The sequence below is a fragment of the Cryptomeria japonica genome, chromosome 1 (genome assembly GCF_030272615.1).
Source record: "Cryptomeria japonica chromosome 1, Sugi_1.0, whole genome shotgun sequence".
NCBI lineage: Eukaryota > Viridiplantae > Streptophyta > Pinopsida > Cupressales > Cupressaceae > Cryptomeria > Cryptomeria japonica.
The window spans coordinates 106,503,891-106,575,979 of NC_081405.1; the positions used below are offsets into that span (position 1 = coordinate 106,503,891).

General features: G+C 35.9%; 1 protein-coding gene across 1 annotated transcript; it reads left to right on the top strand.

The window, feature by feature from the left end:
- Positions 1–25,106: 25,106 nt before the first annotated feature.
- LOC131040644 (thioredoxin-like 2, chloroplastic) lies at positions 25,107–44,182 on the top strand. Its single transcript, XM_057973598.2, has 4 exons — positions 25,107–25,496; positions 28,417–28,599; positions 29,727–29,891; positions 43,530–44,182. The coding sequence occupies exons 1-4, from the start codon at positions 25,296–25,298 to the stop codon at positions 43,668–43,670; spliced, it is 690 nt and encodes a 229-aa protein (XP_057829581.1). The 5' UTR covers positions 25,107–25,295; the 3' UTR covers positions 43,671–44,182.
- The last annotated feature ends 27,907 nt before the right edge of the window (positions 44,183–72,089 follow it).

The window sequence follows — 72,089 nt, forward strand, 5'->3', positions numbered from 1 at the left end:
GTTGTGAGGTGTCCCACCATGGTTTGGAATTGATCTATATCAAGATCTTTGGACATTGTGGTATCTACTAATGCTCGTTCAAGAATCTCTTTGTGTGCAGGTGACAGTTTTAAAAGTTCTAAGATGGATATTTGTGCGGGTGTTTTCTGTAATTGATCCACTAGATTGTATTGTTTGGTAGTGGAAGACGTGTTTGTTGTAGGACCCGGCAAAACCACTTTGGCTTTGCTTCGTGTGATAACATGAGCAGGTTCGTGATGTTGTTGCTCTTTAACCATGATTACATTTACCACATTGTCATATGCATGAGCATAGTTTACCTTTGCTTTACCTTTACCATTCTGCCCTATTGATGATTCACCCTTCTCATAATTAGGAAGTGGAGTTTTGAAAGTTGTGTGAGATTCATTTGTTGTATGTCCATCCATAGTTATTATTCCATTATCAATCAAATCTTGGATGACATGTTTTAATCGTTGACAAGCATCTGTTTGGTGTCCTTTGTTTTGATGGAAATCACAGTAATGGTTGTCATTCCACCAAGCAGGTTTTACCTTGGGTTCAAAGTTTCTTTCTTCTGGTAAAATAATCAATTTGTTTGCAATAAGTGTTTTTAATGCAGACCCGAGGGGTTCACCAATGTTTGTAAATTGTCTTCGAAGGAAATTTTTGATAGTTTCTTTTTGGTGATTGTTGTTTTGTTGAGCTGCTGCTGAGTGATTGGATAAGTTGAAAACCGGTTGCTTTGGTTTTACATTGTTGTTATCCACTATCCCGTCATTGATGACATTACGATTTCTATTCCAGAATTTTGGTTTATCATTGTGATTATTGTTGTTAGTGTTGTTGGGAGGGTGAACTCCTTCTTTGAATATTTTCAACTCACCTTTCTTTATCATGGCTTCCTACATTCTGATTCCATTGTCAATCATTTTTGCAAAACTTTGATTTCCTTGCTTTTTTAAGTAATAACTCATTTGATCATTTAATTTGTCGATAAATATGTCCATTTTTTCATACTCTGACACTGTACGAGGATATCTCGAAGCTAACCGCCTCCATCGTTGTAAGAATGTCATGAAGGGTTCTCCGCTTTTTTGTTTTGTGTTACACAGGTCTAGCATGGTGACTTCGTGTTGTATGTTGTATGAATATTGGGATACAAAATTATCCACCAACTCTGAAAATGATTTGATTCCTGGTGGAAGTTTGGAGAACCATTCCATAGCTAATCTAGTTAAGCTTTTTGGAAATAGTCTCATTAAGTATGTATCTTCATGTGCAAACTCCATGCTCATTGTGCAAAATTCTCTTATATGATCTTGAGGGTCAGTGCTTCCATCATATTTTTCATACCTCAGAGTCTTGAAACCTATAGGAAAAGGTATCATGTTGAGGTTTCTGTCGAACGGATAAGGACATATTTCTTGAAGCGAGTATCGTCTAACATTTCCTCTTTGCATATCTTGAATTTGTGTTTGCAATGTTTGTAGTTGTTATGTGAGAGTCATGATAGGATTATCAACATGATTTGTTCTAGCATAACCCTGATTTTGCATTCTAGGAGGATCTCGATCTCTTCTTGGTTCATCCCTGGTCCTTCTTGTATCCTCATTGGATTGAGCGTTATTTAGAATTTCTACTTCATCTCTGTTGGGGATGTAAGTCTCTTCATTGGTTTTGGTGTTATTAGGAATTGACGTGTTATTCATTTTGAGACCAAAGATGCCCTCATATTGTTCGTTATTAGGAGGAGGATCACTTTTCTTTTGTGTCAATTTGTTTACATCAAAATCTTGGGGGAGTGTAGCACCAGATTTTGCCAACATTAGGAAATATTTTTCTTTTTCTCCCTCCAATATTTTCTGCATAAATTTTTCGAATTGAGGATCTTTTTTGATGTCTCTGACATGTTGTTCTGTTATTTCCTCTTCAACTTGTATTTCATCTTCGTGTTCCATGTTTCTATAGTCTTTAGTTATTTCAAACGTTTCTATTTCCATTTCTGCAATCTTTCGTCTCTGAGCCTTGGTTAGAATGGGCATACACGTGTTTTGAATGTTTTTCGAGGTTTAAATCTTGAGTAATGTGTCGTTATAAGTGATCAATTGTTGAGGTGAAAGTTGTAAGTGGATAGACACGAAATGATCTTTTCAAGTATTTTCTTGTTTACAAGTTTTTCGATCTTAGTTTTGGAGTGCAAATTTTGTGATTTTTGATATGACCAAGTTCAAATAGGAACGATATATCCTATGATAAAGAACGAGGTTATTTTGATCAAGCGTTGTAGTTTCGTGATTAAAGGATGATAGATCCTGATGAGAAACTATGTTTGAACGATCAAAGACAATGTGGTGTTGCACTTTAAGGTGTTTGATCTTTAACTTGTTTGAGGTGAATACTTGAGACCTTTGTGTGTCTTGCTCTTGAATCTGTTTTTGACAGAAGATAACCTGATTGAATGACCCAACAAGATGAACTACTCTCTATGTTTGATTGTTTGAGAAATGGATTGTTCTGGTTTTCTGATTTTGATGTAGTTTACCAGAAACGCTGACAAAATGACCAGGAACGCTGCTATACTGACAAAAAACGTTGCTGTTTGGACCAGAAACGCTATTGTTTGGACTAGAAACTCTGACAGACTTACCAAAAACGCTACTATACTAGCTAGAAACGCTGACATACAAACCAGAAACGCTGACTGACAAACCAGGAACTTTGTTATGCAATATAGTGACTGTAAAGTTCAAATAATGATATTTAGGTTTAGCAAATTGAGTGTTTGAACTTAGGAGATTACAATTTTGACCCAACTCTGTGAATTTTATACTCAAAGAAACTCTAACAGACAAACCAAAAACTCTAATATGCTCAACCTTTGAGAGTTAATGTTGAAATATGAGAAATTTGACATTAACACCAAGAGAACTGACATTTGGATTGAAAATGTGATTGTTTGGACCGAAGGTGCGACCGTTTGGACTGAAAGAGCTAATGTTTGAACTGTAAAAGCTAATGTTTGGACTGAAAGAGAAACTATTTGGACTGAAAAAGCTAATGTTTGGACTGTAAATGTGACTGTTTGGACCGTAGATGCGACTGTTTGGGCTGAAAGAGAAAATCTGCTGCAAAACTTATGAATTTGACAGTTCGAAGTTTGAGTTTTCAATGTTTGTTGTATTTCAATGGATGATATCTTGACTTGACTTACAAACACAGAATTCAGATTATATTTTTGTCCCAAAGGTTTTGAACAATTAAAAACACATCAATCAGTCTATCCTAAGGAGATTGGCTGAGAATGAAAACCTTTGCTTGCTGACTTAGGTACACACCCAATAGCTAATCAAAATACGGCCATTGAGCATCACGCAATGGACTCTCAATGTCGTATTATCCGACTCCAAATGCTAATGGGGGCACGATATGGCAAGTGTCTTGGGAGAGTTACTATCTCTCTTGCACAAAGATTATCACCCTTTCGGAGGTGAATCAGGTAGCTTCTATTTTTATAGTTCTTAGTCAGGAATTCCATTTGAAATTACCCCTTGAAGTCACGCAAGCATGATTAAGGCCTATAGCCCGACAAGGTACCGGAACAAGTTGTAGTCACGTAAACGTGATTGAGACCGCGAGGCCCTACAAAATGCCTGATATGAGAGATCTCAAAGAGAAAACTCAAATAATCCCATCCTCTGAGACTTTAATCATCAGAGACCTATTTATTATAGTGAGTTGGAATGCTTAGGTCTAGCTGTACTCACTTGGGTCATTCTCACAGGGTGATTACTTTTTCCCACTGTGATAGGCCCGCTAAAGATATGCACTATTGAAAGAAAAGGGTGAGTCTAGCTTTCTAATCACCTAAGAAAGGTGAGAGCATACTCGCCTATCATCAAGACACGTAAGAAATGTTTGTTCATTTCCATTGTAATTAGTCTATGTGCCTAATTTAACAAATATAAGTGCAAAATCCTGCGGCTGCAAACAAAGTTAGTAGTTTATATTGCATTCTTTGGCAGCGAAATAGTTTATGACTCCGATCTTTCATAGCGAAATAAGTACCTGCAAAACCAACAATCTGCAAATTAGGTTTGGGAAAATGACAGTCCAGAAGCAGAAATGAGGAATGCAACATACAATATTTGCAAAATTAATAAAAAACTGAAAATGCCATCAAATTGACCAAGAATGCCATCATATGTGCTAAGAGCATTGCTCTGCACACCAGAAACGCTGCTCTGCACACCAGAAATGTTGTTCTGCAAACCAGAAACGTTGTTCTGCACACCAGAAACGCTATTAAACAAACTCAAAATGCTAACAAATTTTCCAAAAACGCCACCATACATACCAAAAATGCTAAAGTATAGACTGAAAGCGCTAAAGTACAAAAAAGTAGAAAAACACAGTTGAGAAGTCTCCTAAAAACGTCATTTGAGGTGTCAAAATGCCACAATAGAGACCAAGAACGCGATTCAGGAACCCAAGAGAGCTAATTTGCACTCCGAAAGAGCTAATCAACCTGTCAATGAAATTTCCTCCAAGCAAACTTGTTAAAGATCAAAGGGGCTAGGCCCCACAGTGGGCGCCAATTAATGTGATGCTAAAAATGTGATTAGTATAAGAGGCATACACATATAATGAGACAATATAATATAATTGAAAAGCTTAATTTCAAAACTAAATCAAAGATGCAAACCATAAGCCTTCCTTGAGATGTCCCATTTTCCTCTATTCTTGAGGACCTTGAAGGTGTTGGATTGATGGGCTCTCAGCGGAGCAATGACCTCCAAAGTGACAACTCAAGAGTTGAGTAGCTATTTGATCATGATTAACTATGGAGATGATATGAAATGCATGATTTAAGAAACTAGACTAACATGCTATGATAAATCCAAAAGCTAATTACTAGATAATTGAAAATGTAAATTGCCCATAGTAATGATGCCTAAATTGATATGAGATCGGATCTATATTGCTCCAAAATGGGGGATATTTATAGGAATTCCAAGGCCAAAGCTGAGGTGGCAGGAATCGACCGTCTAGATCTGATCTGAAGATATCAAGGGCCAAGATTGAGGAAGTTGGAGAAGAGATTGGAGGAAGGGACACTTGTCATCTCTGTCGTGACAAGTGTCAAGGAGCTTTTCTCATGAGAGGGCAAGTGTCCAAGGGAGGAGAGATGTGGCAAAAGTGCCATGTGTCTCAAGAAGAGAATATCCACACCATGGGAGGTTAGGATGTGCAAGATAGGATAGGGTTAGTTAGACCCAAGATTAGATTTAATGGGTTAAGTTAGGGGATGGTTAGGTTGGGTGGTTAAAATTAGGAGCCATGTGCTCATTTGAATTTAGAAATTCAAATAATTGGAAAATGGTAATTAATCTCAACAAACTTGAGTTTGTTAATCTTAATTAGGGATTAGAAGAATTGATTAATATGGGGAGACATTAATTAATTTAGAATTAATTAATCAAAGGGGGATATGAGATGAACTATATAAATAAATCATTTAGATTTATTTACTAGTAGATGAATAGAGAAATTAATTAAATTGCTTGTGAATTCAATTAATTAGGAAGGGAAATTAATCAAATAACTACGTATTTAATTAACTAGCTTCAGACCATTTTTAGGTGTATACAAATTGTCCTTTGATGGCTTTCTTGTCAACATACTCAATGCTAAATTTTCTTAACATCATTACCCACTTAGATAGTTTGCCTATGAGACTTGCCTTGTTGAGTAGATACTTCAATGGGTCAATTCTTGCTACGAGCTTTGTTTTGTGAGCTAGCATGTAATGACACAATTTTTGTGAAGTAAAAATGGTGAAAAGACACACACACACACACACAAATGGAGTGTAATTAAGCTCATATCCTACCAATGTGTGACATATGTAGTAGATGCCTCATTCTTTTCCTTCATGGTCCTATTGTGCCAAGAGTGCCCCTAGTGTTGTCGTCGTTGTTGATATGTAAATCAACAATGGTTTTCCTTGAATTGGTGGCATAAGATTTAGTGGATTCAAGAGATATTATTTGAGTAATTGAAAAGCTTGTTGACACTTGTCATCCTACTTAAACTTGATATTCATAAAGATGACACTTATCTGCGAGCTACGCTATGAATCTACAAATTGATTGCAGTTTTCCTTGCAATCATCATAGTTGACTGATATTCTTAGGAGGCATTTCTAACATTGCTCTAAGTTTGGTAAGTACCTCATTACGATAGTATGCATCCCATAAGTTTCTCAGAGGTCACCCCAAAGACACTTTTCTTGGGATTTAATCCAACTTTATACTTTTCCAAATGATCAAAGAGCACTGCTAAAACATCCAAATGTTCTTCCCATGTAACTAATTTTCCTAAAAGATCATCAACATAGTCCTCCATGGTAAGATGCATGATGTCATGAAAAATTATTGTCTTGGCTCTTTGATATGTGGCACTTGCGTTCTTCAATCCAAAGGGCATGACATTCCAACAAAAAGTACCCCAGAGACATGTGAATGCTATTTTGTGTTGATCTTTAGATACTATCTTGATTTGATTGTATCCGGAGAATCCATCCATAAGTGACAACATAGCCTGGCTCATTGTGAGGTCGACGATCAAATCAATGTTTGGTAATGGGTATTCATCCTTAAAACAAGCCTTGTTTATGTCTCTAAAATCAATGTATATTCTTAAGTTGTCATCTGGTTTGCTAACAAGTACAAGATTGGAAATCCATTCAAGGTAGTCAATTGGTCTAATGAAGCCAATGTCTAATAACTTTTCAAGCTCAACTTTCACTAATAATGCCACGTGTAGATGCATCTTTCACAATTTCTGATTAACTAATTTGACACTTGGAGTTACTGTCAAATGATGCATAACCAAGTTAGGCTCTAGTCCAGGCATATCCACATATGACCATATGCTAAATTTATCTCTCTATGAAAAACCTTGTGAACTTTGACTGTTGAATTTCTGTTAATGATTGAGCAAGGAAAATATTGTGCAATACTTCTTCATCCCTAGATTTGTTTTTATGGTCTCTTCAATCAACATAGATGACTTCTCCTAATATGATGTCATGGGGAGAGTGTGAAAACTTCCATCCTCTAACGCCATGTTGTTGAGTTCAATGGTGTATCTTTCTTTATGGTCTTCAAGAGGAAGATCATCTCTTATGCCAAGGTAATCAATGAAGGCCTCATCATTTTGGAATGTGTCAAGTTGTGGAGGTCCTTGTTGGTCCCAGTCAATGAATTGAGGGTGAATGAGAGGAAGGCCATCGGTATGCTCAAAGTTGACAGGTGTAAGGGTAAAGACACGAGAGTGTTTAGATATTCCAATGAAGTCATCGTGGTCATCACTGATACTCTACCCATCAGTCTCAATCGTAAGAGAATCTAAACCGACATCACTAGAAGGACACTCAATAATGGGAGTTCTTACTTTTCGCATTTTTTCGCCTAGAGCCTCGAGATGTAGAGGGTTTGGGATCCCAAAAAGTATTTTCCATGCTTTACCACTATCTTTCTTGTCTTTGGATGTAGAACCTGATAATGCTTGACCAACTTTGAATAGTTCTCTAAATTTTTCTTCCTTAGTGGGTTTGTTGGGTTCTTTGAAGGTTTTTGCAAGATCATAGTCATTGGATGGTTTGTCGAAACCCCATTCCCATTCATTTGAATCTGTAGAATAATTACATTCCTCATGTTGATCATTGGTAGAAGCAAGATAAGTAATTTTCAATGTTGCTTGAGAGTCAAGACCACGTAACCTTAATGGTGCAAAACCATGTCCTTTTATCCTCTATTTATTTGGTACTAATTCAGGTTGTAACAATTCCACGATGCCCTTCTTTTGTAGCCCAAGAGGACGTTTTCTATCATACCCCATCTTTTGGAAGAACTTAAAGCCTTTTCCATTATTTTCAACTAGTATTGTGATGTGGTCTTGATAAGGATATTCTTATTATTATTTGCAAAGGATCTTATAAATGTATTCTTCTTCCATTTCATATTTTTTGATGATTGTTGATATCTATTTTGAGAAATGTGGTCCGCCATAAATCTTAGGAGAGTCTGTTAGTTGCCTTAGATACATGGTTTGATTTAGATTGTATTCTTCCACGCATTTGTCCTTGAATTTCCCTTTGAGCTTTGCTTGCTTTGAAGTGGAAGCTTTTAGTGATTCGGGATCAATGCATGCTAAAGATGGATGAGCTTCCCAATTTATAGGGATTGTTGTTTCAGGTCTTGTTTGAATATTATTGTAATACATGTATGGGTTTGGATCACCTTTAACTATGACTTTAGTTCTATTATGTGGGAACTTGATACATTGATGATAAGTTGAAGGCACTACTTTCATTGCATGTATCCAAGGTCATCCCAAAAGTATATTGTATGTGAGATTGAGATAAAGCCTTGACAAACCACATCTCTCGTTACTGGCCCAATTTAGAGTTGGTAGAGTGACTGTTCCTTTTGAGAAGCAGTATTCATCATCACATGCTTTTATAGTGATACACTTTCTAGAATCCACAATGTTTTCAGAGAATCCCAATGTTAAGACAACTTTCAAAGTGCAAATTTTGAGACCTACTCCATCTATCAAGATTCATTTTATGTGGTGTTTATGGAGGAAAGCTTCAATGTGAAGTGGTGCACTATGTGGTTGTTATGGAGATGCATCATCTACTTTGGTGAATGTGAGGCAATGGGAAGTATAAAGGTGTCCCACCATGGATTGAAATAGGTCCATGTTTAGAATAGTAGGAATGAATGTCTCTTGCAAGATTTTGTCCAAAATAGCTTTGTGTGAAGGTGAGATGCATAAAAGTTCAAGGATAGAAATGATTGGAGGTGTCTTTCCCATTTGGTTTACAAGGTTGTATTGGTCATTGGATGATGAAGTTGTTTTGGATGTTGCACCTTGTAAAGTAACTTTACCCTGTCGAGTAGTGACATTGCATTCGGTGGATTTTCCTTTTATGGTTATGGTAGACACATGGTTGTTCAATTCAGTGATGTGGTTGATGATGTAATCATAGGCCACATTAGTGTAATTAGCATTATTGTTTGTTTTAGGGGCCTTTCCCTTATCATGTTTTGGAAATGCTTCCTTTAAAATTGCATGTTCTGCATTAGAACTGTGACCATCAACTTCCATTGTGCCATCATCAATAAGGTCTTGAATGAGATTCTTCAATGTGTGGCAATTGCTAGTCTTATGGCCCTTGCTCTTGTGATATTCACAAAATTTATTATTATTCCACCATGAAGGTTTTACCCTTGGATCAAATGGTCAATTATCTGGTAATGTAATGAGATTATTGGCAACCAATTTCTTCAATGCACTTTCAATTGGCTTTCCCAAAGGTGTGTACTTCATTTGAGGTCTTGGTGCTCTTTGTGTATTAACTTGATTATTAGATGAACTAGCACCGAGAAAAAATATCATTGGTTTGACCACATTGTATCAACAACCCCATCATTAATGATATTCTTGTTCTTATTCCAACATCATGGTTTGTCTTTCCCATTTCCTTCATCTTTGTTTTCTTTGAATATCTTGATGGCGCCTTGCTCAATGAGGACCTTCTCAATAGATAGACCCTTTTCACTAACTTCTTTAAATGTAGACAAACATGCTTTATGAAGTTCATATCCAATGTCTTTATTCATATTTTTGGTAAACATATCAACCATCTTCTTTTGTGGAATGTGACAAGGTCATCAACTAGCCAAAATTCTCCATCATTGTAAAAATGATGCAAAAGACTTTCCATTTTTCTGCTTTATATTACATAAAGTGGTCATTGAAACTTCACATTCACTGTTGTAAGAAAAATGTTGTATAAAAGCTTTTGCCAATTCACCCCATGACTTGGTCCCAGGAGGTAGTGTTAGCATATGGACACTCCAATGAGACATTGTATGTGATTGAAGGTTTTGTCATTGATGGCAACCTTGCAATCCTATGGCACCGACAAAGCATTACTCAGGCAACCTTACAATCCTACGGCACCGGCAAGACATTTTACTAGCAAAGCATTACTCAAGCAAAAAAGTGCACGGCATCAACAAGATCAATCTACTCCGGCACCGACACAGAAGATGTACACCGACACAGAAGGAAATATGTATATCGACACAGAGGCGGACAGGATTTTTGATATGTAATATTTTGTTTATTATTGTAAGCCGACTTGGCAAATTGTAAAATGACTCTTGTATATAAAAGAGATCATTGTAGGCATTTGTAGGATATGGATAGGAAGCATAAATAAATTATAAGGCAGACCTAATGTGCGAATTGTAGGTCAAGGGTATATGTAAAGAACAGAGCAAGAACCGGTACTGAATCTAGCATTGAAGATGCTATTGTAAAGCAGTACAAAATATTGGATTTGTGTAAATCCTCATTGTAAGTCAGTGTGACTTCTTATTGAGCAGTGAGCTCTAGGCAGTTGGCCTTCCTACATGTGCAAACCCCTATTGTAAGTAATATTCTCTTATTGGCCAGTAAGTGAATATTGTGGGTCACAAATCCCACCGAGGTTTTTCCCACACCAGGTTTCCTCGTTAAACATCTTGTGTTATGGTGTTCTTTTCATGTGGATGTTTTTGATTCTGTTATTTGCATTAAGTCTTGCATACCGATATACTGTTACTTTATGTTCTACATATTCAGTTTTAAGAAAATTACATTACTGGTCAGATACTGATTCACCCCCCCCCCCCTCTCAATATCTATGGGAACCCTAACAATTGGTATCAGAGCATGGTCCTCTACTTTCAGAAGCCTAACAACTTGAGGAAGATCTTGACACCGGTAAAGATGGAAAATCTGATGAAGCAACTTAAAGGAGCTCTCACTGACTATGATGCAGAGAAGTTGAAAAATATCAAATTAGAAGATGATTTAAAAGCAGCTCAGGACATTATTCAGGCACTTCAAGAAAATCTTTCTGTTACAAGAAACAAGAGAAGAGAACTTTGTGAAAAATTGCAAAATGAGAATGATGAAAAGGAATCACTAAATGATATGATAAGCAAATTGAAACAAGAGATCATGACAACAAAAAATGTGTAGACCAAAAATGTGAGAGCTCCGCCTAAGCATGTGATCCCTGTGCTTTGAATTTTCTCATCTATGAGATTTTGCAAAGAGCAACCGACAACAGAAAACAAAGAGCAACCGACAACAGAAAACAAAGAGCAACCGGCAGCAGATTCAGAGAAAAAGATGGAATCTGGAACACAAACAGAGCAACCAACAGAGTTAAAGGCTCTAGAACAGATGCCACCGGTAAGAAATGATGCAGGAACACCAATGCTTAAAGAGATGGAGACACAGACAGACCTACCAGAGGTCAATACTAGCATGGTCACTTCCACCGGCACTCAGTTTATTGGGTCACCATCAAATGTAACAGAGGTATTGCTCGAATCTATCAAGAAAATAACTGATTATAGCTCACAAGCTTATAAAGCGATAGATGATTCAATTCCAGTTTTGAAATCAATAGCTCCCAATTGTAATATAGCCAGCAAAGATTCTTTAGGCCAGTTGGATACACTTTGTAAATATATTTTTGGAAATTTTGAGCAAACAAAGGTAGAAACTGTACAGGAAAGTGTGGAAAAAGAGAAACAAAAATTCTTTGAGGAAGGAATAAAGAAGTGTAACAGGGAATTTGACACACTTCTACCGGAATTGTGCAATTTGTTGAAAGAATACAAAACTTTGTATAAAGACAGCTGTAAGATAAACTTTTTGACCATGGATGTAGACAAAAAGATGAGCAAGGTACAGGAAGAGATCAATAAACTTGTTGATAATTTTGTTAACTCACCCGATACATTATCAGTTTTTGAGGAAAAGATAACAAATTTTGAGGAAGAATTGCTCAAATTAGAAAGAGAGAAAGAGAAAATAATAAACAAGGCAAAATTTTTGAGATCTAAACTAAGTCCAAGATTGGACTATTTAGCATCTCTGCGTAAGGAAATCTCAGAGGCACTAACACAGGGTAGCAAAACACCGACAGAACACTTGCAACATCTCACCGATACAGTATACAGAACTGAGATAGCAATAAAGGAGAGCAAGAAGTTTATGGATGGCATAAACTTAATTTTGGGAGATATTCTTCAGATAATAACTACCCAACTACAAGGTTGAGGTTATGAATTGGTACAACTACAAAATCTACTAACCTTTGTCATTGATGCCAATGGGGGAGTAGTAGATGAGAAAATTCAAAGCATAGGGATCACATGCTCAGGGGGAGCTCTCACATTTTTGGTCTACACATTTTTGGATATCTTTTTGAAATTTCTCATGAGTGTTGCCATCAATGCCAAAGGGGGAGATTGTTGGCATATGGACACTCCAATGAGACATTGTGTGTGATTGAAGGTTTTGTCATTGATGGCAACCTTGCAATCCTATGGCACCGACAAAGCATTACTCAGGAAACATTACAATCCTATGGCACCGGCAAGACATTTTACCGGCAAAGCATTACTCAAACAAAAAAGTGCACCGACATCAGCAAGATCAATCTACACCGGCACCGGCACAGAAGATGTACACCGGCACAGAAGGAAATATGTATATCGACACAGAGGCTGACAGGATTTTTGATATGTAATATTTTGTTTATTATTGTAAGCCAACTTGGCAAATTGTAAAATGACTCTTGTATATAAAAGAGATCATTGTAGGCATTTGTAGGATATGGATAGGAAGCATAAATAAATTATAAGGCAGACCTAATGTGCGAATTGTAGGTCAAGGGTATATGTAAAGAACAGAGCAAGAACCGGTACTAAATCTGGCATTGAAGATGCTATTGTAAAGCAGCACAGAATATTGGATTTGTGTAAATCCTCATTGTAAGTCAGTGTGACTTCTTATTGAGCAGTGAGCTCTAGGCAGTTGGCCTTCCTGCATGTGTAGGCCCCTATTGTAAGTAATATTCTCTTATTGGCCAGTAAGTGAATATTGTGGGTCACAAATCCCACTGAGGTTTTTCCCACACCGGGTTTCCTCGTTAAACATCTTGTGTTATGGTTTTCTTTTCATGTGGATGTTTTTGATTCTGTTATTTGCATTAATTCTTGCATACCGGTATACTGTTACTTTATGTTCTGCATATTCAGTTTTGAGAAAATTACATTACTGGTCCTAGGAGATGACAAATTCCTATAGGTAAGTTGACCTTAACTTGAGATGTCAAAATGGTACCCAAGATGATAAATTTGATGTGGGAACCACTTAGATGTATGTGGTGTGTTTGCAAGATAATGATAAGGACTACTAAACAACTTTTTGACTCTAGTTGTAAAGTGTAAATGAGAGTTTAAAAATGATGTTTGGAAATGTTTGAAAATGGATGGAAAGTCGTGAAACAATAATGGTTGACTAAATGGAATCCTATGGAATCGGCCTTGAAGCTCTTTGAATCTTAGAACCATAGACATGGTATGAATCCATAGACACATCATAACATCTCAAATACATAGTTTTAGAATCCAAAAATGTAGTTTCATAGTTTCAATGTAAATCTCAGTTTTGTCCAAATACATAGTATAATATCTTAGAAACACGCTAGAAAGTTGCATAGATGTACAAAATGTCTCAAAAATGTGTTTTCTTAGTTTGTAATGTTGTTTCAGTTCTATCTGTAAATACGCCAGGAAGTTGCACATATGCAATTGAATATCTCAAAAATGCGTTGGAAATGAATATAGATGTGACCAGAATGATCATATACGTGCTAGAAGTGAACACAAATGTGTTTCTAGTAAAAATTTATGTTTTCTCAAATCTATCCAAGTTTTTGAAGTTGCAAAAATGTGACCATATCTTAATGTTGATGTTTTGTGGCAAGAGGACACAACAAATAAGAAGACACAATGTCTAAAAGTGTTTTTTTTGTCCAAATATGAGTGTAATGTATATGTTCAATAGGCCAAAACAACCCAATTTCCATGAGTCTTTAACACAAATGAATACACTTCAAACACTTCCTAATCCTAAGGTCAAGGTAATGTGGCAATAAATTTAGCCCACAACCTGGAATCTTTGTTGACTCAAATGTAGGGATACTTTAATGGGCGTGTACACTATTTTATCTTTGCATGAGAGGAAAGATAGGGGCCTCAAGGACTAGAAGGATGACCCAATCATCTCTCCTCGAAAAGCTACTAGTAGCTTATGCTAAGCTGAAGATTTATGTCTCATCTCAAGGGAGCCTTATGGTGAGTATCTTAGGGGGAAAATGAACTATCCCCTTGCACTGAAGCTATTGTGATGTTTGGACAAAATAGGGTAGACCACTACTAAGGTTTTTAGTCATGATCAGAGGTCACCAATACCCTGCATGTGTCCAAATCAACCTTACTTGGAGTATGAAACCCCTTTTAGATTGAAGAGTATGACAAGGGCTAATATTGGTTGGCTATGACTTTCGTCGCACCCTTGTTTATATAGCGGATCGAAGGAAAGTACCACTTAGGTCATTCTCTCTCACAACAGAAGGCAGACTTTCTAAAAAAAAGAGATGTTCAATGATTTATCTTACACCCAAGATCCGTGAAGGTGAGGGGAGAGGATACTTTTATTAAACACCTAGGGTTCTACAAAAGATTGGGCAAGTGTCCCAAATGCTTCAAACAATTGTTCTTTTCAGTGCACCAATGGAAGTGTTTTCTAATCTAATAAAAACAAGCACTCTTCTAAATTACCCCTGCAAACACAAATGTATTAGTAGTTTTTAAAAATCACCCCAACCTGCAACTATGTATGCTTAAAATCATCATTGCTTATTCAATTAGAAACAAAGGGAAATCACAAATCCCTATCTAATCAAAGAATCCTAAACAAACATCAATTAAATAATGCAAAACAAGTATAATAGGAATACATAATCTATCAATTAAAACTCCCTATTCCATGATGCATATGGCTTCCATTGTTCTTCTCTTCTTTATGATATGATGACTCTCAGATATCGCGCTGGTAACCTACAATTGACACAAAGATTCAAAGTTCATGATTGTTGAAAATTGAGATTGAATGCTTAATTTATAGATTTTTGGAGAGGATTGATTGAGATGTGGTACAAATTGATTAAGAGGTGGAAGTCAAGTGAGCTCACATGCTGATTTGGAGGTAGAACTTAATTGATTGAATAGTTAATTAAGTTAACTAACTGATTGAGAAAAAAGTTGATTGAAAGATGAAAAAGAATGTTTGGAGGATAATTAATTGAAGACAAAGAAAGCTTTATTTAGAAAAAGCTAAATAGAAGATAGAAAAAGAATGATTGGAGGAAATTAAAGAAATGATGCAATTAATCAATTAATTGAAATAATAAATTAAAATAGATGGAATAATTAATTGATTGAAAGCTTTTTGGAAAAAAAACAAAGTGGAAGATAGAAATAGAGATTGAAAAGATAATTGATTTAATCAATTAATTGATTGAATTAATTAATTTAGCATGTGTTTTCACTTTGACTTTGATTTTCAATTTAATCTTTGCATGAGATTTTTTTTTTTTGAATAAAAGGGTAAAAACTTTATTGAAAATCAGAAAAATGCATTACACAGAAAGGCAGAGCCCTGAGGCCCCAGAGAAAACAACCAACCCAACCACAAATCAACCAACTTCATTACCATCCATGTCCTCAGTGAAAATCTTCTGCAATTCCTGACAGTAGTCCCCTGAGAGATGCTCCCAATCTTCCACTTTCCAATCACTATCATGATATGAGGCCCACTTGGCCAAACAATCCACCACTCCATTCCATTTGCGAGGAATATGGATGAAGGACACCTGCTCCATTAAAGAGCTAATTTGGAGAATTTGTTGAATAATCCCTGCCAATTGCCACTGAATCCTACTCACCTTTTGCTCAGACAAGTTAACAACAATTTGTGAATTTGATTCACAAATCACCTTCCTACAACCCAACGCCAAAGCCCTCTCCAGTGCATAAAGAATCGCTAAACCCTCCATAAAATTATTAGACTACCATCCTTTATGCACCGAAAAGAAGAAAACAACCTCCCCCCTATTGTTCCTACCAACACCCCCTACTCCAGCAGGGCTTGGGTTACCCCTAGATGAGCCATCGGTGTTAATCTTGATAAACTCATCCTGAGGGGGTATCCACCTTCCCACCCTTTGCACCTTCTTAATAGACCGTCTACCTCTCTGGACACAAGAAGAGGTCGGAGATAGCTCCTGCAATCCAAGCCTACTCACAATATCTGCCTCATCTCTACCCAACGGGAAGTTCACCTCACACTTAGCTTCCACTGTCTCTCGAATCATAACAGTGATCCTATTCCAAACTTGTTGAACAAACAATTTGGCCTCATGGAAAATCCTCCTGTTCCTTTCGAGCCAGATCTGCCACAGAATGAAGATGGGCCCAATATACCAGACAGTCTGGATGAAGGAGGATGGAATAGGAGGTTTGCCCAAATTGCTCCAAAATTCCACCAGAGAATCAACATGGACACAAGGATGCTTCCACACCCCCCACCAATAGTGCCAGATAAGCATAGAGAATGGGCATCTGAAGAACAGATGAGAGGAATCTTCCTCTTCGTTACCACATAGAACACAGATAGAAGGCCCCAAGAATCCCCGCTTGTGGATATTATCCCATGTAAGACATCTATTCCAAGCTAAAGTCCAAACAAAGCAGTTACACTTCGGCCAAGAAGCATTATTCCACACCTGTTTCCACCAATTCACTTCCCTTCCCTCGAGTCTTTGGCTCATCAATTCCCAGTAACCACTAGCCACAGAAAAGATGCCCTTGGGATTTGGGGACCAAGCAAGCCCATCCTTACCCTTAAGAGAGCTACAATGTCTATTCACCAAAATGCCCTGCAGCTCAGCACATTCTTCCTCCATCCCATCCACCGGCCACTCATTAGGATTCTTCCACCTCTCCAAATCCAGCTGACCGCACCTATAGACAACCTTAAAATCACTCACCCTTGACCATCCCGCGTCCAAAAACCTCTGGCCCAGGTTTCCAAGGTTAGGAAACTATTCAAGGATGGGAGGGTAACCATCCCAAGAGTCCTTCCAGAAAAGGACCTCTTCCCCCCTTCTGCAAATCCAAAAAAGCCTTGCCTTAATGAGAGAAGCCCCCCTCTTTAGCGTGTTCCACATTGATGAGCCCTTTCCTTCAAGCAGATATCTAGAGATTTCCTCCAATGGGATCCTCTGCATATATTTGTTGGCCAGAATCCTAGCCCAACCTCGATCCTGCTCAACACACCACCTCCAGTACAGTTTAGCTGCAAGAGCCTCCCCAAAAAGAATAGACTGCCTTAACCCAAGCCCCCTTGACTACTTTGGGCTACACACCAGGTCCCAATTGACCAGACTCCACTTGGAAGAGGAGAGATTTCCTGCCCATAAGAACTGCCTAGCCAGAGAGTCCAAACCCTTCAAGAACCACTTAGGTGCCACCTGAAGCATACATCGATAGGTCGGCAGAGCCTGAACCACCGACTGAATCGGTTGAACCCTCCCTGCAAAGGATAACCATCTATGGGTCCAGTGATCAACCTTCGATCAGAATTTATCCAAGATCCCCTGCCACGACTCCCTAGGAGGGTTGCCAGGAGAGATAGGAATTCCTAAATAGGTCAAGGGCAGGGAGCCAATTTGGAATCTCAGAATAAAAGCAATCCTCCTTTGGATATCTTCCAGAGTGTTGAAAAAGAGGATAGAAGACTTATCCTCATTAATCAACTGGCCAGACGCTGCAAGATATACATCCAGGATCTTCCGCAAATTAGAAGCTTCATTGATCCGAGCTAGCCCCATAAGGGCTGTATCATCCACAAACTGCAAGTGAGACTACGACTGCAAGTCATTACCCCAATTCCAACCTTGAATATTACCCAGGCCCACATTATGCTTAATCAGCCTCCCCAGACCCTCAGCAAGAAGAATGAATAAATAAGGGGAGAGGGGATCCCCCTGAAGCCCAGAACAACTCAGTATGGTCCCCATTGATAAGCACTGAGAAAGAGGTGGACATAACACAACTCATAACCCACTAGATCCACTCATCAGCAAAACCAAAAGCCCTGAGGATCTTCTGAAGGAAGGACCACCGAACTCTATCATATGCCTTGGTCGTATCCAACTTGATAAACATAGCCTTTTCCTTGGAGGTTGCCATAGAGTGAATGGTCTCCGTAGCAATGACCACCCCATCTAGAATTTGGCGGCCTTCCACAAACCCACTTTGCTCCTCCGAAATAACACTCCCCAGGCACTTCTTCAATCTGTCTGCTTTCAGTTTAGAGATGATCTTATAAATCACATTGCAGAGAGAGATGGGGCGGAACTGGCCTAACCGGTCGGCCCCTTCACACTTGGGGATTAGAGCAATGAAGGTCGCATTCAAAGCCCTAAGCATCTGCTTATTTCTCTAGGACTCCTGGACAACATCCAATAAATCAAGCTTAATAATATCCCAGAACTCTTGAAAGAATTCAACTGGGAACCCATCTGGTCCAGGAGCCTTCCCTTTCCTCATATGGAAGACAATCCTCTCAAGTTCTTCCATCAAGATAGTACGCAAAAGTTGCTCATTCATCTCCCTCGAGACAAGTGAAGGGATGCAAGCCAGAACCAGATTTTCCTCCACTGTTTCCCCCTGGGATTCTTCCCTAAAGAGGGACTGGAAAAACTGAAGGGACTCCCTAGACATCTTCTGCAAGGATAAGCACTCCTCACCTCTATCATTAACCAGAACAGGAATGGAATTTCTATGTCTCCTTGCTTCCACAGAGTTGAAGAAGAAAGTTGTATTCTTGTCCCCCTCCTTCAGCCAATCAATGCGAGCTCTCTGCTTCCAATAAATTTCTTCCCTAGTCTCCCATTCCTCAACCACCTTGATAGCCTTGTCTTCCTCTCTAAGCAATTCCTCCGACAACCCATGCTCTCTGATTTCCTTGGTGATCTCACTCAACACAATTTGGGCAGCTTTCTTCTCATGAAAGATGTTCCCAAACCCTTGATGGTTCCACTGTTTAAGATGGTGCTTAACAAATTGCAGTTGCTTGGCAAAAGTGAACATGGCAGTGCCAAAGGCCGGCCTACCTTTCCTCCACCAGTCCGCAACCAAATCCTATAAAGAGGGGTCCCGAAGCCACATAAGTTGAAATTTGAAAGAAGGCGAGCGGGCAACCCGAGCTGAGGATGAAACCAACTTGATGGGCCAATGATCCGACCCTCTCCAGTTAAGAATCTCAGAAGTTGTGGACCACCCCCCGCCAATCCAAAAGCAAGGAACCAGAAAGCGATCCAACCGTTCAGCAATCCAATTCTCACCCACCCTCCTATTGTTCCAAGTGAACAAGCCATTGCTAGGCTTGATGTCAACCAGTTGTAGCCGGGAGATACTATCCTGGAAGAGGACCGAAGACGGTTCCAACCGCATAACACCCCCCTTCTTCTCACTCAACTCCAGAATGGCATTGAAGTCTCCTGCCATAATCCAAGGATGAAAAGGGGCCAACCTTCGCATACCAGCAACATGAGACCATAAGTTTTACTTACCCTGAAGATTAGTGGGAGCATAGATATTTGAAAACAAGATGACTTCCCCAGTCTCGAGACTAGATAGCACCCCGAATATCGAGGATCTGGAAGCGACCCACCAGACAGGGCGAAACCTTAAAGGGTTCCAAAGACAGGCCACCCCTCTCGAGGAACCAGCTGCCCAAACACACTGACATTCGCCTCGCCCCCCACAACTTTGGCACAAGATCCATCATACTCTCCACTGAAAGATTAGTTTCTTGCAAGAAAAGGACATCAGGTGAATGATTCCTAATCAAATCTTGAACAACTTTTTGTCTAGGGCCGTTGTTCAAGTCCCTTACATTCCATGAGAGTACAATCATTTGGGAGGGTTGGAAAAGTGAGAATCCAAGGTCTTTACTGACCCTGACTCAATCAAATTCTCTCCCATCATTTTGATTTTATCCACATCCTTCTTTCTGCCAGCCTTTGAGATTTTTTCTGAGGCACTTTTCTTAATATCCTTCTGATGAAGACCCAGGTGAATAGAAGACTTACTAGTCCTAGCTCCAGCCGGTTCCAATTTCAGGGCTATTAGGGACCCCTCCCCCCCACCCAAATTCACCTCCGAACCAGGAATGAGTCCCAACTCGGCCCCTACAGCTTGCTCCATCTCCATTTGTTGGTTTCCAGTCACTACCAAGGCCTGGGAAAAGTCCTCCCTAACTCTTTCTGGTGCCCCCCCTGAAGCCCCTTGATTCAAAGGGGTTAACCCCGGATTCACTTCCTGTTGGCTGAGGTCGTCCAGTGCTTCAAATCTGTTAAAGGTATCCTCCTCCTGTCTCTCCTGAAGGGACCTCTTATGGCCTCGATTTCTGTTCCTTGTCTTAACTGGAACAAAACCCGCAACACCCACAACACCAGTCACCATAGCACTTTTTCCTTTATTAGCCCTATCTTGACCCTGGGTCAGTTGTTGAGGTTGGTGCACCACTGGTTTATATCTAGGGCATTTACGTTGTAGATGACCATACTCATGACACAGACGACAACGAAAAGGTAGAGTCTCATAGTCTAGCTGTTGAACCCATGAGTAAGATCCCACACACATATCTACAACATCTGGTAATGGTTTACTAAGATCAATTTCAACACAAATGCGCACAAAGGTCATTACCTTTCTCCCTAGGGTTTGCGATGAAGATCCCACTGGTTTCCCCAGCAGTGCTGCTAGCATCCGTAACACGTCCTCTCGACAAGATTCCACTGGAAGACGTGGTAACCGAACCCATACAAGGACCTTATTTGGGAGCTCCTCCGAAGGGTTAAACCCCGCATGCCAAGGTTTGATGAACAGCCCCACCTGGTTGTAAAAATATGGGCCTCCTTCAAAAACCCTATTTCGGTCCTCCATATAGTTGAAAGTAACCATGAAATAGTTGTTCGCCAGCAACATAATCTCCATTTCCCCATCTGGTGCCCAAGACCTCTGCACCCAGTTTTCCAAGAATTGCAAGGAGACCCTCATTCCTAGAAATTTGCAGTAGAGCGAGTGTTTTGAAAAGTACTCAACGTCTTCCACTATCATCTCTGGAGGAATGACCAGCTTTGACCTTTCATTGCATCTCTCCAGACACCCATTAATCTTCGTAAGGCGAGAATTACCAGTACTTCCAGTCCCCGGTTTTGAGGAGAAAAGGTTATTGGAAAATGTCTTCATATTCTGAGGTGGGGGTTTAGAACCCACCGCAGCATGGAAGTCCATGGCTGGAGCCACATGAGAGGCCTCACCACCAAAACCCGACATCAGATCTCGAATAGATTTAAAAGGTGACGAAGGGCAACCAAGGACCCCAGCCCGAAAAACCCCTTGTGAAAGCGCCGCCCCTAAGGCTCCCCCCTTCCAAGCTCCTCCAAAAGATGCCCCCAAACGGACCCCCCAAACCCCATAGGAGTCCCATCGGAAGCCCGCTGCCTGTAGCAGTCTGGAGCCCTTCCTCCCGCTCAACCACCCCTTACTCCCACGTAGCCAAACCTCCCCCCAATGGTCGGCGCAACAGCTCTATCCCCCCAGCCGCTCCCAGCCCGCCGCTCTCCCCCGACACCCTTCACTCCCCTCCCCCTCTGCACCTGCAATAGAAGCCTCCTGTGAGCTAGGGCTTCGAAACCCTAGCTCGGCCGCTCGAAAACATCTGCACGCGCGCCATCCCCATACTTAACCATTTCATAAATAAAAAATCTCTTTGCATGAGATTTAATTCAAATATTGAATTTATTTTAAATTCAATTTTGTTATTTGAATATATTTAGAACTTGACTTTGGAATTCAATTTGATTTTTGCAATCATTCACATGTATTTGAAATTAGAATAAATATGAAGAATATGAAATTTGAATTTGAATTTGGAGAATTAATGAAATTAGAAGAATATGAATTTAAATGAAATTAAAAGAAATATGAAATTAAATGAAATTAGAATTTGGGGAATTGGAATTGGAATTTGAAGAATAAATTAGTTAGTTAAATAATTTAAAGAAATTATTTAATTATTTAGAAATTGAATTTAATTAAATAATAAAGATTTTTCAAATTAAAGGATTAAAATCACAATTAATTAAATACTTAATATTTAATTAATATTTGGAAAAGGGTTGAATGATTAATTGATTAATTGAATAGAGATAGAAATTGAAAATGAATTTATTTAAATACTAAAGATTATTTAAATTGAAGGATTAAAATCATAATTAATTAAATAATAGATATTTAATTAATCATTAAAAAATAGTTTAAATGATTAAATGATGATAGAATTGAAATTGAAATAATTAGTAAGATGATGAGGACATATGAATTTAGAAGAATAAGATTAAATAACTTAATTAAATAATTAAATAATTATTTAACTAATTGGATGAATAATTAGTACATGAAATTAATGAGACATTTTTAGGTGTCTACAACAACCATAAGGATTAGATCACAAAACGAAATCAAAGGGGCCTTCTATAAATGATTTAGGAAGTTCCAATCTTCAAACAACCTGCAGGACAAAAACGTGACAAAACAAACCAAAAATGCATTAAGAGTTAGCAAAAACGTGATAATATCTAAACCCTAGATGCGACAGAACAAGCCACATACGCTAAAAAAAATGACAAAAACACACCAGAAACTTGTGAAATAGAAAATTGTCAGAACCAGAAATGTGATAATACCGACGATAGAAGCAACAATATTAGCCAAAAATGCATTAGGACAAGCCATAGACACAGTAAAATCTAATGATGAGAAATACTCATAAAATCAAATGAACTAGAAATGCGTTAGGAACACACATAAACACAATAAGATCTAACAAAAGCACACTAATAATGACAAAAACATGCCCATACTAGAACTTGTACAAAACCCTAAAACCTGCAATAACAAAAATACGATAGAAAACCATAGATGTAACAAAAAAGATTGCAGACGTGCCATAAACTAAATCATTGCAGATTTTGGATCTATAAATCTGAAAATACTAAAATAACACTAAAATGCTAGAAAATAGGGACTAAGGTTCCACCGAGCGTGCCAAAATATATACAATGGAATTGGATATCAAAATTATTGTAAAACCTAAATAAGGTTCAACCACATAAAACCCTAGTTCTACAATGAAATCCACCATACACTAATGAAGAACCTAAAAATATGCAAAACAATAAAAGAGAAAGATTATACCATTCACATGCTCCTTAGGGTTTGATCTCTATTGTTTCTTATCTCCATTGATCTTGCTTGATATTATGGTTGCTCTTAGATTTTGTATTGTGCATAGGAGCTCAATAAAGAACATATTGTGGTTGTGTGATTTGGTAGAGTGTAGACTCTTGATTGAATGATCACTATATGAAGGGATATGGAAATGATCCTCTTTTATAGAGAATACCCTAAAAAAGGAGGGCTAGGATCAAGAGGTAGAGGGATAAATGGTAGGCTCAAATTAGAGGGTAGGTATAGAAAATAGGAAAATATTAGAGAGGTGGTTAAAGATAAATTAAGAGATGAATGACACTTGTCATGAAGGGAAAAAACTAATGAATGAATTAATTAAATAAATATTTATTTAATTAATAGAAGGGGTGGGACCAATTAAATAAATGAAATATTAATTTAATTTAGGGAAAATATAATTTAAATAAATAAAAATATTTATAATGGGGAAAGGCTAGAAGAGGATTAGCAAATTAATTAAATAAATAAAAAATTATTTAATTAATAGAAGGCTTAGGGTAAAATAATTAAATAAATAAAATATTTATTTAATTAAGCTAGGACAATTTTAGGTGTCTACATGAAGTATGCACTTTTCTCTTCTATAATGTTATATATTTTAAAATAATAAACGTTGAATTATTAATTAGGTAAAATATTGCATCTAATTCTAGGTTTATAATCTACTTTAGCAATCAAGACTAGGATTATAAGTGAATTTGATATAAGAGATACTCATTTAGAATGTTCATCCTGAACAATTAACATTGGGGACAAGACTTGGGTGAATTTTTGAAAAATATTTAATTTGGGTGTGGCGTGTCTTAATTGAGAATACCAAGTGCAAGTCTTTAGTGACTTTGATGGAAGAAATACCCATTTTGATTATAGCATACTATAATGGACAAGGTCAAGTACAAATCATGCAAAAATTTGACAAAAAAGATGCTAATTCTAGGTGTGTTCTACAATAACAAATAAAATTAAATACAAATCTTAAGATTGAGTTATCATAAAAATATTCATTCTTAAATGAACTTGATATAAAAGATACTCATGTCGATTATGACACATTCTAATAAATGAATCTAAATATAAAAATCTTAAACACATTAAAGAAAACGATGCCATTATAAATTTGATGTACTCTAATAAATAAAGTGAAAAACATAAAAAAATTGATAGAAGAACTATCTGTTTTGAATGTAACAAATCATAATAATAAGACCAAGTACAATTGTTAATTTTTATAACAAATAACATACTTTTATATTAAAAATATAATATATAATTCACATAAAACAAAGTGGAATAAGATCATATCCCAAAAATTAATAGCAAAACTCAAAACTATGCAAGAAGAATTGTTCTAAACATAAGAAATTTGATGCACAAATTTGACTTAAAAATTAGAAAAATTAGGATGAATTTAACATTTCTCTTGCTTCTTAAACACTCTTTCTTACATGAAGATGATAGATCATGGAGTGTGATTGATTCAAATCCAGCAAATCACTCTCACACACAATAGAATCTAGTAGCAGCAAATCATCAACTTAAGGCCTATTAAAACATAAAATAATAAGAAACGTTTTGACTTGAACATGAGAAACAGATGGCCATTGAAGCCTTAACTTTTAAGCCGCCAACCCCTGCAAGTTGAAATGAATACATGAGGCGGAGATGAAGTCCACAACGACATTAGATTTTTAAGGTGGGTCCCACTTATTCCAGCGAATGATCTTCAATCTAACTTCGATCTATTGCCAAGAAACTGCCAAGTTTTAAGATGCGGGTGAGAAAGAGCTAAGAGGCAGGGAATGGCATTTTCGCTTTCAATTTTTTACATCTCTTTTGTTGGATTCTGATAATTTACAAATATGTGGCGAACAAGGGTTTGATGGAAGGATTGTTGAATTTCTTGCAGTCCAGTTTAAATCAATGGCCGTTACTGTCATTCCCACTTCATTTCGCTGCTGTCCTTCTCTCCAGTCTTGCACATTACTACCCACCGTTGTGAATTATTACCCCAGGCACGGAAATTGGTTTTCTGTAACTTCATTACACAAATTTCATGGAAAATTCTCTCGCTTATTGCCCCTCGCGGGCAGGTCGAGTATCAGGAAAAATTCTGCTATACCGGTAAATTTTTTTATTATTGCTTAGTTTTTGACCAGTAATTTTTAGAAAATGTTTCCTGGGGATTTTAACCTGGAACTCTCCCTATTAAACCCCCATCACCAATGTGTTACCGTTTGTTGTTAATTTTTAAGATGACTTTAGAATCTCTCTGACGAGTAGCTGGAAATATTGATTGTACGAAAGATTCTAGGCAGTGTTTATCCGCAAATCCTGAGCTCATTCCATTCGTTAATTTTATTTTATGGTTCTTTTGATGAGCCCTTCAGGGTGTATCAAAACGTTGATTCCTTAAAAGTTTGTATTCAGTTCTTATCCTAAAACCCTGCGATATACCATTTGACAATTTTGCAAATCTTATGATGACCATCACGGGTATTCCTTGAAAAGCAATTTTACAGCAGATTTTAGCCTTAAACCCTCTTCTAATTTCTCTTCAATTTATGGATCGTGGAAACTTTAAAGATTTGCTATTTATTATTATTATTATCACTCGGAGGTGCATATGTTTTCGGCGTTGGATATTCTATACCCATAGTCAAGATGGGACATTTTATCCAAAATTGGCATTTAAACAAATTTCTGGCATTTTTAATTCATAGCACTGCATGGAAGATCCAGTGGTTTTCTAATTTTTTTAAGTGGAAAATTCCAATTGCAGGATGCCCTTTGGCTTAGATTCTGTGGCCAAGGTGTATCTCTTCCGTCAAATTCACTTGTTCTTTTTGACTGGTAAATTTCTTGTTATAGGATGTCATTTGGCCTAGATGCTTATGACCAAGGGCATCTCTTCTGTTAAATTGACCCCAGTTTTGCACCTGGTCTCATTTTTTAGGTTATGCCTTAAACAGAATTAGCCTTGTACGTTGGGGTGTGGCCATATTTAGAATTGAATATGGCTCTTTATCCGGATCAAGACTTTTATTATTTATAAGTACAAACATGTAAAATTACTTGTGGTGATTTGAACACTAGTCTGTATCATGAAAGCTTCGATGATGGACTACTCGAACTCATGCATTTGACTTGTAATTTACCACTTCAACTCATTTCATTTGACATAAATTTCCGTTATTAGTGTTGCTATTTCTCATCTTCGACATTTGAAGGTTTTTTTCCTTATGATTTTCTGTTCTTTAACTATAATTGGAAACAACTGGTGAGCAAGTTAATTTCAAAAACAATAAAAAGTTACAACTTGCTTTAAGATGCTTTTAAGTTAAAATATGATGCCACTGTAGGACGCTTAGGTGTGATTATTTCTTGAATAAACATTTTTTTATAACCCAAAATGATCCATTAATTGTGGATCTATAGACAAAGGTTTTTGTCATATTCCAACTTTAATCAATAAACAAGGAGAACAAATATTACAATCCTAAATCAGCACTAGTCATTGGGAAGAGGATTTATGATCCACAGGGATCAGGAAAAGATATCACTCAACAAACAACCGAATGTCTTATAAAATTAGGAGCAAAACAGAGTGATGCCTGCAGAATGAGAAAACTGCCCTGGTTGTTTTGTTCTGCAGATTGGCATGTAATATTTTACCATGGGCAGTTATTGTTTTGTTTGTGGTGGTTACACTTTGCTCTGATGGTAATATTTGTTTCGTCGGAAGTTTTGCTTGTGTTACTGGAATTTCAGAAAGATGAGAAATGGCCAAGAAATTGAGTCTTCTGATTCCCTGTGGTTCTTTAGTGCAGGAAAGGACACTTCAGACACGTAAATAATATTTGTAGTTCATCTGTAAAAGCATGAGCACAGGGTCTAATAAGCAAATGAATTCAGTTGTTTGTAAGTTGATGGAATCTGTAAGGCAGCAGAAAGTTAAGAGAAGTTAGGAGTAGTAAATCACTTTAAGCACACTCCAGTTGTGCTCTTTATAATTGCCCCAAGTGAAGGAAGGAGTGGTGGTGGTGGTATATGACTCTAGCAAGCTGGTTGTCCTCACTCTGGAGTTTCTATGATAGAATTCCTTGTTTAGGTTTTTGTATATATTTGAATGTGGTTTTTTTTTGGGAGGGAGGGGACGCGTCCCCATGGAACACTGTTCCATTGTTACTCTGTTTTAAATTTATGTATGCATTATTTCAGTTTTTGTAAGGATTACTTTTTTGGCCTCCCTTAAACAATGGAGACCATTAACCATGTATTTGACCAGTCCTCAAAATAGTACATACATCCTAAGGTATGGGTGCAAACTAAATTTTATACAATTAAATGAAGAAAGTTGCGTGTTTTTCATGTATCCTAGTATAATAATATGAATGATTTAAACCAGGAATCGATTTGTAACAGCATAGCAATTGCAAAAATTTGAACTCTTTTTACCTACCCTACATAATCTTAATGCATATCTATGGTTGCATCCAAATGAACATTAGAAGTGTAGGAAAATATCACTTATATTCATTATCTGCATGGTGTAAAACTAGGTTTTTTCTTTGACTTGACTTTATAAGGCATTTACTGAGTGAGTTCGTTCCCTCCAAGATGCAGGTTTTCATTTTGCAACTATACCTTTTATGCAGTACTCCTCTTTGGTCATTCCAAGTGACATTTTTTGGTGCTAATGGAAAAGGCAACTTGGGTCATGCATTTAGATAAATCATGCAATAACATGCAGTCAAGTAACAAGTCTAACTTAGTGAAAAGGCCTAGTTGCTTTGCCTTTGAAAATATTTTGATTTGATTGTCCGTCTTATGTACAGGCTATAGTAGTTACACTTCTCACTTTTAAACTAAATTAGTAGAAGTTCAGCATGTTCTTACGAATTGATTACTTTTTTTCTAGTCTTCCATCTGTATAAATTTATAATGTTGTATCAGCAATCCATAATATGACAACCTTCACAAAGTAAAAATTTTTACTGAACAATGGTTGATTTGGGGCTTAAAGTTCATTGTCATCATTCAGGTACGGGCAGCAACTGTTGAAAATCAAGAGGTAAAATGGTGGGAAAAGAGTGGAGGGCCAAATATGCATGATATCCATTCAACTCAAGAGTTTCTAGATGCACTCAGTCAGGCTGGGGAGAAACTTGTAATTGCAGAATTCTATGGTACTTGGTGTGGCTCTTGTCGAGCCTTGTATCCAAAGGTAACTTGAATGTAGTTGGCTGACATAATTGTACATCAAAGCTCTTTTGTAACGACATTTTATATTTTATATTTTGATTAGGCAACTGGGATGCATAAACTTCAGATGTTGTTGATTGAAATTTGATGGAGTTTCAAGGTTACATACCTGAACTGATGTTTATGCAACTTCTGAGCAAGCCTATCTCTTCTTGCAAATTTGATTAGTGCTATTAATAAATTTGAGAAACAAGTTTCGAGGAAAAATTGCATATAGAATTTTGTTGTATTTGGTTGGTGCTATTGATAAAGTATTAAAGTTAAGAGGAAAAATTGTCGAGCCTTTTATCCAAAGGTAACTTGAATTTAGTTGGCAGACATAATTGTATATCAAATCTCTTTTGTAAAGACATTTTATATTTTTATTTTCATTAGGCAACTGGGATTCATAAACTTCAGATGTTGTTGATTGAAATTTGATGGAGTTTCCAGGTTACATACCTGAACTGATGTTTATGTACTTCTGAGCAAGCCTATCTCTTCTTGCTCTTGATTGGTAGTATTGATAAAGTATTAAAGTTAAGAGGAAAAATTGCATATAGAATTTTGTTGTATATGGTTCTTCCTATTGATAAAATTAAGAAAACAAGCTTTGAGTGAAAAATGTGTAGAGATTTCTGTCAAAATGATTTAACAAAATCCTCTATGCAATTTTCTTCGAAGCTTGTTTTTTTAAAACTATGGTAGATTGCCCAAGCTTGAAGACTTTATTGATAAAGCTGTTTTGACCGACCAATTTGTGCCAAACAGAGCTTTGACATTCTTACAGCATTTTACTGGAAAAGTTTCAAACCAGAAAGGTTTAAATGTCATATGATTTTCAGATTGACTGTTTCGTCAAAATGTAGTAGAAACATAGTGATCTCTAAAATGCTGGAAAGATCTCTTAACAAATAAGTATTAATCGTTCAACTTGATTTTCTTTTTCATAATTTCCTTGTCTCATTAGCATTGCTAAGTTGAGTGAACAACAACACCTGCTAGGATTGTTTATAGCAGAATAACACCATCTGTGCAGTTTATCAAATATGTTTGCTGCAACATTTTGACACTGATTTATGTATATATGGATTATGTTGTATTTGGCAGCTGTGCAAGATGGCTGCAGAGCTCCCTGATATTGTATTTCTTAAAGTCAACTTTGATGAAAACAAGCCAATGTGCAAGAGCCTGAATATCAAGGTTCTTCCTTATTTTCACTTCTACCGTGGGGCAGAGGGACGCATAGAGTCATTTTCTTGTTCATTAGCAAAGGTAAGATGACAAGAAATCTCACAATTATATGACAGTTATTCTTTCTTTACTTACTGTTATTTATACTGATTAGTTTCTTACTTTTTTCCTGAGAGTGGTTTGCTTTGCTATTAAAATCTAGTGCATTTCTCCATTTCAATTAGTTACTTGATCTGTCTTTCTGAGGTCCATCTTTAGTCTTGGTGAGAAAAATGAAAACCTTAAAAGTGCATTGTCGTCAAGATATTAACAGGGCCCAGGTTTGTCTCTCCTACTGTTTGCTAGTTGGCATAAGGGAATTGAGCTAACATTTGAACCAGTAGCATCCCAAATTGTTTTCTTTTTCTTTCTTTTTTTCCAAAAGGCACACCTAATAGATGGTTCCTAATGCACCCATTTAAGTGTATAAGTAGGCCAAACCTATAATACATCTGGGTTAGACATACAAGATAACAAACTTGTCAAAATAAGTACACCATTTAGGTTCTAAAGCATAGAAAATGGTACTGTATGTGTTATGGATGCTCTCAGCAAATATCAGATTCAGGTTAAGATAGATCTGCCCTAGTGTTACCAATAGCTTGGCTAGTATTGCCCCTGACTCATTTCTATTTGACAGTATGAGTGATTGTTAGTTTTGATGACATTTCCATGGTTCAGCTTGGTATTAATCTGGATTATAAGGTTAGCAAGATTTTAATTGGCTCACTAGAAATATGTAATTGTAATTAGTCCTGGACATAAGTAATTTTTCAAATGCATTACAATATTGGAAAGTTCCTGCTTATGATATTGACGCGACTATTCCTTTACATAAGCAGTTGTTTTAAGTGGCATTGAATTGTTAGGAAAATTGCAATTTACAACAAATAATTTAACTGCTATGTGTTTTGTGCTTATTATAAAAGTTGTTCTTTGCATTCTATGACAAAACATTATGATTGAAATAAAATCTACCAGCCACTACATAACATTAGTGATTTAGAAGTCAGGAAACATGTAGAAAATGTTATTTTATGTCAGTCTACAGATGACATCTGAGTACAATACAACTTAGGCAGCACATTTGCCTACTGGTAATAAGTGGCAGTTCGAAGGAGGCTAACTCCATGATAGATCTTACAGCAGTGAGTTTAGTTGGCCAGAGTGAAACCGACTCAAACTATCTGGACTTAGTTGAAAGTGTCCATCGGTATTGAATGTAAGAGTGTTTTTAATACTGCTTGTGGATTCCTGCTTTTTATTTTCTTCTTATGCTCTAGAACTAAGTTGCTGGTTCTGGTACAGATCTTGGTTCGGGTTCGTGGATCTGGCAAAATTATTTTGCAGTTGGGTTTGTTTTGGATTTGTCTATTTGCAGCCTAAAAGCATTAATTAAAATTAGAATAGCACAACATCATATAAATGACAAAGCCGCCATGACTGGAATGCCATTTAAAATATAACTGATAAATATTGTAAAACATTTATTGTTCAAACTTCAAGTTAAATATTCAAATAATAGTACCAAGTTCAACAATTTGTTTTTAGTGTCAAAGGATTTTATAAACCATCAGTACCATTATCATTGTTGACATTAGATGAGGTAGGAGCATTTGATGAACCACAAGCAATGCCATTGCCACTCGCACTAAAAGTTTGTTCGTTTTCAGACACTCAAGTGCAACACTTTGCAAAGTGGAAGCATCCAAGTCAATATGCTCTGGCTTCATATCCCACAACTTCGTGTTCCATTCCCTGTAGCCATGTTGTTTGTGTGAAAGGATGTGCAAGTTGGAGTACATATAAACTAAGTTATTTGTACTTTTTGAGTGCAACTTGTTTTGCTTTATTGAGTAGATGGAGTATGTTTTCCAATTTCTCTTAGATGTAAATGGACTAGCAACCTATGAAGACAAAGTAGAGAGATAAGAGTTATGCATGGTAAAAATAAAAACTGAAAGATCTATAAATGAAACTTTAAAGATTAAATAAAAATTATTAAACTTGTGATAATATTTTGATTGTGAGGGATTTTAGAAGTTGGAATTGTTGGCCATGAAAGTACCACCAATTGTGAGCATCCTCCTTGAACTTATCATGAAGATCCTCAATACTTTGACCATCATAGTGTACATAATCAATGATCTCACATGTGATTACATCTTGCAAATCAAAATTGGGGAATAATCTATGAAATGCTGCTTTGTACCCTTAAGTGACTTCATAATTTCTATATAGGGCAATCCTTGTTGGCACAAAAAGAATCTTAGCACTCTTTTATTTTGGACTCAATGTAAAGGCATGGAGATTTAGTGGGGTTGTCATTGTGTTCCATCTTTTTTCAATATTTTTGCACACTTGTTTGAAGAAAGTTTCTTTAGGGACTTGCACTTTTTCATTTATGATGATCTTTATCTTATCAATCATTTAGTCAATGCCATCATATATCTCTCCTAAGCAAGGTTTGTCCATGTCAGTACAACAAATCATATTCAAAATGAGCTTGTTGAAACTAAGGATATATTTCACACGATCCCACCAAGAGTCATCTAGGATTGTTCACTTAATATTTGTTGCTTTCTCAATGTTGTTTTGCCTCCATATGGATCAAGTTTGGCTAATGGCCACACTAGAAAATGTCTTTTTAACTTTCACAAGTCATTTCAAGACGATTGTATTAGAGGTGAAATGTGTCTAAACAATTCGTTAAAAAATGAAAAGTAAAATAATTAAAATACACAATCAAATTCTGACTTAAGTAACTAAGCTTAAATTGTTTTTCAAGTAACTAAGGTGAATCTAAAATGTAAAATTTTATGCTATTTTACTTTCCTTCGATAGCTCCAACTTTGAAAATTATTTATAAATATGACTTGCAACGTGGTGGTTGGTGATGAACATTTGAATCCACTCAACCTCAATATACAACTTTTCGATATAATCAATTTTGTTACCATTTTTTGTAGCATGAGATTGAGAGAGTGGATCACATAAAGTGTCCAAAAGATGTGTGAATACGGAATAGCATTCCTCAACCAACAACTAAACAACTCTACAATTCTTTGTGCCTTTCATTATGACCTAATCAACATTAAGGGGTCCCACTTCGTCAATGGCCATGATGAGAATATTATCAGTAAATTGGTCATCCTTCATCTGCCCCTCACAATCCACGTGTCTCAAACTATGCTCCTTTAGGGAACATTGCTATAATATTGATTAAGGGATAATTTTTAGTGTTGTTCCACCCATCGAAAACAATGGACACCTTTGTCTCGGTTAATGAATCCTTTATGGGCTTCAATGAATCAGTTTGATCTCTTTTTGTCCAATAGGGTGCCCCACACCTTCTTGTAACCTTGGCCCTTGTACCCTTTGTAGTATCATTAATTTTTCTCACCATTTCTTGCCAATGTGGTGAACAAACAACATTGAAAGCCAATCAATTTGCATAAAAACATTGTGCTATGTGTCAATTGGCAATGTCTCAAGTTCCATTTGAAATACCATTTCCAAAGGTCCATTTGGTCATTTGTTTGTAGTGCAATCTTTAGGAGTGCTCACAAATGGGTAGCTTTCTACCACAACATTGGGATCAGATAGTGGTATAGAGGGCTTCATTTCCTTTGATTTTCGTTTTGCTAAAAGATGATTTACTCTATTGCTTGCTAGTTCATCTACTTGCCCCTTCTCTATAATATATTCTATCACTTGTTTCAATGGCATAGGTTTTTCTAGGGCAAGTTTTTATGCATAGCGCTGTAATCCCACACAAATGTGTTTTCACTTTTCACTTGACCATATAAACTCAAATACCTGACATCACACCTCCATATACAAATATAACCCTCACCACTTGGAACTACTTGTATCATATCAACATTCTTCCAAATAGGAAAACGTGGATTTGTTTTGAATTTAGGTTGGCTTGTGGAGTTAGAACTAGCTGCCATTGTAATTCCAATGACAATAAGTTTTATAAGCAACACATTCAAAACAAATAATATTTTAAAAACAAAAAATAGATATATAAAACTTGGCTATTTAAAAATTTTGAGCATAGTGATACGGTTGTAGAAAAATGAAAGAAAGAGAAGCAGAGAGTTTGTTTCATGTTTGTAAAAGAAAAATGCAGGAACGAAAAGGAAGAAAGTACCTCTTTTCAATGATATTCTTCTATTATCTTGGCAGCCAATGGACACTTGCAAATGCATAGGAATGGCAATGCAACTGATGTGGAACCTTCAATGATCAATCTTTAGCTCCCTTTGTTGAATGACAAACAAAAATGAAAGTTAAGTCTTATGGAATGGTATTTGTCTTTTGCAATAAAAATGAGCTAAAATGAGTTTGTTTTGGTGTTTGAAATGTTTTTAGATGACACTTTTAGGGTTAGGAATTTGTTTTAGGGCAGCCTGGTCAAAGTCAAAGAAGGGGAAAAAATGCAGAAAATTGACGGGCTCATCTGGGTTTGCCTAAATCCTCCCCAGGTTCACTTGAGTTCATCCCAGACTGACCCACCTCCAGCAACACATCCTAACAGAATCCGCAGGTGGACTGGACCGGACTGTAGATTCCACTTGAATGGACCTGGATCTGGCTGGTCCTCTGGCAGATCCAGTAACCCAGCTTTAAAATTGTTGCTTCTGTTTTCAAACTGTTATGGCCTGTTCTAAAAGAAGCATTGTCTGTTATGTAGCATGCTGTGAACCCTTTCTATCTTTGCTTTAGAGCAGCTGTAGTTGAGTTGCAAGATGGTTTTTTTTCATTCTTTTAATGTCTTGTGGTACGGTATGGTGATTAATTTTGGATTATGTGTAATCAGAATTAAACCTAGCAGCAGCAGATCCAAACTTCTATTTTTATTTCCTTTCATTAGCATTTATCATATTTGTTAATGCCAATTGATGTTGTTTGTATGGCATACAATTGCGTTTTGGAAATGACCTTTTGTTTCTAGGGTAAATAATGTTACATTGCAATCATTATTTTGACATGCTTTTGGGATAAGGTTTCTGCATTTATTTATATTGTTTATTACCATAGGGTGATCAGAAGGTAATTGCTTACAAAATTGTGTCTGAAACCCTAATATTATACTCTGAAATTATAGAAGATAAATAGTTCTTCACCAGCAACCCACATTTCCGTATTCATGTGTATGTTCTGTCTATTCCACCTTCCAGTCCTCCCTCTTGTACTCTTGTATGTTGTCCATAATATTTTCCTCCTTTTCTCATTCCTATTTGTTTATTTTGCATGCGTAATGATCTGTCCAATTGAATTTGCTCGTGATTACTGGAAGTTGTTCTCTCACTGTCATCTGCATTTGTCACTACCATTGCGATTTTTCATGATGAGGAACTGCTACTCAGGAACAAAATATTTATAATTTATTAAATTAATCTAAATTAAAACTTAATGACATCTGAAACTCTTTTAGCTCATCTTGTTTTGAACACTTTGCTACTTGAATTCATAGAGAGCATTGTTTATACTTATGTTAGGGTGAAAGGTATCAAAGGCCTGTTAATTTTGGTTTGCTGGTAATCAGAATAAAATCTACCCTAAACCTCTGTTTGTCTTTTCTTTTTTTAACATTTAATCTTTTTTATTTTTCTTAATGTTATTTGATGTTGTTTCATGACATGTTTTGTAAATGTCAGCATACAGTTCAGAAATTTTCTTCCATCTACCTGGATCAATATGAGAGTTGACATTGCCATACCCTAGGTTTGCTCTACGTAATATATGTTATAAAAGTGCTTTCTAGCTTTGAGAACCTTATAGTCCTTTCAAAATATGACATATTGGTTTTAATGTCTGAAAACATCAAAAGTTCCTCAATTTTGTTTGATTGTTAAAAGGGATTATAACAGAAGGCAAACACTTACATAACCACTTCCATATCTGGACTATAAGAAAACATAAATTCATTACACAGCTGGTAAAGGCCCTTATAACATATTAGAAGGAAATACAAGTCCTGAAAATGCCTGTTCAGAAGCTCGAAACAAAAGTGGGTTCATAAGGCCCATGTTTTAAAACAGTTACAGACACCCAAGAAAAACAGAGAAACTATTAACAAAAGTTAGGACTTTGGCAGAGTTAAAGGCATTGTAGTTACTAATGTGGTTTTCCTATTGATCATCAGGGGCTCCAACTGGTGATGTACAATTGGTAGGGAGAAATCCAGCACCATATTTGTTGATAATATAGCGTCAGTCGGTCTCCTTCTAGCCAATCCAAATGTGTGAATGGCCTATCGGCCTTACACATTTTATTTGTATTATGATTATCTATTTAATTCTTGTCTTGTTCAATATGCAAACATGCTTATATTATAATTGATGTATTTTGCATATCGTATATTGTCTTAATTATCCAATTAGACATTAGACTGGGCATTAGTCAAACATTAGTTAGTAAGCAACTTATGTGAAAGTCACTATCCTTCGTGCATTTACCTAGGGTGGCGACTCTTGGAAAGAGTCACCCCCTCGTCGCTTATATATCGTGGACAACTCTCACGTCAAACAGAATATGGAACACATACACGGTGAATAATATCTGGTCGTTATCATATCACAGCTAACAATATATTGTGCAAAACAACTGTTGTCAGACCGAATTGAACAGAGAGACGAATCATAGACCGTGGCTATCAGATTGGTGATAGATGACTGTAAACGAATATAGTATATCGTGGTTGGCAATCAGATTTATACAACAATTCATTGATAGATAATACATAGAACAAGATAAATTTTAATTCTGATTCATAAATTTAACATGGTATCAGAGCTAGGTTTCCTTCTATAAAGCCTAACCGCCTGAAGGAAGATCTGATTAAGATCAGATTAATATCTCCTTGAAAGTCTGTATTTTAAAATGACGAATGGTAATTGATCATTCAAGAAGCCTAGAGACTCCTCTAAAGTACAATGTTTCATAAATGAGGACTTCCAAACTTGTGATCGAGAGGGAGCTTACTAATTGAGATTGAGCACTTCTGAGGTAAAAATTGTAAATATTGATTATTATTATTAATACTAATAATTATTTTATGGGCCCTGTGTAAATCATAAGGAAGTGATGACTTCCAAATGATTTCCACTTGTATTTTTGAGGTTATTGGAAGGTGACGATCTTACAATAACTCAAGATTGTGGATAGAATCGCCAATTGAGGCAATCCATGTAAGAGCTTGTGGATAGAATCGCCGACTGAGGCAATCCACACAAGAGCTCATGGATAGAATCGTGGACTGAGGCAATCCACACAAGAGCTCACGGATAGAATCGCCGACTGAGGCAATCCACACAAGAGCTTGTGGATAGAATTGCCGATAGAGGCAATCCACTCAAGAGCTTATGGATAGAATTGCCGACAGAGGCAATTCACATCTTGAAACTATGGTCCAAAGATAAAGCCAACATTACCATGCGCCACCGATAATTATATCGGGTGTTAATATAAACCATGCTCCACCGATAATTATATCAGGTGGTAAGATAACTATACACCACCGATAATTATCGGGTGTCTTAATATATGCACCGGTTGGTACGTAATATGCCTTGCATTATTATTGTGAGGGGGCACGATTAAGTGATGTCTTGATCGGCCATGTCCAAAAGACATGGCCGGTCAAGGCATTGCTTGACCGTACCCAGCCCACTACATAAATTTAATCTATGGATATGCCAGAATGGTTGATATCACGTGAGGTGATATCTATGAATGAGTCATGATGGATGGATATCACAGTAAGGTGATATCTTTCCTTTCCACATATGGATGTAGCCATTGCGGTCAATCACTTCAATGAGGTGATGTAACTTGTAGAAGGGTTCCTCCCTAGCTAAGAGGGAGTGTTGATAATATAGCATCAGTCGGTCTCCTTCTAGCCAATCCAAATGTGTGAATGGCCTATCGGCCTTACACATTTTATTTGTATTATGATTATCTATTTAATTCTTGTCTTGTTCAATATGCAAACATGCTTATATTATAATCGATGTATTTTGCATATCGTATATTGTCTTAATTATCCAATTAGACATTAGACCGGGCATTAGTCAAACATTAGTTAGTAAGCAACTTATGTGAAAGTCACTATCCTTCGTGCATTTACCTAGGGTGGCAACTCTTGGAAAGAGTCACGCCCTCGTCACTTATATATCGTGGACAACTCTCAGGTCAAACAGAATATGGAACACATACACGGTGAATAATATCTGGTCGTTATCATATCACAGCTAACAATATATCGTGCAAAACAACTGTTGTCAGACTGAATCGAACAGAGAGACGAATCATAGACCGTGGCTATTAGATTGGTGATAGATGACTGTAAACGAATATAGTATATCGTGGTTGGCAATCAGATTTATACAACAATTCATTGATAGATAATACATAGAACAAGATAAATTTTAATTCTGATTCATAAATTAAACAAAATTGACAATATCGGAGCATGTGCAAAATGTTCAAGGACTTGAGCCATAAAAACGCTTGCAATAAAATTGGCAGAGCAAGTTTATAGAAGACCCTTTGCATTGACTGCATGTTAAATTGTAGTTTATCTAACTAGGTGTAGTTAAATTTCACAGGCCAAGATCTGATGCTAAAGCATGACAAAGTTGAGGCCAAGAATAAAAGGTCCTTTCTAGTTTCTAGATTTCAGTGGAAGCATGCCAAATTCTCATGAATTTAATGTTCCTTTTTGGGATATTCCTGATTTTAAGCCTGCAAACAATATTTATCACTAGAAACTGATATTAGTAATCTTAGGTAACAAGAAATTATGATGATATTCAAATCCATATACCAAAGCATCATAATATTTAGATCAATAAATCATAGCATCATTAATATTTGGATCATAGCATATTCCTTGCCGCCAATCAAACTATAAGGCTAACTGCTTCTTTGTTTTAGTAATTAAATTTACAACGTTTTCTATTATAATCAAATCATCCAGATTGAGAACAATGATGAGAGTTTCAGGTTCCTGATCAATCTTCTTAACATACAAAATGGTCTCCTTTTGAAAGTTTTTGAAACCTAACTTGTAAAAAGTCTGTTTGCAGTTTCTTAAGGGACTCATAAACTATAGGTTTAGGTCCCTGCTTCAAGACATATAATGATTTCTTTAATGTACAAACCAAATGTTCCTTCACTTCCTTCACAAAGCAAGGATGTTGCTGGATGAAGATATCTTCCATTAAATCACCACGAAGAAGCACACTTTTTACATCCAACAAATCCACTTATATTTTGCTGTAATTGCAAGAACTGTCCTCACTATGGTGAATCTTACACTTGGAGCAAATTAATCTACAAACCAAATGTTCCTTCTCTTCCTTTACAAACCAAGGAGGTTGCTGGATGAAGATATATTCCTCTAAATCACTATAAAGAAGCACACTCTTTACATCCAACCAATCCTCTTATGCTTTGCTGTAATTGCAAGAACTGTCATCACTATGGTGAATCTTGCACTTGGAGAAAACATCTCATCGTAGTCAATTCCTTTAGTTTGTGAGTAGCCCTTATCTTGGTCTTGTCGACCCACTTGTAACCAACAATCTTCTTATCCTTTGTCAATCTGCAGAAATCCCAAGTCTTATTCTTCATGAGAGAATCATATTCATCCTATATTTCTGATTCCAGTTGTGGGCTTCCTTCCATGTCTTTGGATCATGCAAATCTTGTACCTTAGCCATCAAAGAATGGTTTGCAAATTGACTTCTTGCTATTTCTGATTCCATATGTGAGCTTCCTTGTATGTCTTTGAATCATGCAAATCTTGTACCATAGCCATCAAAGCATGGTTTGCAAATTGACTTCTTGCCTTATTATTATTTGTATTCCTCAAGTTCAACAAGGAACCTTGAGTGGAAGAACATGTATTGGGAGCTGGTAGATTGGGAATTACAATGTAATTACCATCTAGTCCACTCATCCCTTCATCAAATACCACATCTGTGTGAATGACCACCTTTTTAATCATCTAGTCTTATGGTCTCCATGTCTTGGATTCTTCACTATAATTGACAAAGACTCACCTTTGACTCTTCGCATCAATTTTATTCATATTCTTGTCAAGAACATGTGCATAAGCTGTAGAGTCAAAGACTTTGAACTGAGACAAGAAAGACTTTTTACCACTTCATTACTCCTTGACCATCACAACCTTTGTTGGCACCTAATAACCAATGTAATGGTCATAGTTCATTGCATTTGCCCAATAAGCCTTTACAATTCAGCAATGTTGAGTGCATAAGTTATCAACCTACTGGTGTATGCTAGAAAAATAGAAAATTGTTAAAAGTCATAATTGGAAAGTTTCTAATCTTTAATTTTCATCTAGTGAAGATAAAAGTTGTGGTTGACAAAGACCAAATGACTCATGGCTCAATTTGTTGTGTTTCTTAGAGTCTTTATGGTCATGTACACTACAAGAATGCTCACAAGTAGAACTGCACGGCCGAGTTAGAATTTGTGTTACCATCCAGTGAAGTGATTTGGCTTCATGGCCAAAGTACTTCCAACATTGCATTGACATTAGGTTAGTCAGAAAAGAAAAAATTATTAATAAACCCAAGTGATCAAATTCCATTTGATGTATAGTAAATCAAATTGCAAATTATTAATAGAAATTACTTCTTGGTGTGATTGTAATCTATGATTCCAAATTGCATGTGTTGATAAAGAAACCCGTTGCTTGCTTGTACATTGGCAACTGTACTATGGCTGTTTGTCTTTCTTTTACAAGGAAGGAATTTGGAAACACATTTGAATAACCATGCTTTCACTTCTTCATCCTCCTTGAGTGATGCATTATAATAGATAGAGGGATTTGAGGAACAACCTGGAGCATGGATGTGACAATACATTTGCAATCCCATCTAGCATCAATGATCACCTAAATTGGCATGAATCTGCTGTTTCTCATTCTACATTTTGGCCCATATTGCCATTGTGAGAAATATTATGGAAGGGTCTCAGGTTTGTTTGCAGCCTAGGTATTGGAGTAAATCACCCTTCACTTTAGCAAACCCTTAATAAGGAATCTAGCTTAGCCAAAACAACAGATTGTTAGCAGAAGAAAGAGAGAGGAGAAAGAAGAAGATTGTCTGGAGTTTTGCATTTTATAAAGTTTTTCTTTTATATTTCAGCAAGAAAAGAACATGCTAACGATATTGAACAAGTAAAAGAAACTGAACGCAACTTACAAATAACACAAAGCAATTAAGTACTTCAACAGCGATGGTTGGAAAAACTGAACTTGGAGGCCATGAAACTGAAATCTGACAGCATCACTGTGAAGAGCTGGGAAAACAGTTTAAAGTTTAAAGTTATGCCTTCCAGAAGTTTTGCCTGCAAATTGGATTTGTGCTGGTGAGTTAAGCCTTTGGGGTCTGACCATATGATCAGAGGCTGAAAATTTGTCTCTGCATGACCAAAGGCTAAACTCTGGCACTTTTCCACAAGCCCTCTGACTTTTTAAAAGAGTTTCAAAAAATTATGTGGGAAAAAGAAAAGCTTGAAGTTGATTTCATTTTATGCACAGAAATTCTAACTTAAAATCAAGGTGAGTGCGTGAAGTGAAAACTTTGACTTAATTTTGCTTTAAAGAAAAGTGCTACAACCTGCAATGGCCGCACCAAGGCTGCCCTTTCACACCTTTGCAATGGCACCATTTGTCCTGCCACAAGCTCATTGCCCATGCTTGCTGGATTTTAGATTGATTTATTTTAGATTATTGATTGCTGTTGCTCACCTCAGACCTGTCACATACAATTTAGGATTGCACCTTTTCTTGCGCACTGCCACCAAAGCTGCTATGTGGTACAGACAATACCTCACATGTTAATTATTGGCAGCACCTCACACAAGAATTTGCTGGTAATGTTTTTGTTTATTGATGTTAGGGCAATGAGAAGGCTTAACACTGACAGCACTCAAACTAGCAAACAATGTTTTACATGCCAAAAATTCAAATCTTATATGTGCCAAGCACAGAAACACTAGCACTGAAATTTACAAATGCCAAATCAGCATAAGCTATGAACACCAAGCAGCCAATCATGAACTTGGCTGAAACAAGATGGCAACCTTGTGTAAACATACAGCCTGAAAAATAATGCCAAACTGAAATCTGCTCAGATCTGTGGAACAAACCAAAACCTAAGCCATGCCTTGCATGAGGAGTGACTTGGATGAAAAACCCTCTTACCATTACCAACACTGAATGCATAAAACTATGTAAATGGCTGATGGACCAACTCTTGGAGTAGCACCATGCACAGTACATGCACTATGCTTTCATGCTTGAACCCAAAATTTGATACCATGTTAGGAAAAGCACTTCACATAGGACCTGTGCATTGAAGGAAAAATGGTGAAAACATAGGCACATGCATTAAAGCAAGTTACATTAGGTACCCTTAACTTCATTTCATTCTTTGTCTGAATTCCCAGTGTTCATGGTGTATAATTGTAGTACAACTGACCTCTTTAAAAATCACTAAATCAGTGATCTATGACGCACAATCCATGTGGGTGAAATCCATACAGGAGTATAGGCATTAAAGAACTATTAAACATAATTACATCACCAAGTTCACTTGTAGGCGTAGTGCACCAGAAAGTAGAATTACAATGCAACATTAATATTCTAACACAATGTCGTTATTATCCACAACAAATAGGTTGTTTGTCCTTGGCAATTCACATCAGTCTGGCAAGCTTGCTTTGTGGTTCAATCAGATAGGACATGTTGCTCATTAACACCTTCTTTTCGTGAACTTCATGAATTATAGATGGTTTAATGCTTGTGCACTTGGTAGAACTTTTGGAGACTTTTATAGGTGTAGCAATCAAATATTGGCTATGCCTTAAATTCATGCTTGCAAATGCAGAGAAGACCTAATTGAGTGCGTGATTTGTAATAAAGATTTGATCCATGACGTGAATGAATATTATCTTATTTTTTTTTTGGCTGTGTCCTCTCAGCAGCTATAATTACCCTGACGAATTGAAAGGTCTAGTTAGGTGGACCTTTGGAACAAAATGGAGCTATTTTTCTTTTCATTTTAACATGTACAAGATTTCCAACAATAGAAAAAATGAATCCAATGTATGTGCCTTTTAATTCAACAAGACTGCCTTCTTGCTGGAGTACAAGATTCAGCACAAGATTCATTGTGTCCTTTTTCTGGTTTTCATATCATTTTTTCCTTGCTAACCAGCTGTATATTACTCGTTGCCTGCTTTGAAAAGGAAAGATTATTCATCGTGATTCCTACTACCATACGTCAAATTGGGGAACTACTATGGGGAAATTGTCTTTAAATTATTGGGGCTGAGGGGACCCTTTTTTTGATGCAGCTAGACACGGTTGACATTTGGAATGCTTGATTGACATCCAGATGCAGGGAGGGGCCTGCATTTTGGATTTAGTTAGCTTCAAATTAAGTACAAATTGTCGTCTTTAGAGATAAATTGATTTTGTTGCTGTTTTGAAGAATTAATATTTGGCTTCATTTTTGGATCGCATATATATACATATATATATAAACTAAAATACTCATGCTTTTGTGGTATGTTGGAATCCTCCTTTTATCAATATTCAAGACTGATAATATGTTTGTCTAATAACAGTTCCAGAAGCTAAAAGATGCTATTGCATTACACAACACAGCTCGATGTAGCCTTGGCCCTCCACTAGGTGTTGGTGATATAGACCTTATGGGATCTTCAAGTACAAATGACAAAACTGCTGCAGCTGGGACATCAAGATGAAAAATCGTTCTTTACATTTATTTCTCAGCTAGCCCCTTGCTCATGCATTTCTAAAAATTGTATTCAGTTCTTGATCTGTATATTTAATGTGGGAAAGGTGTAGATCACCCTGTAATTCATAATCTTGAAATTTGCATCTCAAGCCTAGAATCATCTGTCAAATACAATTGGTATAGTCATCCATTTTATCTCACCTATCATCTGTCATCAGTTTTGAGCATACTAGGATTAGCTTAAATTCTTGACAGTTGACTTATTTGGCAAATCTGGCGAGGAAGATTATTTATGTTGTAACACCATACTTCATCATTGTATGAGCTAGTTTATCACAATTCATGGCAAAGATGCTTTGCTCAGCAAATGCCACTTGCTCAGTTTATTTTTCTCATTTCAAATACCCTATCATCGATTTTAAAGTATCTAATGTTTCAGGCAGTCTTTCGTCCATGTTGTCTACTTTGGACACATGGTTGGGTATCCGCCTTCTAAATATTAATAGCCCTTCACATTCAGTGGTGTATATATTTCCATATTCATTGTACACAGAAACATGTTATATTGTTGCTACTTTCTAAGCAAATGTTCTTCTATTTGAGTGCTTTTATTTTATTAATGAGTAACGATCACATAGATACAACAAGCGTGAATTCTGTTTTTCACTGTCCAAAAATTTTCTAGTGTCATTGTGAAAGTGTTTTTTGTGTTGTGTTCTAATAGAACATGATTTTTGATGAGCTAAATGATATATATATCAAAGCATATGCGGTGTTTCTAAAAGAATTGATTTCCGTGTACACTATAAATTACAAATGACTGTTCAATATTATAGTCCTTCATGCTCGTTGATTGCTGTGGTGTACTAGCTTTGTCAACAAAATGTGATCAGAAGAATAATTAGAAGCATCATTTCATAATACATGGAATTGGGGATCTTAATTATTGCTATTGCCAAATTTTACCATAGGCTTTTAAAATATGTTCCGATATCTAGTTTTTTTTTTTGATTTAAATTTGAGGTTCTATCATGGGGCCCCAGCCCATGAACTGCAGATAAAAATTACAACAATAAAAACAACACAACTGCTGAAACAGTTCTAAATTAGTGTAGCAGTCAAAGAAGACTCTTAGTTGCAGCTTTTTGATTGTTAATTGGAGTCCAACCCATCTTATCAGTTTCTTTCTCAACTATCCGATGAAATAAGAGATGCATTCAAAGATTGGATGATTGTCTCCAGTAGTTTATCCAAAATACTAGCAACAATGCCCCATTCCCCTGCCTGAGTCAAATGTGGAGGCCAAAAAGCAACCTCAACTCTGCAAGGGGTTGGAGTAGGCCAAGTTGAGGTAAATTTTAAATCATCTGTAGTTGTGATTTATTTCCAGACACTTTCACACCCATTTTGGTAGGAGAATGATGACAAGCATCCACATTTTGTTACCTTCTGTCACTAAGGAAGAATGAACAACAACAGCGAAGAAAGGAGGCAGCATGATAGAGGTATCTGCTTTCTCCAATTGCAGAGTAAAATCCTTCAAAAAAATCCTCTACCAAGGGATGTTGATGGAGGGGACTGTACAAAATTATCAGTAGACTCTGGCATAGCCTTTTTGACTGTAAGATGAGATAAACATGTACCTTTCCACCGAATAGGTTTCTTAGTATTGTTTTGCTTTCCTGAACGGTAGTCCACTGCTACATGTCCAACTTGGAAACAGTGTCTGCCTCTCAAAGTTATTCAGAGTCTATATACTGATTTCAAATTTGGTCTTCCAGGTGAAGTTCTCTCATCTGGGAGTGCTTTTGAAATGTTCAGCTCTGCATGAATCCTTGCAAAAGTAGAATGACTTAATACATCAGTTTTTGGGTCTAAAGCTAAAAAATTACCTACAGTATTCCCAATACCCTACAAGCACAAGTTAATCCAATATTGTAGGAGGGTAAGGTAGCTGCACTCAAACATGCTGGATAACAAAATAATTGGTTATTGGGTTAAATGTGGGAAACCATGGTTTAACTAGCAGGACATCTTTTCCCTGGAACCAGGGATCTTTGTCAAGATTAGAGCCCAATCTTCAAGGGACGAAGAATGAAAACCCCTTAGGCACTAGGAAGAAGTTTCAACGAGTCATGAAGGTTGGGCCTTTGTCAAGATTAGAGTCCAATCTTCAAGGGATGAAGAATGGAAAACCTCGGGCACTAAAAAGAATTTTTGGTCTATCCACAATGCAAGTCTGAAAGACTTGGCAAATAATAAATTAAACATACAAATCGATCCTAGTTTGGTGTATTTTATCCCTTCTTGCAGTACTTCCATACCCAAAGCCAGTATAGGATGGTCAATTTGAGCAAGAGACCTGATTGTGACGTAGCATTTGGAGATCTCGGGCTGCTAAAAGCTTCCTATAAGAAGATACAGAATTTGTGGGGTTCTCCAATTAAACCCTTGAGTTTGTAGGGTGAGCTCTAGAGGATTGTGAAGAAACCTTACCATCGAAAGGGGAGGCCCTCATAATCCAACGACTAAGTCCATGGCCTATTTCAATTTTTTTTAAGATGCATTTTTAATTTCAATGATCTCTAGAATATTAATTGTTTATTTTTAATTTATATTTATTTATGTTCCTCATACGTTAAGATATAATTACTAACACATTCTTTATATCTTAGTACTATATAAATTGCGTTTATATTATTTATTACGTTTATCATTAATTAATTGTTTGGGATATTCAATCATTTGTTACAATTTAGAATTAATACTTATGAATGAAACTCAAACTAGATGACCAAAGTGAAGCCTGAAGTAGGGAACTTTTAAAGTCATCATACTATAGTGAGAATAAGGCATATAAGGTAGATATAGAGATGTTACATTTATAAATATGCATATCTTTCCCAGACACATTTATATGAATTCATTTTTCACTTCTGCATGCTCTCTAACTTTTTTCATCCTGATGATGGATCACAAAGCGTGATCCGAAACGTTGATGCAAAAAATTATACACAATTGAATCCGGAAATAGTTGATCAATATCTCATGGATTGTGGAATCTTAATGTCTGTAACTTCTTACATTCTTTTTAATATTTAAACAATATTATACTTTTAATTTTGCGATTTGCCTCTTTAGGTATAGTTTTAATATGCAAGAGATGCCTATTTGTCAGATTGTCTTTTTTTTTTTTATTGAATCACACAAGAGTACTTGTCAGAAATTTCAAATAAGAGAACAAGTGTCATGTAGTGGTTAATTCATGCCTCATTATTATATTTTAGTAAATAAAATATTAGTCAGAATATTAAATTAAAGTATATGATAACATATATTGATAAAATTGTACTTGATAACTTGTAGTATACAATAATTGTTTATTATTTTTTAATGTTTACAACTGTTAAATATCCTTTATATATATCAGAAATTAAAATTATAGTATAATATTATTATGGTGAAATATGCATATCATTATCCCCTATTTGATGCCGGCCAATTTAAAAAATTTCAACAAAATTGATAAATTGAACACCTTTGTTGAGTATAAATGGTCTATCATCTATAAGCATCAAAGCACTCACCAAGTTGAAGCCATCGATCTGCATTCATAGTCATAAGGTTTTGGTGTTGCATGTTATTTCATGCCAATTGTCATAGTTAACCATCTTAGAAATGCTGCATTTGATTCATAATTTGTGCACCCGTTCAAGGGAGAATTGTTTATCTTTTTATTTGAAACTTTAGAAGTACGTACAAATTTTAACTTGGATTACCAAATCAAATTAAATTGAAAAATCTGCAAGAGCTGGAGTGAAATCAATTTACAGGGATATTCTTGACCCAGTTGAACAAAATGGGAAATTTTCAAGATCAAATTCCTTGTGGTTTGGAAATTTTAAATTAACAAATATTTATCCAAAAGGATACAAAAATAATTAGTATGGTTTGAAAAAAATACGATTTAACAGAGAATTTATGAAGTTATTATTGATAATCTGGCAAAATTTCATGTGGAAATACCTTTCCAATCATAAGCTACAAAATTATCGTGTTTCAGATTATATTTATAAGTTCATTTGAAAAGTTTTATGAAGTTCAAGTTTTGTTAAAACTTTGTAATAGTTTTGAACTCATCAGAGTTCACGTGTTCAGGAATCCACCAAATCTTCGACACTCCCCTTGGTGACAACTCTACAAGGTAAAAAACTCGTAGAAGGCCTGAAATATTAATTTAGCAGAGCTTTCCCCTATCCCAGGAATTGTCGGAGGATTCTAGAGTTCTGGGAACCCCTGAACCGTCGACTTTAACTCTTAATGCATAGATTGTCGGCATTGAGCGTGCTATTGAGAACTACTGGAACTCTCGATGAAGTTCAACAGGTTCTAAAGACCTCCATACCTCTGATGAAAGGACAAAATCGTGTATGAATAATGTGCAAGCGCAGACCTAGCACATCAACTATTTGGTGAATACCCCGAAGAGATGTCATCCCATGGTACACAATTGTTGCAGGTTTCTACGGATTGGATTTGTTGAAAAGGCTTTAGAAACTTTCAATCAATTTAATCAAATGCAATTGGTCTATGTAAAGACGTATTCCACAACCCTTGCCATCATCCTTCTCTGCTCGTGCCAGTGTGAGAGCTTTGGAACAATCCGATAAAAATGGGATTTTTGTTAGATATTGTAGTTGCAAATGCTCTGGTTAACATCCTCTGCAAAGAGGCGAAGCGTAGACAAAGTGCCTGAGCTCTTTGGTACACCACCTCAAAGAAAAGTCATATCATGGATTGCAGAATCTACACAAACTGGATTTGTTGAAATGGCGATTGAAACTTTTAGGTAAATGCAATCATTGATTGCATGTTAAGTTCCACGTCCGTTTTCCCACACCCTACCTGCACACGCCATAATGGGAGCGTTGGAATATGTGTGGACCTCCATCGAAACGCAATGTAATGGAAAAAGGAGTGTCAAATTTTAAAGGTGCAAATGCCTTGGTCGACGTGTATGCAAAAGTAGAAGCACTAACAAGGCGTGATTAACTGTTTGATAGATCGCCTTAAAAAGAGATGTTTCACGAAATGCCATTATTGCAGATAGGCATGCTAACTGTTTGACAGAAAGCTTTAAAATAAATGTAACTTACTGGTATGCAATGATTGTTGAATCTACACAAGGTGGATTCGTTGAACTGCATTAGAAACTTTCAATGCAATGCAATTAGCTGTTGCAAAGCCAAAATCCTCAACCTTTGCTATCGTCTTCAAATTAAAGTTGTGATAAAAGGATTTTTCTTCAGATTTTGTACCCGCGGTTGTCGTAGAAGACATGTATGCAAAATGGCCGAGCATAGACAAGATGTCTGAACTCCTTAGTTGAAAGCCTCAAAGAAATGTGTTTCCTGGAATGTAATGATTGCCTGATTTGCAGATGATAGATTTGTTGCCAAGGGTTTAGAAATTTTCAGTAAATGCATTTGGTGGTTGTTAAGCCAAATCCCATGCCTTTTTCTGGCATCCTCCAGCGAAAACGGATTGGGATGGGGTTTTGTTAGATGTTATAGTTGGGAATGCCTTGTGGAGAATTGGATTGAACTTGAGTAAACTGGTAGGGGTTTAGATCTGTTATTAAATAAATATAATTATGAACATTATAATTGTTATGAAGGGTTATGATTTTTGTTACTACCCTCAAGACATTATTTAAAATCTATGAATCAGTAAAGGAGGACGCAGAGGGAGAAAATAGTAGAGGAAAAATAAATTGAAAAAAGAAAAAGAGAGAGGATAGTTAAGGTCTGGGGGTTGGGCATTGGACATTGGAGAAGGGGCATACAATGTGTGTCCAACTCGGGTATAGCGTACACCCGGGAGTGTCCTGGCCAGGGCTGTGTATATTTCATACCGTGAAGGCATGTGGGGTTCTGTGTAAGAACCGTATTTATTTCATGCCGTGAAAGCATGTGAGGTTTTGTGTAAGAATCGTGTCCTCCTGGAGTGCTCCCTTGCATGTAAACCCTATACCTATAACTAATCCTCTGTGTGCAGGAAAGCAGCCTCTACATGATTTACAAATATGTATTAATCAATTTCATATAGTCATTGCCCTAATGTTTCATAGGGGTTTAGATCTGTTATTAAATAAATATAATTATGAACATTATAATTGTTATGAAGGGTTATGATTTTTGTTACCACCTTTGAGACATTATTTAAAATCTATGAATCAATAAAGAAGGACGCAGAGAGAGAAAATAGTAGAGGAAAAACAAATTGAAAAAAGAAAAAGAGAGAGGATAGTTAAGGTCTGGGGGTTAGGCATTGGACATTGGAGAAGGGGCATACAATGTGTGTCCAACTCGAGTATAGCGTACACCTGGGAGTGTCCTGGCCAGGGCTGTGTATATTTCATGCCGTGAAGGCATGTGGGGTTCTGTGTAAGAACTGTATTTATTTCATGCCGTGAAAGCATGTGGGGTTTTGTGTAAGAATCGTGTCCTCCTGGAGTGCTCCCTTGCCTGTAAACCTTATACCTATAACTAATCCTCTGCGCGCAGGAAAGCAGCCTCTACATGATTTACAAATATGTATTAATCAATTTCATATAGTCATTGCCTTAATGTTTCACCATTGCAAATCATTATCTCAATGTTTTATATATTTTTAGTAATTAGTTTATCATTACTTGAATAAATTACTTTGATACTTCATTAAAATACTGTGTAAACACTTAATTATAAATAGTGAATTTAACACCTTAATATTAAATTATCTATCTTAGGTAAAAGGCTAATCTACTACTGATACTTAATAAATCATAAGGGAAAAGTACCATTACATTTGATATTAGAGCCTCAACGATCTTTACTCTACTAGTTATTAGTTTTGGGTTACTATTATTTTATATATAAAATTTTACCAACCCAAATTAGAACCCTAATCCGTTGCGTAAAGATTTCTAATTGATATTATAATTTAAATAAAATTATTTCATGAAAGATTTAAAGCTAAAGACTCAAAATTCCACTTGAGGACAAGTTTGCTTCTTGAAACCATAAAAAGAAGAAAAAAAAAAAAAAAAAAAAAATTTAAAAACTTATCACATTTGGAATCATCAAGTGAAAAATTTGAAACTGTAGGTATAGAGGTTGCAATAAATCTGCACATTATATGCGTTGGTGAATGCCCTTGCAATTTACTTACGAACACAATGAGGAAAAAATAAGAAGTTTTTAATAGGCTATATTTCGTAGTAGCTCATGCTTGAAAGTTATTTCATAAAATTTGCAAATAACAATAATTACTCCAAATAACAACAAATATTCCAAATAACATGAAATCACTCCGATGTCGCTCCCGCACCCCTACGACTCTCTCGCTTCCTGCAGTTTGAATGTGCCTGCTGCTGCAGGAGTTTCTCCTGACGTTGCCTTGATTGGCAATGGATCTTTGATCCCTTCTGCGTTGGGTCCTTTTGCTCGGGCTAGGGTTGGGGCTGCTGCTCTTCGCTCCTCTTCAGAGTTGGTGCCTCGACCTATTGTTGGCTGGGTCATTGGAGGTTCCCACAATGATGGTGTGTTTCCCCCACTTGTGGCTGCTACTTCGGGTGCTAGTGTTGTGGCGGCTCTGACTACTACATTGGGTGATCTTGCTGTTGCAGAAGGTCCTCCTACGGTTCTGGGTACCAATGTCGGAGGTTTGGGTGCCAAGATCTCCGTTGGTGGTTTTGTTCCTCCCAAACCTGGTGTCTTCGATCCAGTTCTGGATTTGAATACCTTGGCAACTGCTGCTGGTGCTAGTGACGACCTTCCTGTGGGTGATAATGCTATGCCCAGACCCTTTGCTGGGAAGTGTAGCTTTGCACGTGTGGCTAAATTTGCTGCCCAACCTTCTAAGGGGGTTTGTCCTCTTCCTTGTGCCAAGACTTCTCCTGTTGTGGTCCTTGGTCGTGAGGTTATGGAGAATGTTGACTTCTATCAACGCAACACTTTGGTTTGCAAATTTACTGGGTTTTGGCCTTCCCTCTCGAACCTTCATCACTGGGTGAGTGATTCCTGGAAGCCCCATATTTCTTATGGCATTGAGCTTTTCCCTTGTGCTAAGGGGTTTTTTGTTGCTTCCTTTGCCTCTACTCATGATTGTGATTTGGTTTTGGGTAAGCTATGGTCTTGTGAGGATCACACTCTCTCCTTAAGCCCTGGACTCCTTCCTTCAACCCCCTTATGGAATCCCTCTCTGTTCGTCCGTTTTGGGTTCGCCTCCCCAATCTCCCCCTTTATTTCTGGGAACCTTCTTGTTTTGAGGCCATCGGTAACTCCATTGGCAACTTCTTGAAGGTTGATGATGCCACGTTCTCCATGGGTCATTCTACCTTTGCTCGCCTATTAATTGATGTTGACATATCACTGGCCCTCCCTAGGGATGTGGTTCTTATGGTTGGGGACATGCCTTGGATTCAACCGCTAGATTATGAGGGCCTCCCATTTCGATGTCGAAGGTGTTTCTCAATGGGTCACCTTGCTTTTGACTGTTCTCTCTCTCGCAGCAAAGGTGCTGCTACTTGGTGGAAGGATGCTCCAAAAGACCACTTGACGATTAATGCTTCAGATTCTGCTTTGGCCGATTCATCTCAAGATGAGGTGCCCTTTACTGCTGATGAAGCCCTGGTTGATGTTACTATTGTTGCGGTCCCTTCCGCCCCCTTGGTTCCTCCTCCTGTTGCTCTTGTTTCTCACCTTCACTCTGCTCTTGGCGATTCTTCTCTTGCTGCTGCTCCATTGCAACATCCTATTGCCGCTCTGCAACAACAGTCTGGAAGTGACTCTGCAGGGTCTTCCCTGCTTGTTTCTTCTTCGAAAGTTCCTACTGATAGTGTTGCCTGGACGATTGTTTGTCGTAGGCGGAAAGGAAAATCTAACCACCTTTCCCAAGTCCTCCTTTGTTAGGATTCAGGGTTTTCTCCCCCCTCTTGATTTGGGTTGGGTTGCTGATGGTTTGACTGGTTGGTTTGGCCGGTCCGACTTTGTCTTTTTGGGGTTTGCACCTCTGCTTGGTCTTTTAAATTTGATAGCCTTTGGCTTTGTAAAGGGTCAACGCCCTTCTTAACGCTGTTGTTTTTCAAAAATAATTAGCAATAATTAATGCTAATTGTAGAGGGGTTGAGGTCTCTATGTTAAGGGTCAACGCCCAAGTTAACGCTTCTTTTTTAATCAAAAACAAATATTTACTATTGTTTTCTCCACAACCAAGAAAAACCAAAAATTGACCAATCAATCTATAGAAACAAACCAAATAAATAACTAAATGCTATTGAAAAGAATTTTCCCTGCACCGATCTGATAAATTGAATACTAATCTGCAAATTTTTTATTTTAGCATGGTAATTTGATTATCTGTCTGCAAATTCTTTTACAATAAAAATTTTTCTACCGATAAAATTTATTGCAGTTTCCATAGGCATTTCAACAAAATTCATTTTGTGCACATCCTCCAATCATAGCGTGCCTTGTGACTACATTCTTTTGAGGCATTATACATGCTTCCATATTTTATAATCATGTCCATCTTGGCTGTTAGCAAAATTTCCTCATTCTTCATGCTTAGACGCTATCCATTACCCATTTCTGCACACCATGTTGTCATAATAAAAATAATGGTGTTGCATTCTTAAAGTTTGACAAAAGGTATCCTCCTCTATCGATCCCCAAAATAGAGCTCTAAAATTTATTAATTGAAATCTGTTCCGTGTTCTTAAGGTCTAGTTTGCATTTCAAGAACTTTATAATTGAACATGAATCAAGACTTTGAAATATCAGCTCAAGAACAAGAAATTGTGACTATGTACAGAATGTAAGTCCTTAGTGTATTTAATTCCTATTGATTGGGAATAGAGTATATAGATCTGGTTCTTAGTATTCAATGGATTTAGCGAATGAGTGAATCACTAGAGATTTTAATCTTGAAAAATGAATGAGATAAATTCTCATCAAATTTTTTAAAAATAATTTACCCTCATATTTATAACAACAAGAATGATATGGTTTCACTTACACTAGTAAATTCATCTCAATATTCATATAACATAGCTATTAGCATACAAATTCACAAGAAAGTATTAAAAGAACAATATAAGACAAGAATATATTGAAACCAAATCTCAAATCGGACCAAAATTTTCATTTAACAGGTTGCAAAAACAACTTCAAAACAGCTGAACATTTATTACCCCACGCCTGAAAACAAACTTCAACTTACAATTTGTATTCTCATTTTAAAGGCTGCAATTTTTTCCATCTCAAAAATTTAGTAGCTCTAAAACCTTGTATGCTTTGTAGATTATTGGCAATGGGCATTGCTCTTGTTATTACGAAGTGCAATAGGGAATTAACTGTCAGATACAACCATAGTTGCCAGGTTTGATTAGGCTGGGGCATGAATCATTGTACATAGATTATTCGAAAACCAATTCTAGATAATTGAAGAAATTCTTGTGCAATGCCAGTGGCAAATATCAATTTCAATGTATTTGATGTGACTTTCGGCCTCAACCATAACCACATAGTTATTTTCACGTACAATTTCCATTTTGGTTACTACTCAACAAATCTATTTTGTATTGCATTCGATGAGATGATAACTTTTTGAGGCGATCTGTTAAACGGTTCAAGTGCCTTGTCTCTATTTTTTTTTTTTGCTTGCCAAGGTTAAAATGAATCTATCATCTAGTTTCAAAGGGTTATTCCCTAAATCTCACTAGAAATGTTCTTTAGTGCATATGCACTTCTATTGGAATAAACTAAGGATTTATATTTTATAGTCAAGGATATAAGTCTACTCAAAGTAATCAATGAGTTATTTGTACCCAACATATTTTATCTATTTTGAGATCTTATTAGCTATAAAATTAAAAAGGATTATAAAAACTAAAACCTTGAGTTTTTGTATCTAGAAAGTTGACAAGTGATTTTAAAAGATATTTATAATCCATACATTGTTAGAAAAATAAAAATACAAATAAAATATCACATCTAGATTTACCTAAGTCTGACCTAGGTTACATTGTGGGCCCATAACCCATAGGTACTAAGACCATTTTTAAAATTGGTAAAATATTTTAGCTACTAGAATATGCTAGTTAAATAATACAATGGCTTAAAAGTTTTAGAAGTAAAATGTTCCTATTACCCTTAGACATGGGGACATGTACAATTTTTATAGGGGGAGAAACCACCTCTAAAATAATAATTGTGGGATGGATTTATCAAATATATTTAGAACTTCATTTAATGATATTCATTTTGAAGATTTTATGATAGCAACAATATAGAAAGATGCAATGAAGCCCTTGACTTATCTTCAAAACTTAGAATTCATCACAAAGCTAATAATATTGTGGTATTTAATCTAATGATACAACTAAATTTACAAACATTGTAAAAGCAATGGTAAAACCAACAAATAAACATTATATGGTCCCTTGGGATCATAGAAATTACTAGGGATCACTAGTTTTCTTGTGCTTCTATAATTTTTTTCCTATAAAATAATATTTTATAGACATCATTAGATCTCAATGATCTTGTTAAGTCTCATCTTCTAGGACATGGGTCTATGAAAATCGTCATTGTTATAGACAAATTATCAACTTTTTAATTAAACCAACCTTCACCCTTGGATTTTAATAAATTAATGGTTACACCTAATGTTTCCCTATGAAGTGCTCAATACATGTTAATAATTTGATATTCTTTAGTTATTGTTAAAATGCTCGACAAGATTACCATGGTTTATTTTACTACATACTTTGTTATTGGACTTGATCAACCCAATAATATAAAAGTTATTGTTTATAAAAGACAATTGTGTATTTGTTTTGCAAAGAAGATATTCATGTAGTCTGGAATGCATGAATACCATCTTAGAATGTATTTTGAGTATATAATTATACTTTTATAATTTACGAGTGACTATATATGAGTGTAGACGTATAAAAATAACCATATTCCTAAATGAATATTTTATGTTCATTTCTCTATTTAATTAAATCCAATTTAATTAAATTACCCGCATTCCTCTATTTAATTAAGTAAATTATTCAATTTACTCAATTAAATTCACTATACCCATTTAATGAATAAATCATTTTATTCAATTAAATCCCCCCTATCCACTTTTAATTAAATTCAAATTTAATTAAATAAGTTATCCTAAATTGAATAAATCTAATTTATTTAATTTCCCCAAATTACAACCAAATTGAATAAATCATTTAATTCAATTAAATCCTATTATCCCTCCATCCACTTGCATTTTCCTACATCTCCCACTTGCCTTCCTAAACCCCTTTCTAATCCCTTCTAGACTCTTCTAATCGCTTCTAATTAGCCTAATCCATCTTCTAAACTTTGTCACATCCTTAAGCAAGGGGAGGTCACTTCTCAAATTCCTCAAAGTCTTTGATAACCATTAAAGGCTTCAAGCCTTCAACCACTTAATTCCTCAAAATCTTTGATAACCATTAAAGGCTTCAAGTCTTCAACCATTTAAATCCCCAAAGTCTTCATAACCATTAATGGTTAACTCAAACCCTCTTACATTGTTAAAGAATTTCTTTTAACTCAACCTTCATCCAACCCAAAGGTCTCATCAAGCATTTAATGCTTTGACCATGATTATCTCTTAATCATTTGCACAAAGGTTTATCCTTGGATTAACTCTTAATCCAATGGGTAATCTTAATTTAGACTTGACCCTTACCTTCTAGATAACCATAAGATCTTCTCAGGCATTTAATGCCTCCAACCCCTTCTCTCAACCCAACCCTATGTTGACACTTGTCACCATTTCATTGGTGTAAATTACAAACATGGATTCCCAACTTTCAAATTCAACCCTTGATCAACTCTTTCAATCCTGACCATCCATTGCCCTATTTTTGCTATAAATAGAGCTCTCATTCCTCCATTTTAAAACATCCTCCAAATTTGTAGTATCACACTTATGCTCAAATACATTCAAGCTTTCATATATCATTTTTATGCTCATCATTTTAGCCTCTCTTAAATCAAGAACTAGTCTAAATATGCATGTTTAGAATAATTTCTTTATCATTTTAGCTCAATCATAGACTAATATATCATGTTAGGATAGTATTTATACTAACCTTGTCATCTTATAATCTAGTTTATTGCATTTCTAAGATCATGCATAGCTTAGGATGCATTTCATTCTAAAATCTATCAAAGCATCCCTCGTTCTTGCATTTGCCATCCCTAAACCATTTTGCTCAGTGATCTGAGAGCAAAAACATTGGTTTGAGGGACATTGTAAGATAGAGAACCATGGGACCCACCTTGGGAAGCTGAGTAATACTTCATTACTCCATAGCTTGCACCAAGAAGTCCTGAGTGTGTGTGTGGACAAGTCTTTTCGAACATTTTTCACATATTGAGTTCTATCGACCCGCTTTTCCCGCATACAATGAGTAATTGTTGTATGATAATATTTTTATAAAGAGAAAAGCAGTTAAAAGATTAAATAAAGTGATAAACTTAAAAAGATAGGAGATTAAATTATATATTTATGATACGTTTTTTATGAAAATATTATCATTGAAAAAATGATTATGGAACTGGTGAAATTCGTCAAATTAAAAGATGACAAGAATATAGATAAATTAAAATAAAAATGGAAATACAATTAAGTATGCACATATTAAATGTCAGTAATTGATTTATTGATCATAATTTTTGAGTTGTGATGCAAATACATCTCTTGCTATTGAGGACAACAACTAAATTACAGGGGGAGAAATGTTATGGGACTTTTTCCAGTGGAATGGAGTTATAATAAATAGTATTAAATAAATATAATTATGAACATTATAATTGTTATGAAGGGTTATGAATTTTGTTACCACCTTTGAGACATTATTTAAAACCTATGAACCAATAAAGAAGGACACAAAGGGAGAAAATAGTAGAGGAAAAATAAATTGAAAAAAGAAAAAGAGAGAGGATAGTTAAGGTCTGGGGGTTGGCATTAGGCATTGGAGCAGGGGCATACAGTGTGTGTCCAACTTGGGGTACAACGTACACTCGGGAGTGTCCTAGCCAGGGCTGTGTTTATTTTATGTCGTGAAGGCATGTGGGGTTCTATGTAAGAACCGTGTCATCCTAGAGTGCTCCCTTGCCTGGAAACCCTATACCTATAACTAATTCTCTGCGTGCAGGAAAGCAACCTCTCCGTGATTTACAGATATGTATTAATCAATTTCATATAGTCATTGCCCTAATGTTTCACCATTGCAAATCATTATCTCAATGTTTTATATATTATGAGTAATTAGTTTATCATTACTTGAATCAATTACTTTGATACTTCATTAAAATATTGTGTAAACACTTAATAATAAATAGTGATGTAAAGCAGAAAAATCGAACCCTAGTTGTTCTCCCCTCCCCAACTCCAAGGAGAGAGAAGGGAGGTCACTAGGGTTGATGGTTTTCACTTAGGAGAGACTTTACATTCAAAAGAGGGGTTGAAACCCACAAGATCCAATCTCACACAATGCAGGATTGGATTCTAAATGAGTTTCAAGGGTTGTGACATCAAGGATACCCTCTTTTGTAAAGAATGTAGATAGAAAGATTGAACTAGGAATGCATTTAAAGTAGAAAAGATTCGCTTGTAAACAGAGATAGGGATATGGGATGAAGCTGCGGACCTGAAATTAGCAGTAAAATGTCGAAACGGTGCTGTTCTGCAAATTTGAGCGAAAGTTGACGGGACGATGGCGCCCGACGTGCACACGGTCCTCCGAAAAATCCGCGAAACGAAGGGGGATCTGTTCGTCTCTGCACAAGGATTCCAGATCTTCAATTACAGCCGCGTACCTGCAACCTACACACAGAAAAGAGAGGACGATTGGGGGGTTAGGGATGAGGAGTTTGCCTTTAGGTCAAACCCCGGTTTTGGAATTAACCAAGAAATGAGAATATTGTAAATGTAAATGTTTGTAATGTAAACAAGTACTGATACCTTGTTGTAAGAATGTTTGTATTCTTACATGCAAAGGTGTAATGTATGTAGTATGTTGTATGTTGTATGTGATCTCCTCTTCAATGGTTGAATCCTTGTCTTGAATGCAACACCTAGCCTTGAATGGAGACTTAGAATGCTCAATTGCTTGAAGGAATGCTTGAATGCTTGAATGTTTTAATGTTTGAATATCGCTTCCGCCTTTTGCGCACATATGTTTTCCTTTTTCTTTTACCCCCTCAAATGGGAGGGGAAATGTAGTTTATATACTTGTCAATTAGGGCTGATAGACTGATTTTCCCGACCTTAGGCCGACCAGGAAACATTATTTCCCGAATTGCAAACTTAACGACCCGATGCCCAAAAGAGACCGGGCCCAAAATAGGGCCACGGACCAGGGCGCTGGGCGCCATGGTCCCACCTCCTGGGACAACAGGGTGCAAGGAAGGATCAGGCCAAGGTGCAGAAAAATGCAGTTTTTGGTGTTATAAACAGGTTTTGGGGTCTCCATTCAGGTTCAACATTGCGTCGCCATTGTGAAGACCCAAATGCAGTCGAAATTGCAAGTGTCGCAATTTTAGGACGCTACAAGTGAATTTAACACCTTAATATTAAATTATCTATCTTAGGTAAAAGGTTAATCCACTACTGATACTTAATAAATCATAAGGGAAAAGTACCATTACAAGATCTCTGTGTTGTATGAGATACTATTTTTAGGTCATAAAAAGGTGACTGTCTGTTTAGCATAACCAGAACTTGAACAATTATTAGATACAATAGTTTTAACAATAGCAGATGTTATGTATCTTGAACCACCAACTCCTATGGATATTATTATTGAAATTCATCTACATTACATATTGAAAGTTTTGGTAGAACAAAGCAAAGTTTATGAATAAACCTTCTCCACGCCATTGTTGGTTTGTATCCAGTGTCTCAGCTCTTCAATTGATACTACAATGGGCTGGGATGACGAGTGTTATTGTAGAAGAAATGAGAGTTTTTGGTCATCGACAAACCTCATCAATGCATGTAGTTATATCCAATGAACTATATTTACTTCTTGGTATTTACAAGACAAAGAGGTCTTCAATCATATCTTCTACGATACTATGGCATTTTATTGTAAGTTAGGAATATCTTGATCCTCTTTGAGCATTTTCATGGGGAAATATAGTGATTAATCATTATATTTTGTTGGCATGAATACAATTTTTTTTCTTTTGTAGTGTGAACAAAGCCATTATCTAACTAGTTCCTAGTTAGCTCTTATCTACATATGTTCACAAAGTTTATTTAGGAAGCCAGGAATCATTCTAGTAGTATCTAGTAGGTATGAGATTTTATCATCTAGTTGTCACATGATATAGATTAATACCCTTGCATCATCCTAATTGAGTTTTACCTCTTAACTTGGTTTATATAAGCAAGGTTTCATATGTGCATTTTATATGTATATGCACATTCATTGACCACATTTGATCTATTATCATTTTGTATCCAATATTGACACATTTATGACCGTGTTTTTATCTCTTGTGGAAGGATATTTTGGTTTTGTAAGTGATCTTGGGAACTTGAGTTCTTGAGTGACTCTAACAAGAGCTATCTAACAAACATATTTGACTAAGAGTAAACAATTGGAACTAAATTTTTGGTGACTCACTTCATTGGAATGGCTTTCCAATATATGATAAAGTTGCAATTAAGCATCAATGTCACAATTGTAGTCTTCCTCATGTAATTTTTCAAGGTCGGGGTAAAACAACTACATCTCTATTGATGTCATAATTATAGTCTTCCTCGTGTAATTTTTGAAGGTCATGGTAAAACAACTACATCTTTTAGGTATTATTCTAGGAATGAATACATGTTGAATTGAATCTATTTGAAATATTGAGAAGGCTCTTTTAGTTGTATAGGAAGCAAAGATTCGTGAGTTTGCAGAGATTGAGATTTCTTGAAGTACATCAAGGGATTGGGTTAGTGGTGAAATGAGATATTCAGAGGATCATGTAAAGACTATGTGACATTCATCTTATAGAAATGTTGTGTTTGTAAATGCAGCATGCATGGTGCATGCAAGGAGACTTGACAAAACAATCGTTAAAGTTAAAATCATTGATTAACTTATGATGAGTTGTTGGTTGAAGTTTTAATTTCATTAACTATGTCAATGTTTGGAGATCTAGTGATGAAGGTGTTTTGAAATATTCTTACCTAGATACATAGTCAAAGCGATGAAGATGCGTGCAAGTACTCCAAGAATCCATGCCTATAACTGATACTTGCATACTTTTTGAAGTGATGCCTTGATAGCATACACAAGTCAAGTTTGAGAAAGATTCAACATTTAATTATAAAGTAGTTTATTAATGTTCAAACTTATTTTGTTTTAACATTTGAGTTAAATACATATATTCATTATGAGACTTGTAATATTTCTTTCAAACATTTTGTAAACTATGAGAACTAGATATTAGTTAGTAATAGGATAGGATAATGCAATAATTGCCAATGTGAACGAGAACTTTTTTTGGTTCATCTTTGCTAGGAAGACATGGGAGATTTTTTACTTTCACTTTCGACAAAGAGTTTTTGGAGTTGTGTAACTTTAAAGAGAAGATAAAGGTAGCATTTAGATCATATGTCTTGTGTGTCTTTTTTTGTTAGTACTAATTTTTTGTATGTCAAATCAGTAATGATCTTTGTATATCTTTGTCTTGTGGAAATCATTGGTCATCTATAGAAGCATTTATAAACTATGCAATTTGTGTAAACAAATGTAGTCATATATTTGAATCTTGATGCTACTAATGCAAATATATCTCTTTGTGTTTTATATTTTCACTATAGTTACAATATCATATACATTGTTACTATCAATTTTGTGATTAGTTATCATTAGTTTTAATAAGTCTTTGCAACTTGAGTTAGTATTTGTGTCTATTGTTAGAGTTTTTGTAATTAATTATTTTTTGTTGTTTATTCTCTTTTGGTATATTTTGGTTAAAATACCACATAAAAACTCAAATTTGATCATATAAGGGAGTTGCCCTTCTCAAACACAAAGGAATATCATCAATGTAATGGGTATCTCTCCAACTATTTCAATGTAACAAATCTATTTACCAACACATACCAATGTTGATTTGCATTTAGTTTTGTGCCTATTTTGAGAGAATGATTTAATAAGATTCTATACCCACAAATGGTGTACTCTTGTGAAAAGTTGGGCTCTTTCCTCATGTTGTTACTTTCTCATTTACATACATTATCATAGTCTTTATCCATATCTTATCTAATATGCATATATTTTCCAAACATCCTATTTATTATGCCAATTATTGCAACCATTCCATATGTTCAATATTCACATGGATTTTATCATTTTTATGCTTTAGGTCAATCTTGTGGGCATGAGAAAGGTCTCACACCCATGGATATCACCAAGAATTTCTAAATTCAAATTTATAATTTTGTTGGCTTTCCCCACTCCTTGCTTGCCTAGAGATGACTAAACATAAGTTTATGCAATTTATTGTTATGTGTATGTATCTAAAAGCATTCAATTGCATTTATTAAATATTAATTGTAGTCACATAAATCTCTCCAGTTTAATCAAATGAATATTTTCTATTTATTTGATTAAAAACCCACTAGCCAACAGTTAATTAAATTAACATTTAATTAATTCATCCTCAAACATTCTCCTATTAATTAAATAAATTATTCAATTTATTTTAATTAATTTATTAAACCAAATTCACAATCAATTAAATGAATAAATCCTATTTATTTAATTTTATCCCCTTTCCTCTTTTAAATAAAATATTTACTTAAATCATTAAATCCCCCCACTTGCAAGCTCCTAAAAATGCAACTTGCACCTATTTGTTGAAATAAATGAATTTTATTTGAATAAAAATCCTATTTTCCCTCACCTACCAAACCCACTTGCAATCTTAAACCCCCTCTAGATTCTTCTAACCGCTTCCTAATTAGCCTAATCCATCCCCTAATTATTGTCACATTCCTAAGCAACTTGGAGTCACTTCTCAAAGCCCTCAAAGTCTGTGAAAGACATTTAAGGCTTTAGGTCTTAAAATGGTTAACCTCTAAAGTCTTCCAAACCATTAAAGACTCTTACATGACCATTTATGGTTAAATCCACTTGCATCCATGGTTAGGGACTTTGACCCCTAACTCAACCCTCATGTAACCCACGTGTCTCCTCAAGCATTTATTGCTTTGATCATGGTTATCCTCACTAACTCTTGCACAAGAGTTTATCCATTGGATAAAAGCATTATTCTTTGAATAATGAATTTATTCACTCAACCCAACCTTAACCTTACCTCCCAAGTTAACCCTCAGGTCATGTCAAACATTTAATGCTTCTTCCCTCTCCTCTCAAACCATCTCATGTTGACACTTGTCATCTTGAGATTGGGTTGAAAGTCCTCACATGGATCATAAACCATTCAATCCTGACCCTTGTTGAGATTACTCAATCTCAACCATTCATTGCTCCATTTTACCTATAAATAGAGCTCACATTCCTCATTTTCAAATCCTCAAGCATTTAGCATTCTTAACCATAATTCTAAAAACTTGTATGCGTTTACATTATAGTCTTTTTAGAGAGAGCATTTAGCATAAATCACATATATTGTCATTTTGGACTAAAATAAATCTTAGTTCATTTCATAGCATGTCTAATTAGTTTGTTTTACACTTGCATAGCATAGCTAAAACATTTCAATCTTGAACCTCCATAAGGCATCCATAGTGCAAAAAACTGCTGAGAGCTACACTAAATTGGAACTTGGAGAGGAGAGGAACAAGGGAGGAGGAGCTACAAGCATGATGGAAGGCATTTGGAGATGTCTTCTTGCATTTATTTTCATAGTTAAATGCTTTATTGTGTTTTTAGTGTCTCTCTTGGTATGCTTGCTTAGAATAGTCTTTGGTTGATTAACACTAACTCTCTTTGTTTCTTGTGTTTTTAGTGTGTTGTCTCACCACAGGTTTTTCTAACTATCCTTTTTGCAAAGCATCATTTGGTGAACCTGACGTGATCACCTCAAAGCCTATCAACAACGCATGAGCAGAAGCTATAATCATCAAGTTAGACCTCGTGCATTTGAGGTAGGTGATCTTGTTCTCAAAGAGAATCCTCATAACCAACCAAACAGAGAATATCAAGGAAAGTTTGAATCAAACTGGCTGGGTCCATATGTTATCACTGTTGTATTTGGGTCTGGGGCTTATTAGTTGGCTACTTCAGAAGGAGAACCGCTAGCCGATCCAATCAACAACATGCACCTCAAATGGTTTTATACATAAAACTGTACAAAGTATCAGGCTCCCATACATACCAGAAAAACACCAAAAACATTTAGATAAATGTCCTGAAGAAAATACAAAAAAATCAAAATAGTAAAGAAAAATCATTCATCCAAACGGTGAACAACCACTCCGGTGGCACCTTAGGTAAATGCGATGTTGAAAACCTGACAAATAGGCGCCACTCGTAAAGGCTATGGCTCCATTGTCTTTCAGGCTTGTTGCCATCACATTCATTGCACCCACACATCCATCAGTCAAAACCATGGCTTGTTATTGATCTGCAATCAAGGATAGTACTTCATGCGTCTTGCATCCCGCTTTTTCATAGTCATGTCTAAATTGGGGGCAATGCCCTTAAACCTATTCGATGGAAGTGGATTCTGCATTACTTGTGATTCATTGAGTTCTTCATTCAAAACTCTCACAAAATACCAAAAACATTCGGAAAATAATCACAAAATCCAAAAACATCAGAAAACATAAAAAATCAATAAAAAACATGGCAACACCTTGTACATACGCTTTTCAAAGCAGATACCAAGCAATCATTGAGAAATTCTCAAAACAATGACCACTTATCATATCAACCAAACAATCAACATCAACCCGCAAACTGTCTTAGCAAGGATGCATCCTTCCTTACCAAAACAAAGACATGATAACATTTTTCTTTGACAACAAAATTCTGTTTAAGCTATCAAATACTTGGTTGATTTGTAGGTTATTTATTCATTTATATAAGGTTCCTACGCTACTCCGGGATATCCACAAGTGATTAAGAGTGGCCGAGATGGTTCCTAAGAATTGTTTGTATATCTTCTGCGAATTATTCTAATGAAGTTCTGGGGCATGTACTAATGGTGTCTACGTGGGAAGTTTACTAAGCTACGTGATCATATGCAAACTACAAGTCATGGATCACTACGGCTTGCTGACTATAGCGTATACTTCGACCATACATGAGCATGAACCATTATGGAGGGTCCATATTCTTTATCTATGCTGCTTGCTTATAGGTACAATGCTCCAAACTTGGTTCCTACTGCCTTGCCCAAGATTGTTACTACCATTGCTCAATGATGAAAAATAAAGCACTATGGATTGTCATTCCATCTCATCTATATATATTGCATTTCGTTGCATTCCATCCATCCATACATTCATAATAGCTGCATATCATTCATACATAATAATGGATGCATACTCTATTTTTCTCTTCTTCCATAGAAATGGGTCATAGGTCCTCCATTTATTCTATCTAACATCAAACATCATCATAATCCATTCTTCGTGTCCCATCAACCCAATCAAGCCACGTTCATCACCATCCATCTCTAATAGGAGGGGCTGCGTTTCCCATCCTCAATCATCCCAATCAAGCCAATTACTCTGTCTACACAGATACATCGACTCCCACACACCTAGACTATCAACAGATACTCTGATCAAATATCTTTAGGTCTCAACAGGTAATTGATCATGGTAATCCTATACTACATTAGGCATTTATTATAATGCCCTAGTCTCAACAGGGCTATTATGATTCACCACAACCATCCATCACACAGACACACACTATCAATTGATCAATCAATCAAACACAATCACAACAGACAATTACATCAATTGTCTAAGTCTCAACGAGTATTTTGCTTCAAAAACCTTGACTTCATCAGGCAATTACATCAATTGTCTAAGTCACAACAGGTCACTTTGATTCACTTACTCAGACTTTATCCTGTCCAAGCGAACAACTGACATCAGCTGTCATGCTTTGACTCGACCGGGGCAATTTAACCAATTGCACCAGATTGTCCAATAATTTTGATCAATTATATAGCATCCATCAAAAGCACAACACCACATTTGCACAGTATCTCCTGCATAACCTACGGGTACTCACTGGCTTTCCATTTTTCCGTATTCACTCTGTTTTCTTCCATTCTTTCACTGTTATTGCTAATTTCTTCTATTCTACCTCCCCTCCACTTCTCGTTCTTTTTCGAGAGATCGCCTACTTTTTCAAAAAATTTCAGCCCATCTCTCGAGGGGGCATACCACCCACTAAATTATAATTTATGGGGCATATTTCTTCACACCTTTTTTTCTTTCTTTGAAATGACGCGATAAACCACACTATCTCAAAGAGGGGCAAATGTAGTCACATAAATTTGTCCACTTAATTAAATGAATATTTAGTATTTATTTGATTATTTAACCATCAATCAATAATTAATTAAATTAATATTTAATTAATTCATCTTAACCCTCTTCTCCTATTAATTAAATAAATTATTAAATTTATTTAATTTAATTCACTTAACCAAATTCAGACCATTAATTAAATAAATAAATCATATTTATTTAATTTAATCTTCTCTCACATTTAAATAAATTAATATTTATTTAAATCCCCCAAAATCCCATCTCTCACATTTAAATAAATTAACATTTATTTAAATCACCTTTATCCTCCACCCACTTGTATTTTCCTACAAATGCAAGTTGCACAACTATTTTAAATAAATAAATTATTTATTTAAAATCCTATTTATCCTCACCCACTTGAAACCTTTAATGGCTTCCCTTAAAGTCTTCAAACTTAATGGCTTCCTTCTAGAGTCTTCTCAAACCTTTAATGGTTTCCCTTAAAGTCTTCAAACTCAATGGCTTCCTTCTAGAGCCTTCTCAAGCCTTTAATGGTTTCCCTTAAAGTCTTCAAACTTAATGGCTTCTTTCTAGAGTCTTCTTAAGCCTTTAATGGTTTCCCTCAAAGTCTTCAAGCATTTAATGTCTTATATTCCTTTTTCTCATGTAAATAAATTAAGATTTATTTAAATAAAATCCAAAATTCACATTCACATTTAAATAAATTAATAATTATTTAAATATCTATCCAAATGCAAATTACACCATTTAATTGAAATAAATGATATTATTTTAATTGAAAATCCTAAAATTCCTCCCACTTGCATTCTCCTACAAAATCCACTTGCATACCTAAATCCCTTCTAGATTCTTCGAACTCCTTCTAATTAGCCTAATCCTATCATAATCATTGTCACATTCCTAAATAAAAGGAAGTCACTTCTCAAAAACCTCCAAAGTCTTCAATAACCATTAAAGGCTTTATGTCTTCAAATGGTTAACCTCTAAAGTCTTCCAAACCATTAAAGGCTCTTACATAACTATTTATGGTTAACTCACCTTTTACCTTTGGTTAGAGACTTTCCTCTAACTTAACCATCCTTTTGACTCATGGGTCTTTTCACAACATTTATTTCTTTGACTAAGGTAACCATTTAACCCTTGCACATTCATTTATCCCTTGGATAAAAAGAATATCTTAACCCTTCATTTCCCCATTTCTTCTATAAATAGAACCCTTCTCCTCAAGCAAAGAAGGAAGCATTAGAGTATTGTTGCTATACTGGTATTAGCATAGAGATTTTTCATAGCATCACTACCTACACTTGCATAGCATTTGTTTATCACATCCAACCATCTTGAATCTCCATATGACATCCATGGCTAGTGCTAAAAGCTGAGAGCTACACTCATTTGGGACTTGGAGAGGGGAGAAACAAGGGAGAAGAATCAAAAGGAATCATGGAAGCATCTTAGGGAGGCTCTTCTCCTTTCTTTTATTCTGTTAAACTTCTTTCATGCTTTTTGAAATCTCTTTTGATATGTTTGGAATGGTTTTTAGTTCTTTGTTTTGGTTTTATGGTTGAAACTAACTTATTAACATTGAACTTTGTTGTTGTCCTGTCCCTATTTCCATGACATCATTAATTGTTCTTCGATAATTTCAAATATTACTTGCACATCATTTGAAGGAGCATAGTGAGAAAACTAATGTTGGAGCATTAAAAAAGACTTAGATATATGCATGCTCATCTTCAGAACATTTGCATGTTTGAAGCTTGTTGTCTTCAATCATTCACATGATTATAAAGTTGGTATTTTCCTAAGTTTGACTTACAAAACATGTGCCCTAGAAATTTGACAACCCTCTAAAGGTATTTTTAAATAATGCCAATCCTTAGAGCATAGCAAATACCAACAAATTAGATAAGGGAACAATTTAAGCACACACTTTAGCAAATCAAATCCATGGTGTCATGCCTACAGAAGTGAACCAAGCTTGTAGAGTTAACTCTCCATATAGTGCATAGGTTGTTCTAGATCCACAGTGAGTTAAATGCATCTAACATTTGTAGTTTTGAGAGAGATCAATTTCAGCAACACATAAATTTTATATCTTTTCATCGAGTCTAGAGCCAAGTACACCTATATATTGCATTTAACTTCCTAGATTAGTATTAATTTGAAATAAGCACTCCAAAGGGGTAGCCAAATTGCTTGGATTTTATGAATTATCAGTCAAATACATTTCAGTTTGTCATCAATTTATTTTATTAGGTTTTTGTAATTAATATTTAAATCACCATAACAAACAACACGTTTCCAAGGTCTAATTAATATTTTCACATGGAATTTTGAATGCATGTATTAATTCACCTTTACCTTATTAAAAGAAGCTTTGCAATGGTTTTGTTCTTTGCATACTTATTCAACTGGTTGTTTTCAAAATTTGTCTAATGCCTTTGTTCAACATTTTCAAAACAATATTGTCCCACAAATTACTTTGACTAATTGGATGCATTGTAAACAAGGTGTTAAAGAGAAAGTGACTTATTTTGGTATATTTGAATTCACAAATTGTTTATCCTATGTCTGATGGTGATGCTCAAAGAATTTTCATTAATAATTTACAAAAATATATTAGGAATAATCTTTTGTATTTTTGTTATGCATCTTTCACACAATTGTGCACACAACTTCATAATTATCAGCTTCAAGTGAGTCAATATGAACCTTCTTCATCGTTGAATCCAGTTGATAAGAATGAATATGCTCATCAAAGTTTTCAAAAAAAAAATAATTTTTTTATCAAAGATTAATCCTAATAACAACTATTCCAATCATATTGATTCTTAAGTGGTAGCCACAACCTTTGGTGTGGCTCCCTTCTCTTCAAAATTGAGACATTGCAACTTCACTCCTCTTTTTCAGTCATTGCATAGCATCATCCTTTAACTGATTAATTCTAATGTGATGAAGCTTCCTCCCATATATCCCATAGATACTTCCAATCCCTTTCCACCTCCCATTGATCCTAAATCCTATTGCCAATACCATTGTCAAGATAGCCATGATACTGAGAAGTGTTATAGATTGAAGCATGCTTTTCAAGATTTTATTGATTCTAATACTATAGTAGTGGATGGTGTGAATGATAAAGGAAATAAATTTGTTGCACCTCCTAATCAAAATTTGGAAATATTTACCAATCCTCTCTCTTCTATCTCTACCAATGTTGTTGAGCATAAGGATCTGAGCTTTATAGTTGCTATTGACATGTTTAGTGAAGCCAACAATGGTGAACCTAAGCCTAAGTGTGACCCTTGCATCACCTTTGAATCAAGAGATATCATTAGAGCACCTGATGGACCATTATACATTACTACAAATACTAAAGGAAAGCTCACACGTGGAGTGCTCATAGATCTAGTATGTATAGTGAATGCTATCAAAAAATAACATATCTATACACAACAATTATATCAAGATACATATGATAAATCTGATTATGATTAAGGTGTAGGATGGTTTCACTTGTCCAATTATAGGTTCCATCACCCTTCCCATTGAAGTTGGTACTAAGTTCTTAGATGTGGCATTATCCCTACCTCGAACCAAGTGTGAAGTTGGGACACCCTTGTCTTGATTCCATGAAAGTTATACCTTCTATCATTTATAAGTGTTTGAAGTTCCCTTACAATGGGCATGTTATAATGATCAATCATAGTCTTTATCAACCATTAGCCAATCATGGAAATTTCACCCTTGATTGCTTTTGACCTCAAAAACCTAAACCTTTGCAACCTCGTCAAGATGTCCTTTTCCTATCTTATCAAAAGTAGAAATTAGAAAGGATATTGACCTTAAGTAAACCCAATGATTCTTCATCTATGAATATGGATATTCTGCCTTTGCATCCCAAACCTAGACTTCTTCCTACCCCTCCTATTCCTCCTATATATGTTGTGGTTCCACCTCCTAAATATTATAAAGGTCAAAGAGAGTAGAACCCAACATTCTACATCTCTCTGCGACCGAGACAGTGGATGCTGACATTCATTCTCAGGATTTTGGTGCATTAGATTGGCATGTTAAGGCAATGCAAGAGGAAGAGGGATGGATATCTATTAAGGGAAAAAAAACTAAGTTCTCCAAGCCTTCTTTTGACATGACTCTCCGATCCCATAAGAGCAATTCTAATGTAAATCTTGATGGTTCTTTGGTGGGGGATGGTTTTAGGTTGGTTGCTGGTTGTTCTGTTTGCAACTTTGTTTTAGGTTGTGGGGGTCTATTTTTTAAAAACCATGTTTTTGGTTATGGGTGTCCTTTTTACCCATGGTTGTCTGGTGCTTTCATGTTCCTTTTTTCAGGACAACTTTCTGGCTGAGGGTTCCAGATCCTGTCAAAATATGTTTGTAAAGGGTTTTGGGTCCCTTCAAAACCTATTTTTTCCTTAATAAAAAACATCTTATATCTCTCAACCTAGCGATTCTTCTTTTGTTTCTACCTCTACAAAGGAAGAAAATAAGCTTATGTTGAGTGATCCCTAACCTTCACAACTTCAAGTCATAACAAGAGAAATCATAGTGGGAGAGAACGATGATGAAGAAATTGTGCTAAGGCTCATTAGCTTGCTTCCCAAAGTGTTTCCTCCCCTAAGAAGCCGAATGTTGAATTTGTCTTGTTTGCCCAAAATTTTCCCAATCCTAAGGAGGAGCTTTATTTTGATCATCCTTGTCAAAAAATGAAATTGGCAGAATGTTTCTTCTTCTTCATCTCCTCCATGCATGAGATCTCCTATTGTGACTAATTTGGATGATGATGTTTGTTCATTCCCTACTAGTCAATCCCCCTAATAATAATGTGAATATTGATGGTTTTGATGATATGTATGAAGTTGTTGAGATTAATCATGAGCCTTCTTCAATATTTTCAAAAGATTTAACTCTAGCTCGCAGTGACACAGATAGCGATTCATCATTAGAGTGTGGCCCTTGTTTGGAACTAACGATAGTTCCATCTACCATACTTGTTGTGGCCCCTCTAACATCTTGTACACCATCTCTAAAAGATGATAAGCAATATTGGGAGGTGGATGATTTTCTAGACCAGCTTCACTTGTGTAGTAGATTCTTTTGTGTGTTTGCTTACATGTGGTGTGTTCCCCTATGGTGTGATGTTTGTCTTGTCTTCGTGTTTTGTTAAACTCTCTTTGGATGACCCTTGTTGCTCCATTGGTATGAATCAATGAAGGGGTCTACCTTTTGTGATATTTCTCTATTTGTATCTCAATTCTTCTATATGTTGTATTCATATTGTGTCATAAATGTGCTATTGTTGTAAATGTGCTTTTGTGTTTTCTACTTGGGAACGATGCAAATCATTGATATATATTTTTGGTCTCTTCCATGTTGATCCAAAAGGACTTGTGTTGTTCATCTTATGTGCTCTTTCTCCATTGTGCTTGTAGTTCCACTATCTTTGGGACATAAGGTAAATTCATTACAATCATACTTGATATACATGATTTATCTAATGCACATAATGATGAGTCCTAGAGTTATCACTTTTTAACTTGCTTACAACCACTTTTATTAGACATATAATAATCTTAAACTACATCCTAAACCATATTTTTATCCAATTAAAGATATATATGACATGTGAATATATGCGTATGCTATGATAATTTTTATGGTTGATATATTGTCAACATGATATGAATGATGATTAATGTGGATAAATATTATTTTGAGAAACTAACATGCAACTTACGGGATTGTAGTCAGCCTGCAGCTAAAGGATATCTTTTCTTGTTGTTTGCGTGGAAGGTGTTAAAGGATTATCTATCTAAACATGGTTGTACTGAACCAAT

What these genes read in the sequence shown, in the direction of transcription:
- LOC131040644 (XM_057973598.2), top strand. Translation starts at nt 25,296, where the DNA reads ATGGCCGTTACTGTCATTCCCACTTCATTTCGCTGCTGTCCTTCTCTC. An exon ending in GGAAAAATTCTGCTATACCG is followed by an intron (nt 25,497 to 28,416) that starts GTAAATTTTTTT and finishes GTCATCATTCAG; the next exon opens with GTACGGGCAGCAACTGTTGA. An exon ending in TTTCTTGTTCATTAGCAAAG is followed by an intron (nt 29,892 to 43,529) that starts GTAAGATGACAA and finishes GTCTAATAACAG; the next exon opens with TTCCAGAAGCTAAAAGATGC.